Source organism: Balaenoptera ricei, chromosome 20, assembly GCF_028023285.1.
Source record: "Balaenoptera ricei isolate mBalRic1 chromosome 20, mBalRic1.hap2, whole genome shotgun sequence".
Classification (NCBI taxonomy): Eukaryota; Metazoa; Chordata; class Mammalia; order Artiodactyla; family Balaenopteridae; genus Balaenoptera; species Balaenoptera ricei.
This window is the reverse complement of record NC_082658.1, coordinates 49213671-49285759: the sequence shown is the minus strand read 5'-3', so window position 1 is coordinate 49285759 and position 72089 is coordinate 49213671. Positions and strand designations below refer to the sequence as shown.

The following is a 72089-nucleotide window of genomic DNA, read 5'->3' as shown; positions in this document are numbered from 1 at the left end:
AACTCTTGGTTAAGAAGGAATCATAATTGCTCTATGTCACATTAAGCATACAGCTTGGGCTTCCCCGGTGGCGCAGTGGTTGAGAATCTGCCTGCCAATGCAGGGGACACGGGTTCGAGTCCTGGTCTGGGAAGATGCCACATGCCGCGGAGCAACTAAGCCCGTGAGCCACAACTACTGAGCCTGCGCGTCTGGAGCCTGTGCTCTGCAACAAAAGAGGCCGCGATAGTGAGACGCCCGTGCACCGCAATGAAGAGTGGCCCCCGCTTGCCACAACTAGAGAAAGCCCTCACACAGAAACGAAGACCCAACACAACCAAAAATAAATAAATAACATTAAAAAAAAAAAAAAAAACAGCTTGTGTGGCAAGCAGGATGCCAGCTTGGCAAATTAGCTTTCAGGTGGGCAGAATCCTGTTTTGGGTTGAGCTCTTCCAAACCAACTGGTTTTTCTCATTTCTTCCTGCGTTATTACTTGCCTGGCTATTGGCTGCCTTAGGAGCATAAGCACTCCGGTGCTGGTGCTCAGGCTAAATGCCAGGTTTGCCATGAGCTCTCCCAGCTTCACGGCTCAGTGGGGTAGTTTCTAAATGAGGCCGTGCAAAGTGAGAAATGACAACACGGATCTCTTCTTGAGCACAAGATTTTAGCCACGTGTTGAGATTATTTTACCATAATGAATATGGGCTGGGATGGGTTGGGGGGAAATACCAGATCTGGTTATAAGTAAGAGAGTAAAAGGAAGAGATGCAGTTACACTTTCCAAACTCACTTTCAACAGAAACTTGGAATCCAAAGTGAGCCAGCGGGTCAGGCAGTTTATTTCAGTTTGTTTATGGAGTGAAAGCTGTCACGTGTGGCTTCACTTTATTCAGCTTGGTAAAAATATTCTGATCTATGACTGAGTTCTGATTTTTTCCCCCAACTGTACCACCTTTGCCTCTTCTTCATTTTGACATCTTTCCTTGGCACTGTAAGTTCCTGGGGTCCCCAGTAAGAGGTGCTTTGGTGTGTCCCAGGGCTGGTTATTACAGAGTCAGTGTTTACAAGAAGTCCCAGGGACTTCCCTGGTGGTCCAGTGGCTAAGACTCTGCACTGTCAATGCAGGGGGCCCGGGTTCAATCCCTGGTCAGGCAACTAGATCCCACATGCTGCAACTAAAGATCCCGCATGCCGCAACTAAGACCCAGTGCAGCCAAATAAATAAATAATAATTAAAAAAAAAGAAATCCCATTGAGCAGAGCTTCTCCAGAGGGTTGGTGCCACCCATACCCTCATGAAAATAATTTTTAGCAACAGCTAAAAGAGAGCAAAAGTAAAGGATGCTTAATCTACTCCCTAAAATTATCCTGAGCTGGACACATAATGGAGAAGAAAACAGTTAAAAGGTAAATAGTTAGTGTGTCATACAATTATGGAGGGATAAACCCCATTTCATAATCTTGAGGCATATAGGGCTTGGGCTTTGAAATTAGATTAATCAAAAGTCTTCTCTTCCCCTTCTCTCTTCCTTTCACCTTTCATATACTATCTCATAACACTTTGTCCTTTACAACACTATCTCAGTCTCCAGTAGTTTTTTTTTTTTAATGTCAGTCTCTCCCACTAGAATATGAGCTCCTCAGAGACAGGAGCCTTCCATGCCTGTCCTATTTTTTCAGGGCTAAGAACAGCACCTAACACACAGTAGTCATTTAGCAAAAATCTATTGATTTCATTCACTCTACAAACTCAATTATACAATAAATAGCACACTCTTTATTTCCTATAAATTCCAAAAATTTTATCTTAGCCATGATTGGAGCCCCTTTCCCTCCTAGGGCGGCATCAGAATCCAGGAGCTTAGACAGAGTCATTTAAATACCTTTGTTGACCTTAGCACTATTACTTTTGTAAGTTTCACCCCATATAAAATATATTAAAATGAAGTATTGAGGATACTTTTTGGCTGTAAAAATTTGAAAGGGTATTTAAAACTTGCATACATTTTGAATTTTTCTATAAATAAGTTATTAATTTGGTTCTTAAGTTTTAAATGTTATTATTATTATTTAACAGTTGGGTGATAGTCGACACAAAGTTACATTTTATAGATGCTTAAACATTTATGAATTTTGATTAACTTTGCCACTTTATTTTCATATTTTGGAGCCAATACTTTTTTTTTCCGGTCTCAAATATTTTCATAGGCTCTTGGAAAGCTTACAAGCACAGGGACTGCACCTGTAGTACAAAATGGCTCTGAGCTTACCTGGTGTTCATAAAACAAGGGAATGGGCTTTCACTTCTAGGTGGCTGGTGTCTTCCTAGCCCAAGTTAGAAGTAGACTCTCTGTTCTTCCATATCATTTAGAGAAAGATGAAAATCTTTGCCAGGGTTGGGAAGGCTGATGCTTAGCGTTCTACTTTCCTAGGGGCACTAAGCAGCCACCCTGTATAATGTCTTGTCACCTACTTGGGGCACTATCACAGCACAGCTACAAGGGTCCCACTGTTCCTCCCTCCTTAGTCCAGCGGCTTCCTCACCTTTTCTCTTCTTGCTCTTAAAACCTTCCTCTCTCTCTTTCTCCCTCGAGGATACCTCCCAACATCTTTCAGGCTTTTCGAATGGCAGGAAAAAACATTGATTTCAGCCTACTTCTGCTTTCTGCATGGCAAAAATTATGGATCAAGCACAAAATGATCTGACTTTGGGGAGTTATTCATATTACAGTAAATTATCCTTCCAAGAAGGAATGGATTCAAAGCCTGTCTCTGCTAGTTACTAGTTCTGTGGCTTTGGACAAGTAAACTCAAAGCCCCTGGTTCCTCGCCTATAAAAACAAATGATAATAATACTCTTCGGGATTGTTTGGAGAATTTTAATTAAGAGGAAAAATGTTAAGTGCAAGGCACCGTGGCTGGGACATACTAGAAGTACATAAATTAGAAGCATATAAATGTTAACTTTCTCGTTTCCTGTGTTTTATGCTTCCAACAGATAAAGCTTCATCTGTACCAGTAGAACCCATTATTGCTGCATGTATTGTGGTCTTTCTGACCATGTTATTTGGACTGATTGCCAGAAGAAAAAGAATAATGAAGGTATCTAAGTATTCTAAGCTAAAAAGTCATCTAAATAAAGGCAGAGAACTGGCTATATAAGTGACTATAGAATTAGGAAACATACTTGAACAATCTGGTCTCTCTACCATGAGATCTAAAATGGAAGTTGCTCAAGGGAATAAAAATTGTACATCTATTATGAGTACAGCTTTACGAAGAATAGAGTAGAAGAATAGAAGTTCATATGGACAAGACCTGAATGAAAATAGCTGTGGTGTTAGAAGTAGGTGCTGATTTTTCTTCCTTTTAAATTTCTCTTTATTGTTGCTATGGTTCCTTTGGTACAATAAATAAATAAATAAATATAGAGGCACATCTGCTCTGGATTCAGAGATCTGTGTGAAAAAGATGGCACTTACTGCTCACCTCTGGAGTACAGGCACATGCCCTGGCTGTGGTGGGCTGGAGTTTGAATTGTTGAATGGTTAACCTTGTTGGTTAGCATGATGCAGAGGACCTGCATGCATAGGTTAATGCTATTCATTTGACTCCACCAGTTAATCCAGTGCCAAAGGCAGGCAAACGTGGCAGAAAGCCTCTAAGGAAAGGCCAGTGTGGAATTACATTTTCTTAGGTTAAATAAAAATGATTAATGTGGTCAAAGAAATAAGACCTAGACCAGTGCAGAGGTGGCTGTATTCCCAGCCACCTTTGTATTGGTATGTATTTTTCTACATAGACGATTAACAGACATGTGGGTTTCCTGTCCCTTGAGCCACCTTGATGCATTCAAAATGTTTATCCATGGGCCTTAGCAAAACAGGCAAATTCATTGCCCTTGTCATGTTTGCTTTTAGCTCTGCATAAAGGATAAAGATCTTCAAAGCAGAACAGCTCTGTAAGTACTCTGGGCTGGGGTTAATGATTTTCCATAAGCAGATGGGTAGCAGTCAGTGGTGTGCATCATAAAGCCCATCCTGGGCAAACTCCTCCTGAGATGGAAGGTGCTAGAAGGTGAAGTGGTTCAGAGGAGAATGGAGGGTGGAGGAGAATCTGCCTCCACTTTAGAGGAAGACAGGTGAGGCTAGGTTGGAAGGTTGCTTAGAACTGACAACACCTTTGGTCTTGAGCCTACTCTTTCTTTAAGCAATTTCAGGCTAATGCTTGTGCAACTGCCTTTTATTGCCACACAATGTAAATGTCTGAGAGAGCTTACCCTGGGGGAAGCCACTGCTGCATTCTCCTTCACAACCAGGTCAGAAGCCACATTCCTCATTCTAAATACCACCTTCTCTTTGGAGCTTGCTTCAGACTGTTGGCTCCAGCATACCTGAAGTGGGCAGTGGCTAAAAAGGACAGAGGCATTCTTTCCAAGAGTATGAATTTTGTTTCGATTTTTTTTCTTAGTGTTGTGATCACCATTATAATTAATTTCTTGATTCATTTCAGATGAAAAAGCCAAGATGACATCTAATACAGCAAGAGTTTTGCATCAGGACCTCCTTGATTTATGTAGTCCCATCTGTATTTATTGCTATTATTAAATTCATTCCTGTCAAATTGTCAGAGGTTATGAAGTGTTTCATTAAGCACTTAGCAGCAGTTGTTATGACTAATTTAATATACTTGCAAGAACACTTTCAGGAAGAAAGCTGTAAAGATTGAAAGATAAGATTTTTAAAGTCTTCTCCTTGAAGGATATGTTAATTAATTGAAATTTGTCCTGAAAAGATTGGTAACCATTCACATTTAGTGTGTATTCTTCTAGGTAGGAGATTAACAGACATTTGGGTTTCACAAATCAGTACACTACCAAAAAAAAAAACTGGGGGATGGGGCAACATAGAGGGATCAATTTCTAAAGTTGCCAAGGAAACACATAAGTAATATCAATTATATCTACCTTCACTGTCATTTCAAAAAAGAAATGTTCTAGGACTGAAAAAGGAAGGATATAATCTCAGAATATAAGGTATTCCTTTAAATGGAAAAAATTCAGTATTATAAAAAACAACATATGTCCTTATTTTTCTCATCTTATTGTGGTTGACAGTCACAAACTTTGTGAGTTTTGTGTGGTGATGAAGATGAAAACGTCAGGGGACAGGGGATAGCATGTTTGTTTCCTAGTATCCTTTGTTCTTTTTGCATAGCCATTTGCATAGATCCAGCGATAATATGAATCAGCCTGTACTCTTCTCATATACCTCACTTTAAAATTGCAGCTCTCTTATTATTTATTGCTGACTTTCCCCACTTCCATTCTTTCTTCATTTTTTTCCCTGTAAGAGTCTCTGCTTCAGTTTCCCACACAACTGGGTTGGGTTATAGGGAGAGGCAGCCTTGGCCAGAAGCACCCTTGATTGTCTCTGCTGTGCTCTCACTGTATCTTAGAAAAAATTTTTTTGTCTAATGTTGCAGGAGCTAAATGCGCCACAGCGAAAGAGAAAGAGAGAGAGCTGCTGTCAGACAGGTGGTTAAAATCCCTTTATTGCCTTAGAAGCAAAGAGAAGAAATGAGCAGAATGTATTAAATCTTAACAGTCTTTTGTTTCTAAGAAGGACAGACACATCCTCCTGTTAGGCTCCTCTTTGCTTCCTTGGAAACGTCAGCATGAAATGGAGAGAGACCATTAAAAACTGTGGTTCACAGATTTCTCTGTCTTCTTGGAGGCCCTAGTAGGTTTTGTGGGGAAGCCTTCAGATCATGTCCCTCATTCAGGGTTTCTCAAATTAGAATTTGGAAGCCCTGTGAAAATGCTGTAAGGATAAGGTAGGAGGATTGTGAAAATCTGAAAGGTTAGACAATTAAGTGGAACCCTGGAAACGAGAAATTAAAAAATGGTGGGGTGGGATAGTTTAAAGTGGAAGAGGAAACAGAAAAACTTAACATATTTAATTGGACTTGGAAACAGGAGATCTGAGTTCCAGTCTTGGCTGTGTTACCTTGGGCAAGCGCTTTTCCCCCTCTTGGGCCTTTGGAAAATAAGGAGGTTGGATTAAGAGGAGGATTAAGATTCATTTTCATTTTAGCGTGAAAATTCTGTGATCCTCAGAAGATCCCCACATAGTTCAGTTAAATGTCTAAAGGAGTTGGCAAGAAAGACTGTAAATGTAATACCTTTGCCCCACCTAGCAGAGTAATGAATCATCTTTGTTCTAGGACACATAAATATCCTTGAGAATTACAGGTCATCAGGAAAGAGTTTCTTCACCCTTGTTAAATACAATGACCTTGTACGTTAGCACAGAGAAGCAACCTTAACTAGTTTTAACAGAGCACAGTCATATTATAAATAGTCGTTGCCTCTCATTTTGCCTTACAGTTTTGAAACAGAGTCTGTACTTAAACTATGTCTATTATTTAAAATTAGAAGTTAGCCTAGAGCCTGTCTTAGAAAGATGTGAAATTCCAGGACTCAAAAGAAACCCCATATGTAAATCAACTATACTTCAATTAAAAAATAATAAAATTAAAAAAATAAAGAAACCCCATAACCTTTCCCCAATGTTTTCTCTACCTACTGTGAGGTACATGGAATTCCAACATACCCTCATCTGGTTTTGACCCTTTGGACTACAAATACCAGTGGAGAAGTGACAGAAAAATCCAGTTGCTCCCTTCTCAACCTTCCTATCAATAAGGACAACTTTCATAAGTATTATTTTTCTCCTTCTAGGGCCCCATATTTTGAAAGAACTGGTCTATCAAACAAATTTTATTTATTAAATAAGAGTCATCTGTTTTCCCAATTTAAAAAACATTTATCAATGATACCTACTTGTCAGTCTAAGTTTCTTTTATGACAATACAATTACCCACTTGACGTGATTCCATTTAAAAGAAAATAAATCTCGTACTATAGTTAACCTGTGCAGTTTTTTAGAGGTTAGCAATATAATCATTGCAATCAGGCTTTTTGAATCATTGAAAATAGCTTACAACTATTACCAAATAGTTCACCAACTTTACGCCTGTCATCACCATGATCATGACTACTTTCCTGAACCTATTAGCCAGGGGTCACAAAGTCAAATTCTTACAGGGGTCAAGCAGATCAATGAGTGAAGCAGGCTAGATGTACAACAATAGGGAGTGGTGGGGACTGTGGCAAATAGCATATCTATGTCTAAAAGGGAGCTAGTAGTTACCACTGGGGACAGATCTTCTGATTCTGTAAGAGAAGTCAGAAATCTGGATTTTTATGTGTCGGTCTCCTAATTTAAAAAAACTTAAAAAAAATCTTGTATATCTAGGAGTAGAAGAATCTTCTCACCCCAATATGTGTCATTCTCTGTTAGGTAAGTTACAACCTGGTGTTGACTTGGGCTTTCATTGTTTCATGGAGATTTTTGTGAAACAGCTCTTGTAATTTTCACTCATAGCCTACTATCTCCCAAAGCTCAAGCATGATCATGATGAACCAAATCAGAGGACAGTTAGTTCTGCAGGAATACCTCAGAGATATTGCGGATACATTGCAATAAAGCAAACATCTCAAAAAAGTGGGTAACAAATTTTTTTGGTTTCCCGGTGCATATAAAAGTTAGGTTTACACTTCACTGTAGTCTATTAAATGTGCAATAGCATTATGTCTAAAAACGATGTACATACCTTAATTTAAATATACTTTACTGCCGGGACTTCCCTGGCAGTCCAGTGGTTACGACTCCGGGCTGCCAATGCAGTGGGTGCGCGTTCGATCCCTGGTTGGGGGAAATAAGATTCCCACATGCTGCGGGGTGCAGCAGAGAAAAAAAAACAAAACTTTATTGCTGAAAAATGCTAACTATCATCTGAGGCTTCAGTGAGTTGTATGTAATCTTTTTGCTGGTGAAGGGTCCTGCCTCAATGTCCTTGGCTGCTGACTGATCAAGATGGTTGCTGCTGAAAGTTTGGAGTGGCTGTAGCCATTTCTTAAAATAAGGCAGTAATGAACAATGAAGTGTGCCACATCAATTGATTCTTCCTTTCACGAATGACTTCTCTGTAGCAGGCAATGCTGTTTGATAGCATTTTACCTGCAGTAGAACTTCTTTCAAAATTGGAGTCAATCCTCTCAAACCCTGCTGCTGCTTTATTAACTAAGTTTATGTAATATTCTAAATCCTTTCTTGTCATTTCAACAATCTTCACAGTATCTTCACCAGGAGTAGATTCCATCTCAAGAAACCACTTTCTTTGCTCATCCATAAGAAGCAACTCCTCACCCATGAAAGTTTTATCATGAGATTGCAGCAATTCATCACATCTTCAGGCTCCACTTCTAATTCTAGTTCTCTTGCTATTTCCACCACATCTGCAGTTACTTTGTCCACTGAAGTCTTGATCCCCTCAGTCATCCATGAGGGCTGGAATCAACTTCTTCCAAATTCCCGTTAATGTTGATATTTTGACCTCTTCCCATGAATCATGAATGCTCTTAGTGGCATCTAGAATGGTGACTACTTTCCAGAAGGTTTTCAATTGACTTTGCCCAGATCCATCAGAGGAATTACTATCGATGGCAGCTATAGCCTTATGAAATGTATTTCTTAAATAATAAGATTTGAAAGTTGAAATTACTCCTTGATCCATGGGCTGCAGAGTGGATGTTGTGTTAGCAGGCATGAAAACAACATTAATCTCATTGTATATCTCCATTAGAGCTCTTGGTGACCAGGTGCATTGTCAATGAGCATTGTCAATATTTTGAAAGGAATCTTTTTTTCTGAGCCATAGATCTCAACAGTGGGCTTCGAATACTCAGTAAACTATGTTGTAAACAGATGTGCTGTCATCCAAGCTTTGTCGTTCCATTTATAGAGCACAGGTTTTCAACAGGTACCAAAAAACTGGAAAGCATTTCAGATAAGATGTTAATGGCACAAAGATAGATACATGCCTCAGTGAGACAGATTGACCCTCATACTAGCTAAATAATGAGAGCAATACTCTGCAGGACTGTGATTTTCTGAAGTAAAGATTATCTGTTTCTCAATTCTATGTGTATAATACTCTCCTGGTGCTAGCTTTGACAGGCGAATTTTGAAATGTTGGCCCCAGTAATGACTGTGCTAGTTCATAATCTTCATTAGATTATGAGTATAATCCCCAAAAGTGTTAGAAATATTTCCAAGCAGTTTCTGATCTTTATTCTGTATTTCTGGGCATTTGTAATATGGTATTCTACTGATTTATATATATATATATATATTTTTTTTTTTTTAACTAAAGTTTATGTTTAGATTATGATTTAGCATAATTCTTAAGGGCCCTAGGATTTTTGGAATGGTAAGAGAGCATATGGCTTCAGCTTAAAGTCATCAGCTGCATTGGCCCCTAACAAGAGAGTCAGCCTGTCCTTTGAAGCTTTGAAGCCAGGCATTGACTTCTGTTCTCTGGCTATGGCATCTCCTTCCAATATAAGACTGTTTTGTCAACATTGAAAATCTATTGTTTAGTGTAGCCCCCTTCATTAATTATCTTAGCTGGATCTCCTGGATAACTTGCTGCAGCTTCTATATCGGCACTTGCTGCTTCACCTTGCACTTTGATGTTACGGAGATGGCTTCTTTCCTTAAACCTCATGAACCAACCTCTGCTAGCTTCAAACTTTTCTTCTGCAGCTTCCTCACCTCTCTCAGCCTTCATAGAATTGAAGACAGTTAGGGCCTTGCTCTGGATTAGGCTTTGACTTAAGGGAATGTCGTGGCTGGTTTGAGCTTATATCCAGACCACTCAAACTTTCTCCATTATCAGTAATAAGGCTGTTTTGCTTTCTTATTATATGTGTGTTCACTGGAGTAGCACTTTTCACTTCCTTCAAGAACTTTTCCTTTGCACTCACAGCTTGGTTGTTTGGCACAAGAGGGCTAGCTTCCAGCCTATCTTGGCTTTTGACATGCCTTCCTCGTTAAACTTAAAATAAGAGACATGCGCCTCTCCCTTCATTCGAATACTTCGAGGCCACAGTAGGGTTATTAATTGGCCTAATTTCAATACTGTTGTGTCTCGGGGAATAGGGACACCTGAGGAGAGAGAGAAACGGGAACAGCTGGTTGATGGGGTAGTCAGGACACACTCAACACTTATCCATTGTTTGCTGTCTCATATGGGCACAGTTTGTGGCACCCCAAAACAATTACAAAAGTAACATCAAAGATCACTGATAACAGATCACCATAACAAATATAATAATAATGAAAAAGTTTGAAATATTGTGAGAATTACCAAAATGTGACACAGAGACACAAAGTATGCAAATGCTGTTGGGAAAATGGCACCAATAGACTTGCTCGATGCAGGGTTGCCACAAACCTTCAATTTGTAAAAATCGCAATATCTGTGACGCTCAATAAAGCAAAGTGCAATAAAACAAAGTATGCCGGAGCTGTGCTGAGGACTTTACCTGCATTACTTGATCCTGTGAATGACCCTATAAAGTAGTCATGATTGTCCCAACTTTGATGACGAGGACACTTGGGCTCAGAATGCTTAACTAAGTTATAGAGAGTGACTAAGCTGGAATTCATACCAAGCTGATCCAAAGCCTGGGGACTAGAGTAGGAGAGAAGCTATCACAGAGGGGGCAAAAGTTGAATAATAAAGACAAACCACCTCTCTCATAATTTCCTGTTGTTGCAACAACCCTAACAGGTAGGTGTTGGAATCCCCATTTTACAGATGAGGAAACTGAGGATTAGAGAAACAAAATAACATGCTCAAACTCACACAACTAGCAGGAGGTGTAGTTGGGATTTGAACCCAAGGCAGTTTGACCCCACAGTCCATGCTCCTTTCTCTACACTGCACTATCTTGGAGCCTAAGGATTAGGATAAAGCTACCAGAAAGCGATTGAGAACATCTTACTGCTTTAGGAGTTTGGGGGTTGTAGCAGAGATATTCATCATTCACTGAATATCCTGGTGCTCTTCACATTTCCCTGCTCGCTTGCCATTAACTAGACCATGTGACTAGTTCTAGTCAACGGGCTATGGATAGAATTAATGGTGTCACTTTCAGACAAAACAAAGCAGAATGGATGCATATTCTTTCACTTCTTTCTTCCTCTGACATGGCAATTGGGGAGAACATCTGTTAGTCTGGGATTCTGAATAACGTTGTGGAACAGAGCTACCTGCTCACATGTAAGTGAGAAATAGACCCTTGTGTTAAACCACTATTCTTTAGGGTTAATTTGTTACTGCAGCATAACTTAGCCTATCCTGACTAACGCAGGTATTTTCATTGGCATAATTCAAATACTCACAAAACTTTCATTATAATAAGAATTCAGGGGAAAGTTTAATCTAGTTTAATGAAATAATGCTTAATTTCAAGGGCAAGTTCATAATAATCCCCATCCCTCCCACCAGGGACATATAAAATGCTGAATAACCTGCAGTAAAATCATAACTTTCCCTTTGAGTAGACTTACATCTATTGACAACACATCTTTAAGGAAATAGGGCAGCAGTAGTGCAGCTAGAAAAAAATTAATTCATTTGTTTCATTTTATTAAAAAAGACAAATTATACTTAATCTCATGCCAGCAACTATAGAAAATAAAATCTATAAGTTAATGACAAATTCCTTAACACTCATATAATCTTTTTTCAAGAGCCTATCTCTGCAACATCAAGGTTGTTGTATAGCAAACATCATGGGTAGTTTTTGTGTATGTAATACTGGAAAACATGAAGGACACTACTGTGAATTCCCAAAAACTTGCACTCTCAGAGGATTGTGTACATATTAAGAAAAAATTGGAGATCTGGTGTTCCTGCCAACAGATTCCTAAAGTGTTGCTGTGGAAACTCATGAATTATTTGTCTTTATTTCTTTGGGCAATCTTGGTAGTAACAATAGTGTCAGCCTCTGTTTAAATTATAGGTATTGGGCTTCCCTGGTGGCGCAGTGGTTGAGAGTCTGCCTGCCAATGCAGGGGACACGGGTTCGGGCCCTGGTCTGGGAGGATCCCACGTGCCGCGGAGCAACTGGGCCCGTGGCCCACAACTGCTGAGCCTGCGCGTTTGGAGCCTGTGCTCCGCAACAAGAGAGGCTGCAATAATGAGGGGCCGGCACACCGCGGTGAAGAGTGGCCCCCACTTGCCGCAGCTGGAGAAAGCCCTCGCACAGAGACGAGGACCCAGCACAGCCAGAAATAAATAAATAAATAAATAAATAAATAAAAAATAAAAATAAAGGAATACCTTTAAAAAAAAAAGTAAAATAAATATCCTTAAAAAAAAAATTATAGGTATTAACAGCAATCTCTTACATTTTCATGTTACCTTATAATTTATAAAACATTTTACACATGTCTTGTTTGATCCTCACAGCCACTCTCTGAGACAGGTAGTGATGTCATTATTTATGATGTACAACTGGAGATACCAAAGTTCAGAAAGGTTAAGTGATCTGTCCAAGGTCACACAGCTTGTATGAAGAGTCACTCTTCCCATCACCTGACTTTTGGCTGTAGGTGAGTACTATAATTGCTCTCAGTTTTGTACAGGATAATCATTCAGCCCTTTTGCCTTTTGGGTAATCACTGTATGCCAGTAAGAATTGAGATAGGAGATGAGAAATTAAACTAACACACGTAATTTTTAGAACTTCTCAAAATTGAGTTCTCTGAGTTACCTGAAGTATAGTGACATCACATAGCAATAGTTATACTCCGATAAGCACTTACCTTATATTGTACTATGCTAAGCACCTTATATATAACTTACTTAATCTTTATAACAATCACATAAGAAGGGTCCTATTTTTATCACACCCATTTTACAGGGGAGGAAGACTGAGGCACAGAGAATTTAAGTCACACGTCCTGGGTCACACAGCTTGTTAGTGGCTGAATAAGAATTTAGACCAAGGTTGTATGGCTCCTGGGTCTTTAACCATTATACAAAATTGCCTCTTACATTAATAACTAACTTATATAGTACTTCCTACATGGCAGGAACAAACATATATAAACTCATTTAATCCCTATAAGCGACACATTTAACATTTGAATTCAAATCGAAATTAGATTTAGGAGATAGGGAGGAAAAAGAGGATGGGTAAAAAAGGAGGGGTGCAGAGAGAGAGAGAGACAGACAGACAAGAAGAACAACTTAAAAGTGCCTGCAATGAGACCTGCCATTCAGCTGAAAGAACATGTGCCCTGAAGTGAGCATGAGATGAGGAGGAGAATCAGCTCCCCTGGCCAGTCCCAGTTAGTTCCCTCCTGGCTCTCAAAGTGTGAGCATCTCATGTGCTGAGGATGAATCTAGTGCTCACAGATTTGCCAACTACTTCATTTGGTTCTCAACTGAAGAAACAGCAATCTCTCCCCATACTGGAATAGAAACCTGCCCTCCAGTGCTTATTAAGAGGAGGTGTTTGGGTCTCTGAAGTGATACTTTCCCAAAGAATTTCCAAGGATAGTGTTGACTATAGTCTATTTTTGCCTGACTTTGGAACTTTCTCTCTGAGTAAGCTGCAACCCACTTGTATCACTGAACATGAACCGGGTCAAAGGGAGTAGCTGGATTCCTATAACTGTAACGCAACTCTGCTGCATATATTCAACATTGCTCATGGAAAAGATTCAGCTACCAGATGTACATGAAGCTACCACATGTACGAACAGAAAAACAGGTCTCTCCTCCTGGCTCAGCCGCTAATGAGCTGCTCAGCTCAAGGGTGTCACATAATCTTTCAGAGACTCTGAACTAAGGGACTATACCAAAAGACAATCTCTAAGATCCTGCGAGCCCTCATATTATATGACTGACATTAAAAAAAAAAATTTAATGGTAACAAAACTTAGGAAGTCTTACTACCTCCTTGTGTGTCGTTCTGCAAACTGTATGTTCCTCTTGCAACAGATTCTCATTCCAAAACAGGTCATTTTTCACTCCAGCTGTCATTTGTAGGCAGTTTATAGGCAGCTCAAGGGCATCATTTAAAACATTGCACTAAAGAGGATATAGACTTTGCTGTCGATAAAGAATCATAGCCTTGAATCCCTGAATTTTATAGTTATGGTACTCATAAAAGTGTTTAATAACAAACTTGGCTCACTTGGAAATCACCAGTCTAAAGGACTTTGCCCCAATTTGACATGTGGATCATATTTGTTTTTAAGAAAATATTTAACGATTTATTAACAATTTCATATTTCTGCTTAAGATTTCTGCACAACCTCTTTCAATCACTCTAAATGTAGGCATAATGTGTTTTATGATTCTACAATGCTATTAAGCATCTGTTAAGCTATTAAGGCTTCTATCATTGATCCTTGTTTGTCATGATGAGTGGTCATCATGATTTTCTACCTATATTAGACCAATTAAAATGGGCCAATGCGAAAACTTAACAGCTGCATATGTATGGGCCCAAGAAAAACTTCCTGATTATGTTCCATTTGTCAAAGCCTAGAGTAAAAGCACCCATAAAACTAAACCATCCACAAATGGAATATCCACAATGGTTACTTCATCGCAAATTGAAAAATGACACACAACGCTCAGCAATTTATAAATCTGCAAGTTTATTATTTAAACTGACATGTCTCAAATACTTGTTTCAAAATTCTTTCACTTACATTGTATCTTTTGATCCTTAGGCTTAGGGAGCCTGAACTCTTAGTCTCTGGAATCAGACTACCTAGGTATATATCCAAGCTCTACCACTTTACTAGCTGTGTGGTGATAGGCAAGTTACCTAACCTCTCTGTTCCTGCATTCCCTCATCTATAAAATGAGGATAGAAATAGAATCTACCTCCTGACTTATGGTTACTATGAGGATTAAATGAGATGAGACATGTACACTGTAAGACTCACTAAGCACTCACTGAATTTTAGCTATTATAGCTACTATCCCACTTTTCAGAAGAGGAAACTGAGCCTCAGATTAAATGATTTTTTACACCTATAAACAGGAGTTGGGAATTAAAAACAATGTCTAATGAACTTCAAACCTTGGCCTCTTAACTCCACATTGCTTTTCTTATTTAACAGAAGAAACCAGGCTTTCTAACAGAGAGCTTTTAAGGAACATATTCTTTTCTTTTTTTAGTCCTAAAAAGAGAGGACAAGTTTTTCATCTACTTTCAGGGTGAGATGCATATTATCTTTTTTTAGTTTTTCATTTGCCCTGTGAATGTGTTCAGTTTTACTTTTTTTTTATTTTTTTAAAAATTTTATTTATTTATTTATTTATTTATTTATTTATTTATTTATTTATTTATTTATTTATTTATTTATTTATTTATTTATTTATTTATTTATTTATTTATTTATGGCTGTGTTGGGTCTTCGTTTCTGTGCGAGGGCTTTCTCTAGTTGTGGCAAGCGGGGGCCGCTCTTCATCGCGGTGCGCGGGCGTCTCACTATCGCGGCCTCTCTTGTTGCGGAGCACAGGCTCCAGACGCGCAGGCTCAGCAGTTGTGGCACACGGGCCCAGTCGCTCCGCGGCATGTGGGATCTTCCCAGACCAGTGCTCGAACCCGTGTCCCCTGCATTGGCAGGCAGATTCTCAACCACTACGCCACCAGGGAAGCCCCAGTTTTACTTTTATCTGGTGAATTATTCTTGGAACAAGGAAGAAAGAAAATTAAATGAAAGAAAAATAAAATGAGATGCACAAATGGGAATCTGATGAGAAAATATAAAGAATGTGCATTAGGAAAGGTGGATTTGAGTCACCACCTCCTTCGTGTTAACTTTATTTCTCAGATTTTTATACTTTGTCTCAAGAAGCACCTCTGAAAAGAGTACAAGAATGTCATAATTATTACACTTAAATATTTGCTTAAGATAGCAAAGAATGTAGTTCATGAACAAAAGAAGAAATAAAGAAAGCTCTGGTTTTGTTCATTGCACCATTAAGGAAAACCAGTCTAACAGCATTCCTAAAAGGAAACCGGGATCTATAGTCTCCACTGATGTTTATTATTTTCTCTCAAGTCCAATTTCTCCTTTTTCATCTCTATCATTTTCTCTTCCATGTGCCTTTCTTTTCCTTTCATACTCATCTCAATCTTTCTGTGATTCTACAATTTAGGTTTTGGTGATCACAGGTGATCATTTTCTAAAAATGATTAGTTCAAAGAGAAGCATTTTCAGAGTAGCCCAGCTAGGGCCTCCTTATGGCTAGATCTTCACAGTGTTATATCAGTTCCTTATTTTGTTGTTGTTCACAAGGATCTGGCAAAAGGAAAGAAAAACAGGGGCAATTTCCCTGCATCTTCCAGAATACGGTTTTAACCCCCAATGGGCACAATTGGCTCTCCGCGTTTGGCCCCTGCCTTCTCGCTCTTTAGTTCCAACTATGCTCAGTGTCTACAGTTTCCAGACAGAGACTTGCTGCCTTAAATTCTTCTTAAAAGCCATTACCTCCAAATAGAATGCCTTTCCTCAATCATTATCATTTAACAAACCCCTAATTGTTCCAAATTCAAATCATCTCTCCTCTCTTCCAAGGAGCTCTCCCTAAAGCTCCCGGTCTGACTTACATATTCTTCTTTCATGCTTCTTTCATGTACACCATGCAAACCTCTACCAGAGCATAATGGTTAGGGTTAGGATTGGGGTTAGGGTGATTCACCTCCAAAACATATCCCATTTTCATCCACTTCCTTTCATCTCCACTGCTGCCCTCTTGATCTCGGTCACCAGTCACCTTTTGCCTGGACAATTATAGTCTCCTAACAGGTCTCCAGCCTACATTCCCATCTCCCTTCAGTCTCTCATTTACACTGCAGCTAGAGTGACCTTTTTAAGAAGAAATATTTCATATATACAAAAATATAGATAACGTATGAAATCAGGTGTAACAAATAAGATGAAACCCATGTACCCACCACCAGTTTACGAAACACAATATTGCCAATGCCTTTGAAGCTGGCTGTGTCTCTTTCCCAAAGGCAAACACTACCTTAAATTTGATGTTTAATATTCCCTTGTTTTCTTTTTTTAACATCTTCATTGGATTATAATTGCTTTACATTGTTGTGTTAGTTGCTGCTGTATAACAAAGTGAATCAGCTATACATATACGTATATCCCCATATCTCCTCTCTCTTGCATCTCCCTCCCACCCTCCCTATCCCACCCCTCTAGGTGGTCACAAAGCTCCGAGCTGATCTCCCTGTGCTATGCAGCTGCTTCCTACTAGCTATCTATTTTACATTTGATAGTGTATATATGTCCATGCCACTCTCTCACTTCTTCCCAGCTTACCCTTCCCCCTCCTCGCGTCCTCAAGTCCATTCTCTACATCTGCATCTTTATTCCTGTCCTGCCCTTAGGTTCTTCAGAACTTTTTTTTTAGATTCCATACATCTGTGTTAGCATACGGTATTTGTTTTTCTCTTTTTGACTTACTTCACTCTGTATGACAGACTCTGGGTCCATCCACCTCACTACAAATAACTCAATTTTGTTTCTTTTTATGGCTGAGTAATATTCCATTGTATATATGTGCCACATCTTCTTTATCCATTCATCTGTCGATGGACACTTTAGGTTGCTTCCAGGTCCTGGCTATTGTAAATAGAGCTGCAATGAACATTGTGGTACATGACTCTTTTTGAATTATGGTTTTCTCAGGGTATATGCCCAGTAGTGGGATTGCTGAGTCATATGGTAGTTCTATTTTTAGTTTTTTTGTTTTTTTTTTTATTTTATTTATTTATTTATTTATTTATGGCTGTGTTGGGTCTTCGTTTCTCTGCAAGGGCTCTCTCTAGTTGCAGCAAGCTGGGGCCACTCTTCATCGCGGTGCGCGGGCCTCTCACTATCGCGGCCTCTCTTGTTGCGGAGCACATGCTCCAGACGCGCAGGCTCAGTAGTTGTGGCTCACGGGCCCAGTCGCTCCGCGGCATGTGGGATCCTCCCAGACCAGGGCTCGAACCCGTGTCCCCCGCATTGGCAGGCAGACTCCCAACCACTGCGCCACCAGGGAAGCCCTATTTTTAGTTTTTTAACCTCCATACTGTTCTCCATAGTGGCTGTATCAACTTACACTCCCACCAACAGTGCAAGAGGGTTCCCTTTTCTTCACACCCTCTCCATCATTTATTGTTTGTAGATTTTTTGATGATGGCCATTCTGACCGGTGTGAGGTGATACCTCATTGTAGGTTTTTTTTTTTTTTTTTTTTTTTTTTAATTTATTTATGGCTGTGTTGGGTCTTCGTTTCTGTGCGAGGGCTTTCTCTAGTTGTGGCAAGCGGGGGCCACTCTTCATCGCGGTGCGCGGGCCTCTCACCATCGCGGCCTCTCTTGTTGCGGAGCACAGGCTCCAGACGCGCAGGCTCAGCAATTGTGGCTCACGGGCCTAGTCGCTCCGCGGCATGTGGGATCTTCGCAGACCAGTGCTCGAACCCGTGTCCCCTGCATTGGCAGGCAGATTCTCAACCACTGCGCCACCAGGGAAGCCCTCATTGTAGTTTTGATGTGCATTTCTCTAATGATTAGTGATGTTGAGCCTCCTTTCATGTGTTTGTTGGCAGTCTGTATAGTTTCTTTAGAGAAATATCTATTTAGGTCATCTGCCCATTTTTGGATTGGGTTGTTTGTTTTTTTGATATTGAGCTGCATGAGCTGCTTGTATATTCCCTTGTTTTAAAAACAAATTCTTTTACCATGTATGTCTGTATGTCTAAACAATACATTATGTAATTTTGTTTCTTGTTGAACTTTTAAAAAGTGGTTGTGTCATTTGCTTTGCAATTTGCTCTGTGCACTCAACATTATGTTTCTGAAATTCACCCACGCTGATTTTCATCTTCTCTGTAATAGTCCAGTGTATGAATATGTCACAATTCACAATTCACACAGACTCCTGTTGATGAACTATTGGGTTTTTTCCAGGTTCTATGCAATCACCAGCAATGCTCACATAAACAGTCATGACTGTGACGCCTAGGGCACATATGCAAGAATTTCTCCAGGGCAGGGCTGTCCAATGGAACTTACTGTGATGATGAAAGAGTTCTGTATCTATGCTCTCCAATATAGTAGCCTGAGCACTTGGAATGTGACTACTACTATTGAGAAAGTAGATTTTTAACTTTAATCTTAATGAATAAATTTAAATAGCCACAAGTGGCTAGTGGCTACCATACTGGACAGTGTAGTTTTCGAATACAAACCCAGGAATAAAGTTTCTGGGCTATAGGGTACTTGCATCTTCAACTTTACAAATATTGACAAATGTTTTCCAACTTGGTAATATTATTTATATCTCCTCAAGCAGTATGTAAGAATTGCCAATATTACTTTTTAATACCTGCCTTTAAAATTTTTGCCTATCAAGGGATAACGTGGCATCTTATTAAAATTTTATTGTGCATTTCCAACATTACTGTTGCCATTCATTCTTCCTTTTGTGTGAAATGCCTGTTTAGGTCTTTTTTCCATTTTTTATTGGGTTTTTTGTCTTTTTCCTACTGATGCTTAGGAGTTCTCTACATATTTTTAGTATTATTTTTTAATTTGCCTTGACACTGGATCTGTTTATCTAGGGAAGCCCCATAGAAGCAATAGGCAGAAGGCATATCTGCAACGGCAGGTGATGCCACTCACTAAATTTATATGGATTTTCTTTTCTAAAATTGTGGATTCATGCTAGAATTCTGCTTCTTGTAGCTTTGTTCCATGAGATGTCACAGGGCTCAACAGTATCTTTTCTGGATGGAGTTAGAGGGTAGTTCTGAACAATCCTACTCTTAGGGAAACGTCTTCCTGGCTCGGTCATCTGGGGCAGACCCATTGGAAAACCAGCTTTCCTCTGCTCTTCGTCTCCGTGCCCAAACAGGGGCTGAGTGTATGGGTGTGAGTTGCTGGGTGGGAAACTGATACTAAGGGTGACACCCTAGCAATGAGGGCAGAGCAGGAGACCTGGCAAAGTGATGATGATAGGAATTTCTGGGCATGGGGTGGGGAAATGTAGTCATTGGCATGAAAAGGGTAGCAGTAGCTGTAAAACTGGCCCTTCCACCTTCTCCAGTGATTCCATCCCTCCTCTTTTCCAGTGCTTATATTCTAGTAATTGTACCTTCTCTGCCACATATTTAATCTCTCATCTGTACTGGTTCCTGCCTTTCACCCTCCAGGTAGACATCAGTTTTCCTTTTCTCCCAAAAGACTTTCCCTGGTATTTCCTTCCCTCTCAACTTACTGCAATGTGGTGGCTTCTGCCCACCCCAACATTCACTGAAGCTGTCCTCTCTAAGGTCGCCTCTGATGTAGTTACTAAACTTTTCTGGAGCTTTCAGGCCTATTCACCATCTTCTCCTTGCCTTCCTGGGATTCCAGGGCATAACTCTATGGGTCTTCTCCCTCTCTCACTGCTCTTTCTGTGATTCACTGCTGGCTTCTCTGTCTTTACCCATTCTTTAATGTCACTATTTCCAGAGTTAATGGTACCCACTTATGGCATCCTTGTAACAAGCATTAAAAGGTGTACCATAATCTGATTGGGCACAGCCCTGGGCCAGGGCGTGTGGCTTCAGGTCCCATTCACCCCACTCAGCCTGGTACCCTTGTGCCATTAACACCCTGCACAACAGCATGCAGCTGCCCAGGGTACAATTCTTGGTGCTCATCTTTTTTTGCTTTATTCTCTTTCCCTGTGCAACCTTGTTGACTTTCATGGTTTGAAGACCTATGTAATTCTAGACATCTTTTAATCATCCTCCTGGACTTCTTTTCCTGGGTGTCCTCTGGGCATCCCAAACTTGCCAAGGCCCAAACTAATTTCATTATCCACTCACTTGCATATTCCCAAACATATCCATTTTTCTGTATTCCTTCTCTAAGTTAATGACACCACCATGCATTCACTCATCAAGTGAAAACTTCCAGATTATCTGTGCTTCCTCCTTTTCCACAGTTTAAAGCTTCTGTCATCCCCCAAGTGCACTGCTGGATTAGCCTTCTAACTAGTTTCCCTAGGTCCAGAATCTCTCCCCTCCAAATCACTCTCCCCACTGCTCTTACATTTCTTTCTTTACATAGAAATGAGCATATTGTTCCTTTGTTCAAAAACCTACATTGGCTTCTAGTTAACCATAAAATAAAGTCCAGATACTCAGGCATGGCATACAAAAGCCTTCATATTCTGGCCCAAATCTACCTTTCCAGTCCTACACTTTGACCCTGATCTTAACACCTTCCCTGATCTTAACCACATCAGACTATGATGCACAGTTTCTTGAACATAATTTTGCCACATGCTTTAATGCCCCAGTGCCTTTGCTGGTGCCTTGCATGCCCTTCCTCTGTGTTTTGCCTTGTGAAACCCCATCATCCACTCTTTAAGACTATGCTCACTGTGACCCCTTTTTTCAGGCACCACTGGTCCAATTAACAGCTCCTTCCTCACTGCTTTTACATCTCTATTGTTATGCTAATACAGATTCTCCAAAAGTTATTTTGCATCTTTTTCACTACATTGTGTGTTTCTTAAGGGCAAGTTTAAGCTTGTTGGTCTCCATATCATCAGCAGTTTGTCCAGTGACTGTACATGGTAGATATTGAATAAAATTTTTTGAGTTGAATTGGGCAGGATGCTTGAACATCATTTTGTGAAAGGACCAATGATTTCTTTCAGCATAATTTTCAACCTGTTCCTTTTCTTCAGACATCAGAAGAATCTCAGAATGGGACAGCTGATGGGCCCTGTTGGAGACAGTTGCTATGTCATATCCCCAAACTTTGGCTAGGTCTCTCTAAGGACACAGAGACTGTGATTTCTCAAATGACTGATCGGTGTCTGAGTATGGTTTTTCCCCAGATATTAGAGTTCCTTAGAATCAGAGATTATTTTCAATCTAGGACCTAGATGCTAGGTTCCACAGAAGACTCTCACTGCTCTGAGTAGCAGAGTCAGGCTTTTCAGTGGTAGACAGATCTATCTGGATTTGTTTCATCACCTTTGGGTCCCATCCCAACATCTCACTAAGGTTTGAGATTTTAGAGCACGAAAAACAACATAAAAAGGCTTCACTATCTCAAAACCTTGTTAAACCTCTCAGTTATCCTGAAAGCCTGGGGAGGAGGGCCCGCTCATTTGAAGGTTTTGTAGAGGGCTGGACAAGCAGTATCGATGCATCAGACTGACTTCTGTCACTTTCCTTAGCTAGGTAGGAGATACTCACTGACTCCATGAAGCCCAGAATTCCTCGAAATGAGCAATTGTATGTTTTTTATGTTGTTGGTTTTTTTTGGCTGCTTTGGGTTTTTTGGCTGTGCGCAGGCTTTCCCTAGTTGTCGCGAGTGGGGGGGGCTACTCTTCCACGCAGTGCGTGGGCTTCTCATTGTGGTGGCTTCTCTTGTTGTGGACCACGGGCTCTAGGCACGCAGGCTTCAGTAGTTGCAGCATGCGGGCTCAGTACTTGCGGTTCGCATGGGCTTAGTTGCTCCGCGTCATGTGGGATCTTCCCGGACCAGGGATCGAACCTATGTCTCCTGCATGGGCAGGCAGATTCTTAACCACAGCGCCACCAGGGAAGTCCCAGCAATTGTATGTTTGTAGAACCCTGGTAGCAACTGAGTGGGTAGGAAAGAGCTTGATTCCAATTTCCCCTCAACACAAAAACACTACCATTGAAAGTGCAGTGACTGGTCAGCGAAGGATGCCTATTGGAAGAGCCTCTGGGTTCATTTATGAAACGAGGCAACCCATCCTAAGCCCAGTGCTTAATTATGCGGTCCCTGAGCCCGTCCTACCGCCTTGGAGCCCCCTTTTGGCCTCTGAAAAGGCTTCATGGGGCCAATTTCACAATGCTAGGGTATTCGGTCTCCAGGCCCAGCATGGAACCCCTCGAGTTCCACGCTCTGGGCTGACCTTATCCCAGGAGGGCGCCCCGGTGGTCAGGAAGCGTAATCACGGCTGCCTGTAGACTCCGGCGCCGCGTGGGCGGACGCCAGGCAGCGCGGATGGAGAGCGTGGGCCTGAGCCGAGGGGGACCCGCCCAGGGCGGGGGCGCGGGCGGCTGCAGCGCGTCAGCGACCCGCCCCCTCGGCCCTCCCACGGGCGGGGCCAGCCCCGATGGCGCTGACTCAGCAACGCGTGTGGGGAGTTTTGTCCCTCCGCGGACCCCGTTTCTCTCAGTCCTCCGCCCCCGCTGAGCCGGCTTCCTTTTTCCGGCGGTCGGGGTGCGAGAGACAGGTCGGGCAGCTTAGGCAGCGAACGGCTGTGCAGCCCCGGGTCTTGCCTGAGGACCCCGAAACTACCGTTCCCCCGCCGGGCAGCGTGGGCGCCATGAACGACGCGGGTGAGGCGCCGCTCTTCCCCGCCAAGGGTAAGCCGGGGGGGCGCGGGTGGCCTCTGGGGACTCAGCTGCGCCCCGGAGGCCCGGCGGCGGGGAAGGGCCGGGGCCGGGACCCGGGGCGATGGTGAGGGTGGAGCTTTCTGGGTGGGCTGGAGCGGCCCGGAGGGAGGCAGCATCGTGGGCGAGGACGCCGGTGAAGGGCTTCTCCGCTGCTATGGTCACCTCGGGATGCTCTTACCAAGTTAGAGCCCGAGTGTGGGAGTCCCGGATCAGCCCTTCTCAGCCTCTTTTTGATGTTATAATCAATCCTGTTTGGTCTTTTAGCAGGACTGAATTCGGAGAAGGTAGCTGCTCTGCTTCAGAAACTGAATTCCGATCCTCAGTTCGTACTGGCCCAGAATGTCGGCACCACCCACGACCTCCTGGACATCTGTCTGAAGAGGGCCACGGTCCAGGGTGTTCAGCATGTGTTTCAGCACGCCGTGCATCCTGAAGGCAAGCCCGTCACCAGCCAGAAGAGCTCAGGTGAGGTCTTCAAACTTCTTGCGCACTTTCCTTGACTTTCTTGACAGCGTCCCATTGTGGTGTCTTACCTAAGAATGGCCTTAGGGGAGAAGACGTTTGGATAGAAAGAAGTTGTAGTAAATTTTTAGAGAACAGGCGCCAAGTACAGGCAGGTCCAAGAAGGTTACTTTGTGACTTGTTTTGGTGCTCTGTGGTTCGTTAGTATATTTGATTTGAGCACTAAAATGACTGACTAACCCATGGTCATCTGTTTGAATGTAATTCACGATATTCTGTCCTGAAGTTATGTGACTGCAGCCCCATGTCTTGGAGATATATATTCTTGGTACGAAACAGATCATGTAAAAAGGTTCATGCCCTAGAGGACACCTCCACGTTGCCCTGAAGGCCATGTACAAATGTATGGGATGGAAAAGACACAATGTAATTGCATCAAAATGTCATCAAATGTTATTTTTAAGTGTACCTTTTGGTTGCAATTTGAACACATGTGCTAATGGGCTAAGTTACCACCAGTAGACTAGTTTGTAATACAGAAAAATACTCATTTCTCATGCCTTGCTGGTCAAGAGCTCTTGTTTTGCTATCTGCTATCGAGCACCACTAGAAAACAGAAAAACAGCTACAGTGAAAGATGGGTTATCCAGGAATCTAAATAAGGACATTCTCGTGGCAGAATTGTACTAAAAGGACTTTTTAAAGTCTATCCATTTTAAAACTACTCCCAGTCTATTTATTTTGGCAGAAAGCAGATCAGTGCTTGCTTAAAGCCAGTCAGAACTCAAAGTGTACATTTATAACATGGATGTATTTTATTGTATGTAAATTATACCTCAGTAAAGTTCATTTGTAAATTTTAAGAAAAAATTACGATCTTGCAATAATTAATGTTTTGCCACAGTAGCAAGTGCTTGGGGTGGTGTGGCCTGTCACGCTACAAATTATCCAGTTAGATCCAGTTAGTAATGTTATTAGTGGTCCTACATGGTTTAGATTGCAGTGCCCTTTTAGGGAAAAGCCTGGAAATGTTCATCTGGAACAGGTCATGTCTTATATATCCTGTAGTGTCACTTTTATTTGCAAAAGGTACAAATAGCACATGAGCTATGTAGGTTATTTTCCTGCAGTTTTCACATTAACAGTTCATCCAGATTTCCTCACTAGAAAATAATAGTGTGCATATGAGAGAGGTGGCATACAGATAAAACCAAGGTAAAGATGAGCTATACTAAGTCATTAGTGACTTTTTTTAAAATTTTTATTTATTTTATTTATTTTTGGCTGCGTTGGGTCTTCATTGCTGTGCGCGGGCTGTTCTCTAGTTGAGGTGAATGGGGGCTACTCTCCATTGCGGTGCGCAGGCTTCTCATTGCGGTGGCTTCTCTTGTTGCGGAGCACGGACTCTATGCGTGCGGGCTTCAGTAGTTGTGGTACTCGGGCTGAGTAGTTGTGACTCGCAGGCTGTAGAGCGCAGGCTCAGTAGTTGTGGTGCACGGGCTTAGTTGCCCCGAGGCATTTGGGATCTTCCTGGACCAGGGCTCGAACTCGTGTCCCCTTGCATTGGCAGGTGGATTCTTAACCACTGTGCCACCAGGGAAGCCCCATTAGTGACTTTTGAAAAACACTGTGTGTAGTTACTTATTTTTAATTATTTTTTCTTCTTGTAAGATTACTGTTGTTCAATGTAGAATATTTGCAAAATACCGATGAGTAAGTATTCTGTCAGGTCTTTATCCTGTGTGTGTGTGTTTAATATGGGTGATACCTTACATATTGTTAGGTAACCTACCTACCTTTTTCACTTACCAATATATTGTGAACGTATTTTCATATTAGTAAAAAAGTTATGCCCAGATAAAAGTCAAGGTTTTTCCCCTCTGAATCTTCCTTAGAAAAGAGTTACCCTATGTGTGAGGCTTTACAAAGACTTTGATAATGAGCATTCTCAGTTAATTTAATTTGAAGTAAAGTACATTTTGGCAAAGACATTAATTACTCTGAAATGACCTTGATCCATGCTAGTTTGGGATGCTTATGGAGATCATTTGATTGAATCAGTTTTTTTAAAAAGCAGAAAATTTGAATGCAGTATTTTTCTAGGACATGACCTCACGTGGAAATGTTGGATATCCTTGTAAATAGACCTCTAAAGATCACTTAAGATGAAGTACAGAAGTACAGAAGATGGTGACATTGTGGAGTTTGTGATTATCCACTTACAGGACAAATGACAAATATGATTATATGGTTGAGTGGTGGCATAACATTTTTTAGGGACAGCATTATGCATGGATTCAAAGCATTGCTGTGACTCAAACACAGTAGATGGAAGAAAGATGATGTGTTCTGTTTGAAAGAGTGGATCTAATAATGGTAAAGGCACTGATGCCAAGATGCACGTGAAAAGTGTGGATCAGTGTGAAAATGACGTGTGAAAGTGGAAAAAACAATGCTTCTACATCAATTTGTTATATTAATATGATTTTAAATATCTAAATATTAAAGCTACTAAATTAAATATTATAGGCAGACAGTTACTATTTCATCTATTTTTTAAGTGTTTATATAATCCAGTTAACTAAATAACTTAAAAAAAAATTCTCATTGGGGGCATGGGGATTGACTTATGTTAGAGTCATCTTATATTGAAGCATATACTATATATTCCACATTAAAGGGTAGAGAATTTTTAAAGGTTTTGCCATATATTGCCAGATTGCCTTCAGATATTTTTTTACCCGTTTAGATTCCTATCCAGGGTGTATAATAATGCTGTTTCCCCACTTCCTTGCCAATATTGGGCATTATTAATTGAAAAATAATGTTTCTCCATTTAACAGGTGTCTTATGATGAACTTTAAAAAAATGTTTCTTGCTATTTGTATCTTTTTTGACTATTAAATTAGCTGTTCATGATCTTTGCTCATGTTTCTCTACCAGTATTTCTTTTTCTAATGTAATTTTCTTAGGTGATTTATAATTGATTCTTTATGTGATACGTAAAGAGATTTTTTTTATATGTTAAGGATATAAACCTTTGCATATATATTGCAGATAGTAAGTACTACCTTTCTTGTTTTTGTTTTTGTATCTTTCTGCTCTTTCTGATTTGGTCTTAAATTGTCCAAGATCTTGTCATGGACTCACTGTTGGGAAATACAGTTGGAACAATGTAAGCTATGTAAACATTCATCATAATTTCTTGATTTGCTTTCTTTTTTCAGGGCGATGCTGGATCTTTTCTTGTCTGAATGTTATGAGACTTCCATTCATGAGAAAATTAAATATTGAAGAATTTGAATTTAGTCAATCTTACCTCTTTTTCTGGGACAAGGTATGGGACTGATCTTGAAATACTCTTTTTGTTTCAATATCAGCCTTGGTAGGGACTATCTCTTCGTTTCTTGCTTTTCTAGTTATAGTCTGCCTTCCATTATAGATGGGACAGCATTTATTCTGATTTCCAAAGAATCAAAAGTTGACTCTTTTCAAAGGCAGAACTACTTTTGGTTGGTAGGTGGCTACTTTTTGCAATGAAATAATAAGTCTGATGACTCACCTTACTACTTCCTTGTTTCTTTCTTATTTAAAATTTTTTATTTCGTTTTCAGTGATTTCCCCTTTTAGCATCTTTATGTAGATTATTTGTATTTCTAGGACCTAATTCCCTTTCTCCAGGTAATACTTGTCTGAAAAAGAGTAAATAATTTTATTCCAGTTTTTTATCTTTAAAGTGTATGTTATATGTGTCCGTTAGATCTTTATTGATTGAAGGCTCTAAATATCAGATTTTTCTGTTTCAGAATAAAGCAGTGCCTTGTTTTGGATAAACTATTACAATGTGTACACACAGATAAAGGAAAACACTTCAGACATTCTCATGAAGCCAGATACTGCTTTTTTTTTTTTTTTTTTTTTTTCCCACACCACGTGACATGTGGGATCTTAGTTCCCCGACCAGGGATCGAACCCGTGCTCCCTGCAGTGGAAGCGCGGAGTCTTAACCACTGGACCCCCAGGGAAGCCCCAGAGATACTGCTATGTAATTACCAACTTTAGTTTAAAAATACCTACTCTGTTGGGTCTGCAGTAGTTCCGGGACTCGTATTCTGTTGATAATGCCAATAAAGATATTAGCTCTCTTCTCCTTTAATTTTATTTAATTTCTCTTACTCTAGGTCGAACGCTGTTATTTCTTCTTAAATGCTTTTGTGGACACAGCCCAGAAAAAGGAGCCTGAGGATGGTAGGCTGGTGCAGTATTTGCTTACAAATCCTGCAAATGATGGAGGACAATGGGATATGCTTGTCAATATTGTTGGTAAGAGCCTTCCTCTACTGAAACTGAAACCCAGCATGATCAAGCAAGGCTCTGTAGTTAGGCATAGGCCATTTCTTTGGTGGTTAAGTACAGAGTAGAATTGGTCCCCAGAGGGGTATACAGTTAGCTCCAGGAACCTTTATCTCACACTCTTACCTATTAAGTACCTTTCTTAAATTAGAGGTAAGGAGATAGGTACTGTGAAGATTGAGTTAGAGGAGAAAAGGTTGTATTAAGTAGAACTAACTTTCTATGAAAAAGTTTATCTCTTATCCATTGATGTAATCAAGAAACGCATTGAAACTGCACCTGTTTGAAAATGTCCTCATTCAAAAAATTGTCTTTTGGAGAAACTTCATCATGCTGAATACCTTACAAAGTGTGTTAGATTAAAAAGAACAGAATTAATTCAAGATAGATGGATAAATAGGCAGATTAAATGACCTGTTTAATAATATTGTAAGGTCATTAAGTTTTCTGAGTTAGACTAGGAAAATATGGCCTATTTTTAAAAGCAATAGCTATTTTTGCCAGGGTTCCTGACACTGGAGTATACGTTTACTTTATTGAACATTAAAATTTGTTTTCTTTTAGAAAAATATGGTGTTATCCCTAAGAAGTGCTTCCCTGAATCTTATACAACAGAGGCAACCAAAAGGATGAATGATATTCTGAATCACAAGGTACAGCATATGGAGCAGGGTGGGATTGCATATCGTATACTTACCTTAAAACTCCTAACTGATTTTCCAGGGACATTCCTGGGCATTTCAGTATACACAGTCTGTGTACAAGATAGCTACTCAGTGTCTATCCAAGGCAATGTAGCCTCATATTAACTTTAAAAATAATTGAGATTAGGGTGTTTTTTTTCCTTCTCTTTAAAAATCTCCCACTTTTATTTCCGTTGATTTTAATATTTTCTTATGGGTACTGAGGAAAGAAAGTCCCATTCTCAGCCACCAGCATGCTAACTTGGTTCTCGTGGAGGTGGACTGGGGCAGCATTATGTTTTAGTAAAACCAAAAAGAACTCTTCGGAAGACTTCCTCAAAGAGTATGCAGAGCTCTGCGGCTTCTCCAAACTATATCAGTGTAGTTTATCCATTCACTTAACATTTGATGTAGTCACTGAACTGCTTTTTATTGCCTCAGTTGTCTTAATGAATCATCCTCTCTTCTCTGCATAACCCATTTTCCCAAGGAGGATTGTGAATCCTACAGGGATGCTGCTCTGCCAGCCAGACATCTTTTTTAAGAACTGGGAGTTGCCAGAATCTGCTGTCTTGATCTATGAGGCTAAAATTGGATTTGTCATCCCTGGGAGAAAGACTACATTTTAAAATAAACTGTAAATGTGTTTCCTCAATATTAGAAGTAGGTTATTTTCCACCCAGGAAACTGGGGAATATTATCCACAGGCTAAAAGGTCATTAATAGTATAGCACTGGATTCCATTTCAGGTGGGAGCAAGATTCTCTTTAGCACAGTGGTTAGGTTTATGACTCATCTTTATCTTTGGCATCTCTCAAAATTGAAAACAAAAATGAAAAGTATATTGGGGGTTGGCATAGCCATGTTCATAATGATTTTACAGAGAAGAAATGGACAACCAGTAAAATTGTAAATTAAAATCTATTAGAGTGACTTAGTGGCATAATCAGCTTGTCTCTTGCTTTTTCCGAGGGTGATGGCATTATGGAATTACATGTTTTCCCCATCCCCAGACATGTATCACAGAGGGTCCCATCAGTTGCAGAGCAGGAGCAGTTCCATCTAGTATTTTTGGGGAATGATCCATGTCTTTTCTCCTTATGGAGAGCGTTTTTAGCTCTGTGCTTAAGTGGACTGGTTGGGGAAAAATGCATTTGCTTTTATGAACTTTGCCCGGGGTCTTGGCTGAGTTATACTTCAAATCAGAGCTAGCACTGGTCTGTTAGGCTCATTTATAGTTGAATTTGGGTAACTGAATAAGTTTCTGTCATAGATGAGAGAATTCTGTCTACGACTAAGGAACCTGGTACACAGCGGCGCAACCAAAGGAGAAATCTCAGCCACACAGGATGCCATGATGGAGGAGGTAATAACAATTATTTGGAATTTTTGTGACCCTTCTAAAGAACTCTCAGAATATTCCTATCTGTTACATTGACTGGGAAACGTGGTCATTGTAGTTAATGTTGAATTGAATTGAAAATTACTTATTTTAGGGACTTGCCCTGGTGGTCCAGTGGGTAAGACCCTGAGCTCCCAATGTAGGGGACCTGGGTTCAAGCCCTGGTCAGGGAACTAGATCCCAGATGCATGCCGCAACTAAGTAGTCTGCGTGCCGCAACTAGGTATCCTGTATGCCACAACTAAGACCTGGTGCAGCCAAAATAAATAAATAAATAAATATTTTTTTTAAAAAAAGGGCTTCCCTGGTGGCGCAGTGGTTAAGAATCTGCCTGCCAATGCAGGGGACACGGGTTTGAGCCCTAGTCTGGGAAGATCCCACATGCCGCGGAGCAGCTAAGCCCGTGTGCCACAACTACTGAACCTATGCTCTAGAGCCTGCGAGCCACAACTACTGAGCCCGCATGCCACAACTACTGAAGCCCGCGTGCCTAGAGCCCGTGCTCCGCAACAAGAGAAGCCACCGCAATGAGAAGCCCATGCACTGCAACAGAGAGTAGCCCCCGCTTGCCCCAACTAGAGAAAGCTCGCGTGCAGCAACGAAGACCCAATGCAGCCAAAAATAAATAAATAAAAAATAAATTAAAGTATAGAATCTTTAAAAAATAAAAGAAAGAAAATTACTTATTTTACAGCTGAAAAGGCTGAGGTATAAACTTTGCAGTTTAGTATGGGACTTGTACTTATATCTTCTATTTCCCAATTTATTATTCTATAATTCACTCTTTTATTCATTTCATAAATATTGAATACGTGCTATGAGTTTGCTACTGGGAATACAAAGATGAGAAAGACATGGTCTCTATTTTCAAGGAGCTCAATCTCTTGGTAAAAGAAACACATGAATAATTATAATAAATCCTATGCTAGAGATGTGTTATAAAGGATTTGGTGGTCACAGAGGAGGGAGTGACTAATTCAGTGAACTGAAGGTTTCATGGGGAAGATATTGGAACCAGCACTTGAAAGAGCAGTAAAGATGTACCAGATGGGTAACTGGGAAAACCATTCCAGACAACAGGAATCGCATGTACAGTGGCATGAACAAAGGTGGAATCTTCAGAGAACAGGGTAGCTGAAACATAACATTTTGTGATTGTGTTTGGTAGTAAATTAAGCTAGAAAGGCAGAGCTGTGAGGGATCTTAGGTAGATGCCAGGTCTTCTGGTTTTATTCTGTAGGAATAAAGATGAGAAGCTATCGTTGGTTATAACAGTTAAAATAATGTATGTGAAAACATTTTGGAAAACTTAAAAAGCATTAAACAAATATAAGGCAGTAATATTTATTATCAAGGCAGTTAAAAATCTTTATTACTAAATACTATTCATAATCCAGATGAATATGTATAAAACTGTGAAATCACTTGGAGAAAAGTACAAACATTTCCCTTTTTCATCTAGTGGGCCCATTACTAGGAATCACTCAACTAACAGTCCTTTCAAGACTGTTTGTGTGGAATTAAGATGGCCTAAATTTTTTCACTGCAGTGCACAACTTTAATGCTTTACTCGTGTTTTCCTTTGAATTTTAGAGAGGCAGCATAGTGTAGTCGAGAGCATGGTCTCTGGAGTCAGGCTATCTAATCTTCTCATTTAACAGCCATGTGACCTGAGACAGGTTCCTGAAGCTCTGAAGTCTCAGTTTGTTCAAGTGTAACATGTCTAGCTTGATACAATATTCATTTCTTAAATATTGTTCAGTGGATGAACACAGAGGTTTCATTTTGCTAGATACATTTAAATTATCTCACATTTACCTCTTTCTTTACTCCTTAAGTGTTCTTTGTTAAGAGAGGTATCTGATTGTAGTAGAAGAAAATAGGTTTTGGAGTAGGACATGGGTTTCAGTTCCGGCTCTATCACTTAACAGCTCTGTGATCTTGGATAAAATACTTAACCTGTCTGAGATTCCATTTGGGGTTTAAAATATATTTCTCATTGGATTTTTGTGGGGATCAAATAAGGAATTAAGTATAAGAGTATAAGGCATAGTGCCTGGTACATAGCAGTGGTCCAATAAATGTTAGTTTTCTTCCCTTCCTCCTTGGAATGATCTCTCCTGTTGAGGCCATATCTCCTGCATAATTTGCCTTTATTTATGATTTTAGTAAGATGGTGGGGTGTAGTAAGGATGAAGGTTCTATAAAGAGTTATGGAAACGGGCTCAGATAATACTTACTGCAAATCACAAGCATTCTGTTGGCTTAAGATGTTTGCTTTAATGATCTTTTAAATGATATGTCTAAAATCCATGTTTTGACTCTGGGATTAGCTGATAAGAATTAGGGCAGGTTCACTTCCCTGGCGGTCCAGTGGTTAAGACTCTGTGCTTCCAGTGCAGGGGGCGCGGGTTCGATCCCTTGTTGGGGAACTAGGATCCCACATGTGGTGTGGTGCGGCCAAAAGAAAAAAAAAAAAAAATTAGGGCAGGTATATTTCACATATCTTTTCTCTCCTGTTCCTAACCTTGGAAAAATAGTACACCACCACCTTACCAAGTCCTGAGTATGGATGTTTTATAAATAGGGTTGTTTACTTAATGATTCTAGGTAAGCTGTTGACTACAGAATTCTGTGTGGTATAGGTCTTTAGATTTTTACAATCCCCTAGATAACTCTTTATTTAACCTGACTCTTATGTAATGAAGAGCCTAGCTCTGGTTTTAAAGCCACAAATTAGTACCTATGTTTTGCCTAGCCTTGTAGGCACATCAAAATGATGACTTATCAGCCATGAAGCTCAGATAGCTTTGAATGAAATGTATTTATGCTAAAGGCATTCTTTCTAAGAGAAGAGAAAGGCAGGTTGTTTGTTGTGATGACAGACAAGGCAGATCTGGAACCGTGTAGTCACTTCTGTTGTAGTGTTTTCTTAGTGTGTCTACTCTCTTTTAGCCTCCAGATTCCCTTAGGATTATTAAATGTATTCTCTACCAAAACTCTGTCTGTTAAAAAACAAAACATAAAACAAAGACCAGAAACAATATTTATCAGTGCCATAGGAAGAGACAGGGAGTCATTATGATTTACTCAGGAAATTCTATAGCAGTGGCTCTCAGGTCTTAAAAACAATATATGGGCTTAGGCTTGCTTCAGACCTAAGGTCAAGGTCATTTTCCTTGAGATTAGGGCCTAGTTATCTTTCTTTGGGAGGTATACCCATTTATTTTATTTTTTCAACTGAACAATTAACTTCTTAGTTTGAAACATAGAACATTTGAATTACATTTGCTAATCATTCTACCCTGTTGCACATTAGAGGCTTTTGAGTGTTACACCAGGAGCGTGAATAATGCTTGTGCTTTTAAACTTTATAAATATAAGAAATTACGTACTAACTAACACAGGGAAGGATGACATAGAAAGTCCTTGTGAGCCAAAGGTTATCACTGCTAACACTCTGGTGCATTTTCTTCCATATTTTTTTCATTTAAGATCATATAAAAATAGCTTTAAAAAGGGATCCTATACACTGTTTTATAACTTGGTTTTTTCATTTTCTTTGTCTTTCTCTAAAGCCTATAGTTTCTTTTAATACAATTTTTAAAGGTTACTTTCCATTTACAGTTATTATAAGATATTGGCTATATCCCCCATGTTGTACAATACATCCTTGAGCTTGTCTTATATCCATTAGTTTGTACCTCCCACTCCCCTGTCCCTATATTGCCCCTCCCCCTCCACACTGGTAACCACTTGTTTGTTCTCTGTATCTGTGAGTCTGTTTCTTTTTTGTTATATTCACTAGTTTGTTGTATCTTTTAGATTCCACATGTAAGTGATATCATACAGTATTTTTCTGTCTGACATTTCACTTAGCATAAATATCAAAAATAGAAGAAGATATACAGTGAGAAGTCTTCTCACCCTATTCTCCATCCTTCCAATTACCATGTACCCCCAAATTAGTTTTATTAGTTTTTGTTATTAGTTTTAGCTGTTAGTCATCCTTCCAGAGATTTTTTTTTAAAAAAAACATAATAGAAATAGGATTTTTGAGTCAGGGAGAATAGACATTTGTAACTTTGATATATAATGCCAAATTAACCTCTTTGGAGGGTCTATCAATTTACGCTCTCATCAGCAATATCTGACAGAACCTGTTTCCCTTTAGATTTATCAAGGCAGTGCATTTATCAAACAATCGGATCCTTACCGATCTGATAAGGTACACAGTTGACAGGTAAACAGTCTGATAGTTAAACTATCTCATTGTAGTTTTAATTTATATTTTCTTAATTTGAGTGGGGCTAAGCATCTTTTCTGTGAACTGTCTATTCTTATCCTTTCCTTGTTTTTTTTCTTGGTCTTTTATCAATTTTAGGTATTCCTTACATGTTACAGAAATTAGCCCATTGTGATATGAGATGCAAAATTTTTTTCTTAGTTTGTTGCTTATCTGTGATATGCTTTTTTTTTGCTATGCAGAATTTTTTACTTATATATAGTCAAATTTGAAATTTTTTGTGGTTTTTAATTAGAAAAGCTTTTCTCGAATTATAAAAGAATTCGTCCATTTTTCTTCCAGTACTTACAGAGTTTTGATTTTTGTGTTTGAATCTCTGATCCATTTAGAATTTATCCTGGCATAGGGTATGAGATATGGATCTAACTTTTTTCCTCTCAAGGCTGCCCAGTTGACCCACATCTTTTCAAATAGTCCATCCTCTCCCTACCCCTTAATTTGAGATGCCATCTATCAGTTCTAAAATCTCCAGGCATGCAATTCTGTTCTTTTAGTGTGTTTATTCATCTGCCAGTAACTCTGTATTTTAGTTACTGAAGCTATTTATAGTGTTTTCGTGTTTGTAGAGTTAGCCCCATCTCATTGTTCCCTTATTGTTTTCGTGGTGAATTTTGTTTTGGCATTTGTCGAGTTGTGGCATCTATACCATTAAAAGCTTCTCAGGTGATTCTCATTTAAGAGCCACTGCTGCTAAGAAGTAACATTTTCTAATATGGTCTTCTCTTTTGGATTCTGGAAGAGGAAAGGAATTATTATTTTGATAGTCGTAGAGGACATTTCTGACACTGAAGAGGGGACTAACCTTTCCCTTGAGGTTCTTGAAGGAAATAGATTATGTTCACAAATTGCATTTCCCTTTTGAAGTAAAGCTGCACTTCAGGAGATTAAGTTAGTTAAATAGGTGAAACTGGAAGGAAGAGAGGTAGGAAGACCAGTTAGAAGCTGCAGCAGTCCAGGTGGTACTAATTTGGCCTGAACGAGGATAGTGATGATAGAAATGGAAAGGAGAGAAATGTGAGATATCTCAGAGGAAAAATCTGTAGCACTTGGCAACTTATCTGCCAAGGATTCATCATTACAAATAACTTTAAGGTTTTAAGCCTGGCAACTGGGAGAATGCTGCTATGGGTCACACACGTCAGTAAGAGAAGCTCTTTTCAGAGGCCACCGTGAAGAGGAGAAATATTGACTTCAGAGTGCCTAGTCCCAAGGCACTGTCCAGTTGGAAATAGGTTTCAAGCATATGGAAATCATTCCAAAGTTCAGGAAAGAGAATGATCTAGAAAAGTGATAGTGATGCTAGTACAGGTGGCTGAAGCCTTGCAAATTATTGGAATTCCTGAGGGAGAATGGAAGGATAGAATAGGTCTGAGTAAAGAATTCTGGAAAATAATCTGTTTCCATAAAACTTCTATTTCTATAAAAGTGAGTGCCAGAACTGTGTGATGTAGGTGCTGATCATCAGTGTCAGATGCTGCAGACAGGCCAGAGACTCTGAGGACTGAGGAAAGGCTGCCGATTCCTGAGTAGGGGTGTGTGGAATGGAGAAGGGAAGGAGCTAGGTGGAGAGGAGTCAGACCATGGCACGGAGAGAAAGGGAGTTTCAAGAAGCTCGGCAGTGCAGAGGAGAGAAGTTGATACGCATTTATTCCATAAGTATTTATTGAATACTACTAAATATTAAGCATGTTCTAAGCACTGTGGGTGCAGTGATGACTGAAACAGACCTGGTCCCTGCTCACATGGATTTTACATACTAGTGGAGGGAGACAGACGATACACAAGTAAATAAACAATCTGATGTGATATGTACTCTGAGGAACATAGAATGCGGTGATTGATAGGGTGGCTAAGAAAGGCCTTTCCAGGGAGTTCCCTGGCAGTCCAGTGTTAGGGCTTGGCTTTTACAGCTGTGGCCCCGGGGTTCAATCTCTGGTCAGGGAACTAAGATCCTGCAAGCTGTGGCACAGCCAAAAAAAAAAAAAGGCCTTTCTGAGGTCAAATATGAGCTGAGATATGAATAGCAGGAAGAATCCATCCATTCAGAGATCTGGACATAGAGCATAGCAGGCTGAGGAGACAGTGGGTGCAAAAGCCCTAAGACAGGAGGAAGCTTGGTATTTTTGAGGAACAGAAAGAAGGCAGTGTGACTCGAGCTTGGAAAGAGAGTGGGAATGGCTGGAATAGATCTCAGAGGAAATGAGAACCGGCTAATATAGCGCCTGTGAGCCATGGTAAGGATATTGCATTTTATTCTAAGTGAGCTAGGCACCGGGGAATTTAAGCTGAGGAGTGACATGGTTTAATTTTTGTTTTAAAAATATGCCACTCTGGCTGTTTTGAGAATGGATGGTAAAACAGTGGGAGAGGAAGTAGGGAGACCAGTTAGGAGGCTCTTGTGGTTGTGTAGATGAGATATCATAGTGGTTCCGACCAGATTGATGAGAGTGAGGGTTAAGAGAAATGAATACATTTGGGGGTGTATCTTGGAAGTGAAGCTGTCAGGACTTGCTGACGTGGAGGACAAGGAAGAGGGAAGAATTGGAGTGATGTATGGTATCTGAAGTGGGAGGGGTTACAAGTAGGGGAGAGGGCTTTTCGGCAGTGATGAGGAAACCTGTGTGTGGTAAGGGATAGCAGATGCGAATGAGAGAAGCAATAATTGAAGAAGCAAGGTTTTGGAGGAGAGAAAGAATAAATGTGCTCTAAAGTAGTGCTTTCAAACTTTAATGTACAGTCAAATCCCCTGGGGATCTTGTTAAAGTGCAGATTGATTCAGTAGGTCTGGGTGGGACTGGAGAGTCCGAATTTCTATTTCTTTGATTCAGCCACCACTCTAGAAGGAGTCTCAAGATGATCATTTGACTCTTATCATCTGTATGACCTCATTTACCTTAGCATCACAGAAGGGCACATGCCCTTTAAGTGTACCTCTTTATGTCTTTCCCTGCCTGAAAATATATTTGGTGCCCCCAGAAAGTATCTCCTTCTCTGCCTGCTTTTGCAGGCACAGGTAAGATTTTTGTTTTTAAAACAGATCCTTGCCTTTCTTTCATTCCCCACCAGAAAGCAGTAGAGAGCTGTCTTCTCTCTCCTTTCTCTGCATTATCAGCAGTCACTAAGGTCTCTACTCCTTCCCTCTTGTAACTGGTTCATTTACCCTTAGCACTGAACTTTCTTCAAAGTTCAGCTATATTCTTTGACCACTTTTGTGTCCTGCGGTCATTCTACTCTGTGATCAATAGGTCATTTTACCTATGAGCCTAATTTCTCCATCAGTGAAACTAAAAAGTCAGAGTAGGTGATTTCTTAATGGCACTGTAGCTTTGCCTTTTTATAACAATAGAAGTAAGTAATATTTCTACAGTGGTTTAGACTTTACTAGGCAATACAGTATTGCAAATACAAATGAAGATTCTAATATTCTGTCACTTCTGCAGTGGTTCCAAGCACTGAAATCTTTTAGCTTTACCAGTTTTGCTCCATTACAAGTAGCTTGGTTGTTACCATTGCTACCTTCCCATTCTAACATTTCTAATTATTACAGTTTCCTCCATTCTGCGTCTGCCTGTAGCTGGCTTTCAACTCTCACCCTTCTAAGTATTCATGACTGACGCTCAACTATTGCATCCTGCCTTCCTCCTCTCACTTGATGTCTGTCTCCCAGTTTAGCCATGGGTATAGGAATTGACTCCATCCCACATCATTTGTCTTTAAATTGGGGTCCCCACATTCTTTCCCTATGTCCTGTATTTCATGCTTTCTGTGTCCTTTTTCTTTTTTCCATTCCCTTTCCTGGTTCTGTTATTCACCAGTATTCAGTGCTGCATAATGACTTGTGTTCAGTGTCCAGTATCTTTTTTTGTCCTGAATACCAAGTGCATCTTGTGAGAAGCAGGTGACACTCCCAAGTTGCTCACCAGAGAGCAGACTCAGATATCCACAGCTCACTGCCAGCTTTATACTTTGGGAACCGGGAATATTATTTCAGAACAGCAGAGTCTCTTATCAAGAAATGTAGTGTCAGGGGCCCTGGAGACTATACTTTGGAGAGTTTTAAAAAATTAGAGCTTGTTTAACTATTGTTAGTTGACTTGCAGCCAAATATTCCTTCCAAAGTGTTATAAACTGACTTGAATCTGAATGGCTTTGGATAATTATAGTCATAGTAAACAAAGCAACATGTCTCAAATTACAGTTTTACTAAAATCCAAGAGAAAGAGATGTCACCCTTATCCTCATTCATGCCTTATGTGTATCTTTGATAAAAATTTAGATTTATAAATCATATGCAGTAGGGCATAAGTATTTGTATTCCAAAAAGATTAATCATAGAATTCATTTAGATAACTAAAATGTAGGTTTCCTTTAATGCATTTTTGGGGAGAAGGAAGGAATGATTTAACACTTTTTACTTTAGATAGGGAGTCAAATGCATAATGAGGTATATGTAAATTATAGTGTAAAACACTCATTTATATTTAGAATGTGTTTAAAAGTAAACAGAAATTCACTTAGTTGTCTTAAATCTTCATTAGGCCTAGCCCTAGCCTCATTTTTTTTGGCCAGAGCCTAACTGAACTGGATAAACCACCCTTGGATGACTGAGAATTAATCAGAATGACCCCATATAAAATGTTCATACACATGTGACAACGATTACTAGTTAAAAATACACATCTTTTAAGTCTATAAAACCTTCCTTATTTAAACATGTTCTGATTATATACTTTCATTGTCATTGTCTTTAGTTACCAGTGGCAGTGTCCTCATGAAGAAAGGTGCCATTTGTGGCCTTGGTGCTGAGCAAATACAAAATGACTCTCTGGTCCTTATGAATCCCAAACATAGCTCATTAATCCATGGCTAGATTAGCTCAATTACAGTTGCTGATGTGATGCCCTGCTGCTGCTTTTCTGTACTAGAAACCAACCTGGGAATGATACAACATTAAAAGAGAGGTGGTTTAAGGAGCAGCTGTTCAGGCTCGTAAAACACAAAGTAAATCCTAGTAAAGGAAGATTCTCTCTTGGGAAACAAAACATAAAATGAAAGGCAAACATAACTTCATCTGTAGGTTAATCTGTTTCTGTTAAGATGGTAGAGTCAGGCTCTGTCTTCCAAAATAACACATGAATTAAGAGTCTTTTTATCCTTAATTATAGGCCTAATGTCATAGGCAGACCTATGTCTAGTTTTCTAGCTTTGGTTCAGAGAATAAGTTTGAGCCTTGGTATCAGGTTCCAGTCTGTCTCAGGGCTTTTTGAGGCCTAGAATGAATGCACTGGAGATGATGAAGAGAAATAAATACAATTTCAGCGGCTGATGATGACATATGGATGCCGACTTAGAATTGGGGGATCTTGGACGTGTGTTCCCTAAAGCCAGATAGGGACTGGGGTATCTAATGAATTTACCTAAAGGTCAGTCTGGAGAAGTCCTGGCTGCTCAAAACAACTACTAATGTACAGCTAAGGGGTATCAAAAACTAAGCTCCTTAAGTGGTCTTTCTGGCTGAAAGTGGTGGGGTTGGGCGTATTAAGAAATCAGGCTGTCATAGATCATTCTCTGGTGATTCTTTCCAGAGCAGAGGCAGGAGCTGACATTTCTGAAGGGAGTGGAGGGTAAAGTGAGGGAAGAGGGTGAGGTCTATCAGGTTAAGGACAACAGAGTTCTCCAGAGTTGGGGTCCAAGGAGAGGAGGGGAAGGAAGGTTTATTTCTTACAGGCTATAGCTTTGTTTTATTCTCTAAGCCTTCCCTTTTGTTCTGCATTTAGGGTCTGCCCAGTTTGAACTCCTAAATTTAAGTTTTACACCAGTCACTGGAGAAGAACTTCAATTTAAGAAAACTGTTTTTAATGTGGTTCTTCTAGTGTTTGTTGGGATACGTCTAGGGTCTGGTTTCTGTCCCTGGTAGATTAAGTCTAGCAGGGGAGACAGTAGAGAAACATAACTGACACTATGGAATCAAATGTTAATTTTTCTAGCTCACACTAACTTCTCCCTTCTCTGAATACTTCTGACATAAAAATTTAATTAGTGAAAACTTTCTGGAAAAGGGTCATCCAGCACTGAGTTTTGGTTTTTTTTTTTTTTTTTTTATTTTAGTTTTTTGGCTGTGCCACATGGCTTGCGGGGTCTTAGTCCTCTGACCAGGGATTGAACTCGGGCCCTCGGCAGTGAAAGTGTGGAGTCTTAACCACTGAACCGCCAGGGAATTCCCTGCACTGAGTTTTATAGCGTGGGAGTAGGATTGGGTTTTTTTTTTTTTTTTTTAATTTTATTTATTTATTTATTTATGGCTGTGTTGGGTCTTCGTTTCTGTGCGAGGGCTTTCTCCAGTTGTGGCAAGTGGGGGCCACTCTTCATCGCGGTGCGCGGGCCTCTCACTATCGTGGCCTCTCTTGTTGCGGAGCACAGGCTCCAGACGCGCAGGCTCAGTAATTGTGGCTCACGGGCCTAGTTGCTCTGCGGCATGTGGGATCTTCCCAGACCAGGGCTCGAACCCGTGTCCCCTGCATTGGCAGGCAGATTCTCAACCACTGCACCACCAGGGAAGCCCCTAGGATTGGGTTTTGAGGAACAGAAGAGACAGTCAAGTTATGAAGGTGACAACGAGCTGAGTGCGTGAGTGGACAGTAAGGAGAGACAGAGACAGGCCCGACGGGTGAGCAGGCTCCGTGATGGGAAGTACGGTTGGGTGACGTCACGGAGAGCCTTTAACATCCAACCGTGCTCATCAGAGACATGCAAGCGAAAACCACATTGGGGGTACCATTACTTACCCACCAAAATGGCTAAGATTAAAAATACAGTGCCAGGTTTGGCAAGAATGTATTGTTAGAACAACTGGAACTCTCTTCCTTTGCTGGAGAGTATGTAAATTCCTTCAAGCCCCTGGAAAACGGTCTGGATAAAAATATTCTTAGCTGCTTTATAAATAACCCTACACTGAAAACAACTCACATGTCCACCAACACGAGTGAATAAATTATAATATATTTACACAGCAGTAAGGACAAATTAGTGATACCCACAGCACCATGAGTGAATCTTACAGGCATTATGTCAACAAAGGTTGCCCTACACAGCAGAGTATATGCTGTGTGATTCCATTTATATGAAATTAAAGAACAGGCAAAACTAATCAGTGGTTATATAAGTCAAAATGATGCTTACCTTGGGGAAGGTGTGGTTATTGACTGGAAGGGAGCTAGGGAACCTTTGGAACCCTGGAAATATTCTGTATATTTATTTGAATGGTGGTTACATGGGTGTATACCTATGTAAAAAATTGAACCGAGCTGTATGTGTAAGATTAGTGCACTTTGCATACCTTTTGAATGTATGTTATGCCGAAGTAAAAAAAGAAGACAAATAGATCAGGTCATGGAGTTTAGATTTGTTATGGGAGGTAATAGGAAAGCATTATTGAATCTTCAACAAGGAAGTGACTTGAAGAAAGGGTGGTACTTCTGAAATTATTCATCCTGTGGTGGAGAGTGGAATAGTGTTCACATTAGTTATCATATCTAGGTCAGATATAGTGCTAGATGCTATAGGAGATACAAAATATCCATGACCTGGTCCTTATCCTTGAGAAGTTTATGACCTTTTGTAAGAGACAGGTTATAGGAAACCCAGAAAGTTACAGTAAACGATAAATGCTTAATTCATGGTGTTATAGAAATAGTGCTGAGGTCAGACCTGGGTTCAAATCCTAATTTTGTGATTTATTGGCTTTAAAACTTCAGTCAAGCTATTTATTTCCCTGAACCTTGGTTTCCTTATCTGTAAAATATGAATAATACCTACCATTTTTTTCTGAGAGGATTGAGAGATATGATATTTAAAGATTGTAGTACAGCACAGAAAACAGTCAATAAATGTTCCCTTTTTTGTTTTAAACCCTGTACCAATGGAGCAATACTTTTTTTTTTTTTTTTGGACAGTGTGTGTGACATCAGTTTAGACCATGGTTCTGCCAGTTACTAGCTATGTGATCTTAAGTAGGTTACTTATTTTCTTTGAGTCTCAATCTCTTTGGGGGGAAAAAAAGAAAAAGGAGGGGAAATTATGCCTTGAGAGAGTTCTGTGAGAATTAAGTTAACCTAGCAGATATATAGTATCTAGCACAAAATAGTCACACTTAATAAATACAGGGTCCATTTCTTTTGACTGTATTGGAGTATATCAATACAAATGTATGGAGCAAATAATACAGGTAATAAGATTGGATTAGGGTGGTGCCTGGGGTGGAGAAAGAAGAAGCGGATTGTAGTGTGTATTTTTTAAAAGATAAAAACAAATTTGATACAGAAGAGGAAGGTATGTCTCTATACTTCTATTTTTGTCTTTCTATAAGATGAAAATAATATAAAATATTGAAATATCCTTGGATTGTAATAATGCTAATTGAAGGTTTTATGACATCATTGGAAAGTATGTTAAGGTCTCACAACCCAAAAAATGGTACCTTACTACTAAATTTAGTCTTGTTCTAATAATAATTTTAATAGACATTGTCATCTAAGCTCCACCAAAAAGTTAATGACTTTTCTGTGAGTAGAGACCCCTGTCACAATCAAAGCCAAACCTAGAAGCATAAAGGGAAGGAAATCCATTTATAAAATGTATGTAATTATTTGTCACTTGAAATATAATCAGCAGAGCAGCAACCCAGGTCTTGTTGTGTATCAGTGGTGAGTGATTTCTTGGCTAAGGAAGTTTAACTTGCAGGGCAAATACTAAGCACTAAATATTAACATTTCAGAATTGTATTGTTCACAGTGTTTATTTAAGAACTCAGAAGTTGGCTGATATCAAATCCTGGACATCAACCTTCCAATTTTTGGAGCAATATTAGATTTCCTGTGAAATTTCTGGCTTGAATTTAGCCACTGATTCCTTGTGTTTCCCAAGCTAGAAGAAAATGAAGAGGTAAAAAATACTGCTTCCCCCTAGCCATTGCTTATCTGTCCTCCTTTTTTCCAGATATTCAGAGTGGTGTGTATCTGTTTGGGTAATCCACCAGAGACGTTTACCTGGGAGTATCGAGACAAAGATAAAAACTATCAGAAGATTGGCCCCATAACACCCTTGAAGTTTTACAAGGAACATGTCAAGCCACTCTTCAATATGGAAGATAAGGTTGGAGACTGGCACTGGCAGCCACTGGCTGTTTACTTTCAAATGCCTGTTGACTACAAGAAAGAATACACGATTCCTGGGTTACCATGCATGCTCATCAGACTAGACACTAAACAAAATGTTTCCTCCTTCCTCTGAGGTATTTTATGAACCAATTCAGTTGGTCATATTAGGATCCCCAGTGCTCCTCTTCAGAGACTTTTCTAACTATGGGCCAGCAGTCAGTTTAATTCCCATATGCTCCCCTGATTTGGGCCCTGAGTCATTCTCAGTTGCGAAGACAATAAAAGTATATTGGGTGTTTCTTACCATGGGTTCAGAGCATCACTCTACTGTGGGCCCCTCTTGGGACTCTCTTGCGGAAGGGAGCAGTGTCCCATCCTAGTTTTTCCCGCTCACTTCAGGGCTTCTCCACCTGCCTAGCAAGATGACTAGCGCCCCTTCTTCATTGGCATCTTGACCATCTTAAAAGCACGTGGCGTTTTTTTATGATGGAGTCCCAACTCAGTTGTGGTACTGCCAGATGTTGAGCCTTTCTGGTAACTTGAGAGCAGAGGTCTTGTAGTGATGGACTCGTGAATCGCCATCTTGCCATACTCAGTGCACACAATTCTGCAGAATTAGTTTTGGGGTGATTCCCGCCAGTAGGAAAAACAGGTTGATGCAACTCCTAAATGTGTCCCTTATACTAATTAGGATATACAGGGACCTCTCTCACATGACCTTGCCACCTTTTGTTTCTCAGTTATTTAACAATGTGTAATGCTTGTTCTTGTAGGCAGAGGTGCTAAGCTTGATACAAATATATGAACTTAAAGGAGAGGTCTGTATCTTGCTTGACACTCCTGCTTTTATGTTCTAATCAACATGTTCTTGATCTCAATAGATTTGTTTAGTGAATGACCCTCGGCCCCACCATAAGTACAGCAGGCTTTACACGGTGGACTACTTAAGCAACATGGTTGGAGGGAGGAAAACTCTATATAACAACCAGCCCATTGACTTATTGAAAAAGGTGGTTGCTGCCTCCATCAAAGATGGAGAGGTTGGTATTGTTTCTTTGTCTTCTGCATAGGGGTTAAAACCTTTTCTTCCCACTTCTTTGGTGTAATAGGAAGAACTTATGTTGACTTCTTTCATCTTCTTTCCTCTATTTCTAGGCTGTATGGTTTGGCTGTGATGTTGGAAAGCACTTCAATGGCAAGTTGGGCCTCAGTGACATGAATGTGTGAGTGCAAGAAATTTAAAATAGAAAATCATTTGTGGGTTGTGACTGTTGGAGTGCACTCTTGGTATGAAGTGACTCAGCTCAGGTTCACTCAAAGATTAAGGCTGGCCTGAGGGTGGGTCTCTTTCTTTCTATTTTGTAGAATTTGAGGATTCATAGCAGAAACTCCACATATTTATATGCTCTAACCTGGGAAGTCAAGATCATACTTCATATCTGAGTTGAAATTGTTGGACGTTCCTAAAAAGTCATCCTACATGAGAAAGACACTTAAAAAAATTTTGTTTTTGGTTTAAAAAAAAAAAACAATGTAACACTCAAAGTAGTATTGTAAAAGATATAATCAATGTGATGCCAAGTATTTGATACCAAGTATTTATCAAAGATACCACATACTTTTTGTCTTTTTTTTTTGTACAATAATTACTTTTTAAAAGACAACTTAAGGGACTTCCATGGGTGGTCCAGTGGCTAAGACTCCATGCTCCCAATGCAGGGGGCCCGGGTTCAATCCCTGGTCAGGGAACTAGATCCCACATGCTGCAGCTAAGAGTTCACATGATGCAACTAAAAGATCCCACATGCTGCAACTAAAGATCCTGCATGCGGCAGTGAAGATCCTGTGTGCCACAACTAAGACCCGGTGCAGCCAAATAAATAAATAAATATTTTTTTTAAAAAAGGCAACTTAAAAGTTGGATTACTGGGACTTCCCTAGTGGCACAGTGGTTAAGAATCTGCCTGCCAATGCCAGGTACACAGGTTCGAGCCCTGGTCTGGGAAGATCCCACATGCCACAGAGCAACTAAGCCCGTGCACCACAACTGCTGAAGCCCACGTGCCTAGAGCCCGTGCTCCGCAACAAGAGAAGCCACTGCAATGAAAAGCCCGCGCACCACAATGAAGAGTAGCCCCCAGCTCGCCGCAACTAGACAAAGCCTGCACGCAGCAATGAAAACCCAACGCAGCCAAAAAAAAAAAAGAAAGTTGGATTACGAAAGTTATAAAAATAATAGTAATTGATTACTGTGTAAATCTGCTCAGTGCGTTTGGGGATATAATGAAAGGTTTTCCAGATCTCTTGTTTGCTATTTGAGCCTTCTTAACTACTTCTATTACTTTGATACCTTATGTATTTTGTCTTTATGACAACTAGGACTAATATGCATACACACTTTAAAGCATTCCTCCTGGTTGTTTATGACAATGAAGATTCATTTGTGAACTGAATCATTCAAATTCCTTGACTTAAAATATATCACTTTAGCATTACTTGTAAGTAATTATTACTTGTAGGAAATTGAGTAAATATCTTGACAGTTAACAACAGGAGAAAGGAAATCTGCTAAAAGAATTCATGAAGTTTTTTAAACTTTGAAAATATTCTCCAATATTTTGACACTATTTATTTAAATTTCACAGTTAGCAGTGGTCTAAATGAATTCAGAAACTGAGTGTTTCTCCCAGCTCAAAAGAGACCATTTTTGAAAGAAATTACTTCAGAAACTTTTAAGTTTTCTTGCCAAAATGACAGTGCAAGCTTATCTTGTCAGCTTTCTGATTTGGGGAATTTATGTTTAATAACTTCATATTTTTCTGAGTACTCTTGTGACACAGAGAGAATGGAATCCCATTGAGAGACTAAATTTTGCACGTACCACGTTCTCTAAAGAGCTACAGCCCAGATATATCTGGAGCTGCAAAGCCCCTTCAGGTTCTTCTATGATCCTTTTACAACCAGAAGCCAATTATCCCCCATGATTGTACTCTCTATATTCTGTGCTATTGTTCTCTTTTACAGCTATGACCATGAGTTAGTGTTTGGTGTCTCCATGAAGAACATGAATAAAGCTGAGAGGCTGACTTTCGGTGAGTCACTTATGACCCACGCCATGACCTTCACTGCTGTCTCGGAAAAGGTATGACCCTCAGCGTGCCCACTCCAGTGTTTGCATAGGTGGATCTACATGCTCCTGCAGACCATTTAATCCAGCAGAGCTTCTTCATAGTGTATATGATTTCTGTTAAAAGTTAGCGAGACATTGTACCTGCCTCACTTGGGGTTTGGCTGGATGCTCAGAAGTAATAAAAATAGAAACTTTCCAGGAGGAGCAGAATTTGTGCCAGCAGGGAGTAAGGAAGTAACTGCTTTTCTGTAACTTTGGAAATTCTTGGTGTGAAAAGAGGTCAGCAAGGGAACTTGGGAGAGGATAACTTCAGTTTAATAAGGAATTAAAATGTGCCCTGAAAGTGTTCATATCTTGATGACTTATGTTCAGACTCACCTTCCTTTCATTTGTCATTCAGATTCTTCTGCAGTAAAATGTCAATAACAATAATTTGTAGACTCCATGCCCATTACTGGATTTATGCAGAGCTTCAGGAAATTGAATGTAAAAAGTATGTTGAATTTCCTATGAAATACTCTGACTAGTAATATCACTGTTTCTAAGACACAGTGTTGGAAACAACAACTGCAGTTTTATTTCACAAATAAGCCTCCTTATTTCTAGGCTGTAGAATAGATATTTACTCCTGTGCTCAGGGGTCATAAAGAAGAGAAGACTTCATAATACTTTAGTTCTTTACCACTGTAAGCAAAAGTGTTCTTTTCCTAGCCTAATTGGAAAGAAAGTCACAGAATAACTACCTTGACCTTAGAAGCAAAATATTAGAAGGAACTTCTCGTAAAATACTGTAAGTAATGAAATAAAATTCTATAGTAAATAAACTAGAATAAAATACTACTAAAATACTTAGAATAAAATATTAAGTTGTTCATATTTATGTTTAGACCTCCTATATTGTAAAATTCAGTGGATTTATTACTAAAGCTCCTTAAAGTTAAACTTTTAAACTATTCAGAGGATTATTAAAAGGGAAAACAAACTAAAAACCTTGTAATTTCCAAGAGAGTTTTGGGTTTTATCATTTTCCATCTCTATTATAGAGTATTCCTGTTTTTCAGAAATAAAAGTCATACATACTCCATGTCGTTTTCTCTGGAACTTCCATTCTTTCACTGGCATGGTTTATTAATATGCTTTTTTTTCCCCTCTGGGAAATGGAGCTACATTACCTGTAAATATTATAAAGCAGAATCGATACTATCATAACTGGAATTTTATATTGAGATTTTTCTCTTCCTTCCACTTTGAGTTTCTGACCACTACAAAACTAGTTTGCACTGCATTTGAATGATAATGCAGAGATAAATGCTAGTAAGTATTCTGGGATATTCTTTCTTGTTTCTGGTTTCTTGGAATCCCTCTGAGGGAGGTCCAGATATTATTCTATATTTGTAGATGACATGGCTTGATCTAGGTCATGCAGAAATTCATTGGCAAAGGAAAGAAGAGGAAACATTTTCAAACTTACTATAATAAATGACTTTAGGTGATATAGATTCTAACAGTTATGTTTAAAAGGAAATTAAAGATGGACTATAATGCAGGGAGTAGAAAACCAAAACATTTAATAAGCTAGCCCCAGAATGTATAGTTTATTGATGTGGTTTTAAAGGTACCTGGGGCTAAGATTAAGGGGTAGGTAGTACAGATAAGGGTGTTTGAAACTTGTGGGTTTGATTGTTGGCTATTTCTGAGACTGAAAATTACTGAGATTCAAGAAAACTGTCAGGAGTAAAATCAAATCCCATGTAGATGAGACTCATGCAGTTTTATGCAGGTGGGAGTTGACAGATGAAATCATTAGGAGATAATTCAGGAGCCAGCTCTCTTCTCATGCTACAGAGATTTAAGTTGTTTTGACATCAGCTAATGCCCTGGGTAAACATGAGAGAGAACAGTCTTTTCCCAAGTGCAGCCTTCTTATCCCTCTCTGCGTCACTGTAAGAAAGACTGTAAATGAAGGTTATCAGGATGAGTATCGTTGTCCCTTTAAGAAGATGAAAATTGAGCTTATTTTATTAATGAAGATAGAAGGAGAACGGAACTGCCTGGGTTTTGTTTTGTGAAAATAGTGTTTGGTTTGCCATTCAATCTCTATTGTATTAAATTCAATATTTGTGTAACTGAATCAATAAAAGAACACATTGGAGAGTGTCATTACTCAGTTCCCCTAAGAAAGAAAAGTAGGCTGTATTGATGAGAATGTGTTTGTTTTCTTTTTTAAACTCTTGACTAGGTCTTAGAATCATTTCTAAAATAAATACAGTGGGGTACCTTTGCAATGAATGCTGACTAATTAAAAGCAAGAGTCTCTGGCTTCAGATGGTGTTCACTGCTTTCAGTAATTTAATATTTTGTTTTTCTTAGCCAAGAGGCATTTTAATGTGCTTATTTTCTGTATACAGTAGAATGTAAAGGAGAAAATAGTATTTATCGCTTTGCTGGGTTTATTGCATTTTCACCCCAAGAGATTCAAACTCCACTTCTATTAGAGTATCCCTTTGGTTATAGTGGAAGATATACGGCCCTGGTCATGTATATCATTGCTGTATAGCGAAGGCTCTTTCTTCTGAGTGGCTGAATAAGAGCTGAAATTACATGACACCTCATCAGGACGGATCTAGTTTCAGACTACACACTGTCATCCACTCTTTTGCAGGATGATCAGGAGGGTGCTTTCGTGAAATGGAGAGTGGAAAATTCGTGGGGTGAGGACCACGGCCATAAAGGTAAGCTTAATCTGGTAATACGAACTCAGAGTGACTAGGTCTGCTCTACTCTCTGCCTCCTAATGGGAAGAAAAAGCTGCCCTAGTGTGGATCATTTTTATTTTTCAGTAATTGGTCCCATTAGCTAGATTATTAGCTAGACTATTCTGGAGAAAAATCTGAGGATCTAGTTTGCCCCCAGGATCCCTACGACCAGCATGGTAGGCCTGAACTCCCTGGTTGGCTCTGAGATCAGTATGTGCTGGCATTTGTTCCAAACTGTGCTGACCCTAGTAGACCTCTTTGTACCAGAATCACTTGGCCCGTAAGAAGTTTGCCCTTTGCCAGGACACTTGCTGTATGGAGTTTGGTGCATTTTCGTTTACTGCACTAACTCTCTAGAAAATCAGAAGCTTTCTAGTGGGAGAATGGGATTGGCAAGAAACTTTAGGCATGTATTGGAGACTCATGAGAAGTTGTGAAGTCTAAAGAGGAAAAGAATGCCATGGTTACCATTTAGATGGTTTTATTCTGACAATCAAAACGCAGGCAGAAGTCATAAGTAAATTATAGTAATTAGGCTTAAAGAAAAACCACAGGTAATATATGAATTGTAGAAAAATAAAAACTACAGATAAGCCAAAAGAGGGGGAAAAAATCTCTAATAATCCTGCTACCCAGCGATCACCATTGATTAACTGTTTAGGGTATATTCTTGCAAATCTTAGAGACCATATTTCTTAAGACTGTTTTTCATAGTAGATTTAGTAGATAAAAGCCTTTTAAGGTGTTGTTATGCTTTAATTTTTAGAGTTTCAGACCAAAAAGTGGCAACTACCAGAGAATATTATGCATGTCAGCATGTATTTGCGTGTGTGTTATGTGCTGGTCACATCTTGTAGCAGCTGTTTCCCAGAGTCCATATTTCTTACTTTTAGCCAGTAGATTCTGGCTAGGAAGGACACATTAATCGCAGCTCTCTAGACTAGTTAGAAGACTGGAAGGAAATAGGTAGGGAATCCAGTGAGATTACCCAGACACTTGGAATCAAACTTCAGCTATCTCACCCAAGCAGCAATCAGCCAGAAATTTTCTTTAAAAAAAGTAAAACAAAATGAAAGAAAAAAAAGAAAAAGAAAATAGCGATCTCAGCAACTCTTTACCTGTTGCTTCCCTCTTTGTTTAAGTGATTTTCCAGCTAAGTTCTTTAGAGCTCTAAGATTTCCAAGGGTAAAAGGTGGAGGTTTGGAAGTGAGCAGATGGGGCTTCAGTCGTTTATATTTGAAAACTACTGTCTTAGAAGAGCCTTGACAAGACTTGAGTATGCTGCAGTTGAGTGGCACAGGCTAGTAGGTGATGGCCAACACCTAGAGGCCATTTAATGTGTCATTCCAAGTCTTTTCATCTCCCCATGAAATGATCATTGGTGGATTTTGGCTAACTGTCCCTGGGATCTGCTGTGAAACTCAGCAGCTCAGTGATTATATGTAAACGAATATCAATGCTGTTGGTACGTATCTGCTCATCATCAGGTAGTTGCATGTCCCCCATCTGTGATTTCTGTTATTGTTCTGTGATTATGGGGCACTTGCTAAATTAACTATTATGAATTAAAGTGCAACATATTTTTTAATTGGTGATTTCTTATAAGATAAATTCATTTTAAGACACAAAAACATTGGGATCAGGTAGAGGTGGGTATAAGGAAACTAGCAAAAAGATTAAAAACAAACAACTCAGAATTCAGTTATATCCCTTAAGTTGATGGTGGTTAAGAAGTGGATGCAAAGGAAAAGCTTGTCTTGAATTGGAAGGATTTGGTATTTGTAACATTTTAAAACATAAGCTATTGTTTCAGATGAAACTCTGTAGCTTCTGTTTCATTTTTGGTCTTATTTGGTCCCTGTAAATGGTTTGTTATTGTAAAGATTAGTGTCTAGAAAAAGGACTAAATTTATGGTTTGTTTAGACCAGCCTGGACCCCTTGGCTTGTTTCTGAGATATTTTTCTATCTATAACAGTCACTGAGTTTGTAGATAGTAGTGATACCCATTTAAGAGAGGATAAACACTTGTAAAGTCAGGCAAAAGCTCTGTGTTCTGTGTAGTGTGAGTTATTGTCTTTCTTACTTTGAACCTAAATACCTACTCTTAAAGAGGATTCTAGGCCACTTTGCTAATTTATTTTTTTCCATTCAACTGTACCTCTTTACTCCTAACTCAATAAAAGTTTTGCTTCTGCTGACTTACTCATTCTATTATTATGTTGAGAGAGCTGGGGTCTTTTTTTTTTTTTAAGTTCAAAGGTTATAGCTTATTGTACTATAACACATTAACCAGTTTTGCTTCCAACCCAGAAGTCTAACATTTATTTACAGAATTATATGAATTTTATAATTTATGTTATAAAGCACACATAATTATATCACACACACACATTTTCAAATGTCCTTTGGCTCTTTGAACTGATTGTGTTATCTTACTGGTTCACTCTTGTAGTGAGTTGAATAAAATCTTTAACACGTGTTTATTTTACATTTGCATTATATCACCATTTTACTTCTTTTTTTTTTTTTTAATTATTTATTTATTTATTTAATTTATTTATTTATGGCTGTGTTGGGTCTTCGTTTCTGTGCGAGGGCTTTCTCCAGTTGCGGCAAGTGGGGGCCACTCTTCATTGCGGTGCACGGGCCTCTCACTATCGCGGCCTCTCCTGTTGCGGAGCACAGGCTCCAGACGCGCAGGCTCAGTAATTGTGGCTCACGGGCTTAGTCGCTCCGCGGCATGTGGGATCTTCCCAGACCAGGGCCCGAACCCGTGTCCCCTGCATTGGCAGGCGGATTCTCAACCACTGCGCCACCAGGGAAGCCCCACCATTTTACTTCTTAAAATTTACTTTAATGACAGTGATACTCCCTTCTTGGTTTTTTTTTTTTTTTTTTTAACATCTTTATTGGAGTATCATTGCTTTACAATGGTGTGTTAGTTTCTGCTTTATAACAAAGTGAATCAGCTGTACATATACATATATCCCCATATCTCCTCCCTCTTGTGTCTCCCTCCCACCCTCCTTATCCCACCCCTCTAGGTGGTCACAAAGCCCTGAGCTGATCTCCCTGTGCTATGCGGCTGCTTCCCACTAGCTAGCTGTTTTGCATTTGGTAGTGTATAGATGTCCATGCCACTCTCTCACTTCATCCCAAGAGCTGGGGTCTTGATCCCTGTGGTCTGCCTATAATCCTTCCTAGCGAAACCTGCAGCTGTCTAGTTAAGACTAAACTAACTTTTTTGTTGTTCTCGAATAACTGAAATGCCTGAGATTATACAGAGTAAAGCATTTCAGTAGAGAGCCAAAAGATAAATTGAACTGAGTGGGGGTAGCGAATAGTTCATTCAAAGCCAAAATAAATTATTCTCATGTGTTTCTTGGTAATGTTCTTTCTGACTTAACAGGAAGGAAGGAAAGAAAACATGATCTAATTTAATTGGCACACTTGGCCTGACCTTAGGAGAATACGTAGTGTGCTATTATGCTGGCGAGGTGTGTTTACCCCAGCAGGGCCCTCCCGTCTGTCATCCTGGTGGGCATTGGCTGCCATGTGTGAGACAGAACCTCTTTTGTGCTCTTTCAGGAGACAGGACAACCTTAAACAGCATTGCTAGGATTTTGTTTCTGTAGATAACATTGTTAACAGTTTGTTACTGTTCTCTATGGGGTTTCTGCTTGTTAAGATTGATGGTTTCTCAAAAAGCAATGTTGATAATACTACAAGCTGGAGGTGAACAGAGCAGAGATACCTGGGCAGGCTGCCTTTTCCCTCTGCCCAGTTCTGGCTTTGGTCTTTCCCATTGGTCATGAGACTACTAATTAAATCAGATAACCTGACTGTTTCCCAAAGGGGACAAATATTAGACACATAAAGGGAGACACATAAAGGGAGAAATTAATTCTTATCTTATTGAAGCCATTGGGTTACTTCATATTGGTGAGGTATTCTAGTATTCTAGAATTCTGGTATTCTTAGTCAGATGGACTGAAAATTGGATACATATCTAGGATGGTGTACAACCAACGTGGCTTTCTTTTCTCCCCTGCTTCTTGAAGTACTTGACTGTGTGTTTATGGATCATATTAGAAATGGATTTCATAGTTGAATGAGGGAACAGACCTTGGGACTTGTTACATTGTCTTTCATTTTGAAAAGCTGATAGGCTTGTTAGAATCAAGTAGTTTGTAAAATGTTTAAGAATTTAAAATAGGGGTGATAACCTTTGGTGCTTCTTACTCTTGGTCAGAAATTCATCTGAGAAGAGCATAATCTTTAAGCCAAAGTGACCTACAGGTCATCTCACTAAAAACTGGTAGAGCCAGAATTATAATTCAGTCTGACATTAGAGCCTGTTTTTTTAACCACTAAACTGTGCTTCCTCCAAGCTTCTCTGTTCTAGTAACATCTAGTCTACTCATGGACATACCAGATCAATTTATGATCTTGGTGACCAGAAACTAGTTGCTACGGGGACATAAAACTTGAATAAAGTATCTGGAGATGAGTAAATGTCTGCTGTCAGGAGAAAGGGCTCTTAGAGCACTGTTTATGTCTGGGAATCTGAATAAGGAGGGGAGGATGGAGCAACTCGTGAGTGGTTTGTGTCCAGAGTTAGCACATTGTGAGTTGGGCAAGTGAAAAACTGTATGTAACCACCAAAAATTTCCCAGGATTATTTTGTCCATGCCGCTTTATAACATGGTCTTTGTTTTTGTTTCTGTTTTTTTTTAACTTTTTATCATGGACAATTTCAAGCATATATAAACAGAATAGTATTAAGAAGTCCCCATAACCCAGCTTCAATAGTGATCAACATTCTGCCATGCATATAACAAAAGTGTTGATACTCAATAAATTAAACTCTTGGATGGTCTCCCTAATGAACCAGTCTTATTATGGAACTTCTTTTTATGATTGGTTCACTTAGTCATGAGATGATATTCCAGTTCTAAAGTCTGATACATCAGAGCTCTGAAGGTAGAATTATCATAACATAGTTCTTAATGCTTGTAGTCTAGTTTCTTAATATGCTAAATAATACAACTTTTTAGTAAGGTTAGGAGGAATATTATTTTCTAACTCTGCAATGGTCATTGAAGGAAAATCTTTATCTTTTAAAAATTTGTTTCTCTACATTTTCATTTCGAACCAAGATTAGTTTTCATTTTTCAAATTGCTTTTGTGCCTGTCAACTTCAACTTTGAAGTTGTTTTTAACTCACATTCTTCATCTTTCCTTACAAATAAGCCTTTCTGTTCCTGATTTCATTTTAGTAAAATTTCCACACTTCCTCATAAAAGGGAGTCTCTTGATGATTTCAGTTAAAGAGGCTTTGGCATGTTAGAGATTAATCTGGAAAGAAATTTATGTGGCTGATTCACATTACATCTGGACTTCTGCTGCTTTCTAAAAACCAAAAGTATAGCCTTTAAATTGCCTCACCATGTGATTTTGGAAACAGTATGTCCAAAGCTAGGCACAAAATTCATCATATCCTTCATATAATGTTATATGGTGGAACCAGGAGAGACAGTTACTACTTTCTTGATTATAGATCCTGGGCAGTAATTTGTCTCCTTATGGTTTCACATTTCTCTATCAGTAACAACGGATAATGACTACTTCCTTATGAGGTCCTATAGTTTATATATAGCCATCAAACTGTATACTGTTATATAACTCTAAAAAGTTCAATGAATATTCTATATTTCTGTCAGAGATACTCAGGACATAGAGTTCATAACATCTTGCTTCATAAGAATTCAACATTTGCTAATGTATTTGTATTTTTTTCCCCCACGGCATCATGTAGAGTAACTCAGGATATGAACACCCATGTTTGATGTGAAAAAATGAAAACATGCTGAGAGGTTTTGACTTGTTCAGGTTGCACAGTGTCAGAGAGAGAATTGGAATTCAGATTTCTTAATGTGACACAGGCAGCTTCCCTGAAAATGTATATTACCTATGAAAGATAACCAGTTACTTGCAGATCAGTTTGAGATTTAGTGGATTTCTAGCACAGATAATATAAATTATAGACAATATTGAGCTGAACTTGCAGAAATAAGAGAAAATTATATGAGCTAAAAGTGGATGCTTCTGATTTCCTGTAAAAGAGCAAGATACAAATTTGTTTTGTCACCTCAGGGTTTTCATGTCTCTCCAGGCTTGGGAAAAGCACTGCTGCTATCAAATTCGGGTATCTGAGTTCTTTCAGAGGGACTTCTCATCCTCCATCTTCATTAACCAATGAGCCTGCATGACTCAAGCTAAAAAATAGTTCATGTGAGTGGAACAGAGGAAGACTGACGGTTGCTTCCTTATCAAAGTGTGTGACTAGCAGAGGGCTACCATTTGTGAGAGGGGGACAAACTATGGAACAGAGGCTCCTCCTAACCTGCAAGCAGGCATTGGTTTCAGGGAGAAATCTCTTCACATTTAATATAGATTTGTGTGTGTGTATTTGCTTTCTCCTCTAGAGAGGATCTGTCATTTTCACCAGATTGTGTCCCAGGTGTGTTTGCGTTGCTTTGAGGAGGGTAGAGGTTAAGCACAGAACCTGGCACCAGATGCCTGGGAACACATCCTGGCAGTCCCTCCTATTGGCTGTGTAGCCTTGGTCATGGTATTTAACCTTTATAAGCCTTAGTTTTCTGATCTGTAAAATGGGGTTAATAATTGTACCTACCTCATAGGGTTGTTGTGAGAACTGTGCCAGGCATATAAGAAGTGCATGAAAATATTAGCTATTGTTGTTACTGTTGTTAATGTTATCTGTAGGCAGGTGAGAGCAGGAGAGCGAGAACATAAGGCTCCTTAATCCTTCCCTCTGGGAGAGGGCTGTCTTAACTTGCCCATGGTTCTAGCGTCAGGTCTCTAAGAATTCAAGACCCTCGTGTGACCACTGGACTACATACCAGTTTACTGGATGGATGACTCGTCATGCGGGCTTAGTTGCATGAAGGAAAGCAGTGGAGGCGAATAAACCTAGTGCCCAGAAAAACCCATTAGCAATAACATCACCTCACATTTATTGATGGGATGCAGGGAACCGTGCACAGACCATGGTGGAACGAATGTCTCTGACCCTCAGAGGAATTTATACTTATTCACCTGGGACATGGAAGGGGATTTGAAGAGGGCTGTGATGGGACAAAAGTGGCATTCATGGTGTGCTCCTCAGACTGTAAGATATAGGATAAGTAGACCAAGAAAAGCAGGAGAAGGGATGATTTCTCCAGCAAGGCAGATGACAGCAGAAGTGGAGGAACCGGGCAGAGCCCCCTCAGTGGGGAGACAATAGAAAGACATTGAAGCTGAAGTTATTGAAATGGGTGAGGGGTCAGGGAGAAGTCATGGAACTGGGTGATGTCAGGGAGAACTTGGTGGTAAACAGTGCTGCAGCAGGGCGGCCAGAAAATGAGTCAGTGGGAGAGGCTTCGGGATTGGACTTTAAGGCAGGTTTTGGAAACTTTAGGAGGGGTGAGGGTAGAAGCCCAACTGTGCTATTAATGCCACATCAGGAACATTTTGTACTTGATTCTTTCAAATGCTAGGTACAGGGAGTGGGGAGGCCAGGAATTGAGCTGGGACCATTGAGGCTGTAAATCTTGTTCTGTATGGTGTTTGCAATTTATTATAAGAGCAATTTATTATAAAAACAAATTGCTTTACCAAAAATAAATAAATAAATAAATAAATTTTTTTTTAAAGACCCTTTAAAAAAAACAACAAGAAAAATTGCTTTTATAAGTGCAAAATAATAAAGGGGGTAAACTACAAGAGAGATGGTGAGTGATTGGAACAGGGAAGGCTCCTTAGTGATTCTTCAAAGGTGAGCAGAGGGCTTCCCTGGTGGCGCAGTGGTTGAGAATCTGCCTGCCAATGCAGGAGACGCGGGTTCGAGCCCTGGTCTGGGAAGATCCCACATGCTGCGGAGCAACTGGGCCCGTGAGCCACAATTACTGAGCCTGCGCGTCTGGAGCCTGTGCTCCGCAACAAGAGAGGCCGCGATAGAGGCCCGCGCACCGCGATGAAGAGTGGCCCCCACTTGCCACAACTAGAGAAAGCCCTCACACAGAAACGAAGACCCAACACAGCCATAAATAAATAAATAAATAAATAAAGACTTTCTCTCTATTCACTGTCTTTAAAAAAAAAAAAATAATAATAATATTTAAAAAAAAAAAAAAGGTGAGCAGAGTTTTAGAAAGACGTTAGGGTTGTGGCTCTTTTGGGAAGCGAAGTGGAAGGCCAAGAAAAGGGGAGCTGAGAAGCGTAGTTCTTGACCTGTGAAGCATGCTTCAGGCCAGTCCGAGGCCTGGGGCCAAGAAATAATGTGGCCTGCCATCAGTGGAGCTTTTGAGGAATGATCAGAAAGCAGGCTTTGCCTGAAACAAATAGGAGTAATGATGTTTGGGGTTAGAGAGAAGTCATTGAGTTTTGGTGAGGAAACAAACCCTTGGATGACACCTAAAGTTGTGTTTCCTCCTCTTGTCCAACATCAGAGATCCTGGCAGGATTTTGTGTGATCTTGTACTTGCCTGGATCATGCTTACCGTCCAGGGAAACAAAAAAATCAGACTGGTTGGTGTGCTGCCTTCTCTCCTCAGCCCAGAGGTGGACAGGCTTCTTCTGGACTCCTTAGCAGAGGGACTTCCTCAGGAAGTGTGCACTTCTGCAGACTGAACTTTGTTGTGGTTTGATGGTTTAAAAAAAATGCAACCCACAAACCAAAACAACCCTCTTTCCCAACCACATTTTCCACTCTGCCTTCTTACCAGGGAAACACAATCTTCTGTAGCCTTTGTTTCTGAAAGAGGCTACAGGTAATATCCAGCTGTAAGAGTATCCCTTCTCTTATCAGCAAAAGGTTCAGGAACCTGAACCACAGACCAGACGTTTGTGTTTTACTCTGGAGGAAAAAGAAGCTTCTCCTCAGATCAGTGTCCAGATATCTGTCTCATAAGTAGTGGGTTTGTTTCTTTTTGAAAAACGTCCAGCCCATCCTGTTCTCCAGCCTTCTAAATAAATGCACTTAGAACACATGACATCTCTTTGATTTAAAGATACAAAATACCTCATAAATGGACCCTGCAAAACCTGGGCTCATGGCTCTGGATGTGGGGTGTGTGAGCGGAAGGAACCCGGTTCTAGACAGTGCCTAGATGAGGAGCTAGATAAAGCAGTTACCTGTTGACCAAGGTCATAACTGCCTGCCACTCTCTTTGCCCCCCTGAGTGCGGAAGCTGAGCCCCATGGAAAAGACCGAATTTGAAGTTAAGACCTGGATTTGAGTTTGGGTTTTACTTACTTACTGGCTATGTGACTTTAAACAGCTCATACCAACCCCGCCTGCCTCGTAGTGTTGCTGTGAGGATTAAAATCAAAACAAGGATAGTGGATGTAAAATTGCATTTTGAAGTCTAAGCTCCCTACAGATCCCTGTGTGTGTTTTTTATTTTGCTTTCTAAGGTATAATTCTTTTAATAAATAATAAAATTACATTGTTCCAAAATCAAAATACAAAAAAGTATATAAAGGGGAATCTTGTTTCCATCTCTGTCACTCTCTACTCCTTTCACCTCCCCTTCTTTCAGTTTCCCATTTCTGTTGTATCCTTCCAGTGTATTTTAGTGCAGCAAAGGTAGCATACCTTATGCCCCACTCTGCATCTTGCTCTCACTTCACTTAACAGCATGTCTTTGAGGCCTGTCAGTACGTTTTCACATCAGTACAGCTTCATTATCTTCCATTGTCTGGATGTACCATACTTTATTTAGCCAGTTCCCTTACTAATGGAACTTGGGTCATTTCCAGGCTTTTGCTATTACAAACTATATTGCAGTGAGTTAATATCATACAATGATTAGAACAGTGCCTGACAATACTAAGAGCTGAATAAATATTAACTATTATTGTGCCTGAATAAACATGTATTGTCTGCATGTAAGTACTGTTTTGTCTGTAGGATGAAGTTCCAGAAATGGCATTGCTTAGTGAAGAGGGTAAATGCATTTGAATTTTTTCTAGGTTGCCAAATTCCATTCCATAGGGATTGTGTCTTTTTGTACATTTGCAGCATACTCTGTACAAATAAATGTAAGGCATGCTTTACACAGTGGGTAACCAACAGAAGTGGTTGACAGATTGTCACTACTTACTTACCTGTTAAAATTGTGTATGTTCATAGCTGGGGACTAGACTGTGCCGAGGCCTTATTGAGTGGTGGATTTTTCACTGAGATTGTGTTTCTTATGTTTTCTTACCACTAACCCTACTTTTCTCTCTTATTTATTTATTTTTTTAATAGAGTAGCAGGAAAATGTTTGTAAGCATAACAAAAAAGTTAGAAGTCATAAAGGAAAAGATTGATAAATTTGACTTCATAAAATAAAAAAAATTTTAGTATACTAGAAAACACATCATCAACTAAATTAGAAGGCAAATTGCATAATAGGAAAAAAAAGTTTGCAATCATTATAGTATATTAATATAGAGAGCACTATTACTGATCACTGTGAAAATGACAAACATACCAGTTAAAATTAGGCAGAGGTCCGAAACAGACTCTTTATAAAAGAAAACTGTGAATAGCAAGCACACACAGGCAAAAGTTCAAATTGGACCCAAAAAGAAAGTTGTAATTATATATACCAAGTATTGATGAGGATATAAGGAAATTAGATAGATAATTAAGGATGTACACAGAGGTTTAATTACAAAAATGTTTATAGCAGTGTTGTTTCTAAGCCTAAAAAAACAATCCAGATTCCAACCGTAGGGGATTGATTAAGTACATTTTGGTTTTATTCATACAAATTCAGCTTAAAAATTAAGATGTAGATAGGTGTCTTTTTTTATCAATGTGAAAAGAGCAATATTGGAAAACAGCATGTGTGGTACTCTAGTAATAGAGCATGATGATGTCTCATTTTTATTAAATGTACAGAGTATATGTAGAAACTTTTATCAGAGGATGATAAATCTGAATAGGGCTTAACCCAAGGTGGTGGGGTTGTAGGCAGTTTTAAAATTTATATTCATCTTCTTACCATCCACCTCTTCCTTCTGCCCCTCTTCCTTCTTTTTTCTCATCTTCCTCCTCCTCCTGTGTTTCCAGAATTTTTTATAATGGGCATTAATTATATGGGTAATCGTTAAGGAATCAAAAAGCAATATAACATTTCAGAATTTTGAGGGGAAAATCACCTACCCAGTGATATAAAATTATCATTTTGCTTTTTTTTTTTTTTCATGTTTTCTCCCCCTGTGTATCTGGATTTTTAACATAGTTATATAGGATATGCCATTTTTATATACTTGTTTTTATACCCGTGTTTTATATACATGTTACTATGTAGTCTTTGCAACTTCATCTTAAATGACTGATTAATGTTGGGTGAAGTGGTTTCTCACTATTTATTAGGAAGTTTGAAATACAAGACAAGTGTCAGTAAAGCCTTTGCTTTCCTTTCTGGGAGCCTTTCTTCAGCCTTGAGTTATCAGCATCAGGTGAAAGATTGGCAGTGACTTAATGAGGCTTCAGTCGTCTGGCTTCCTTAGGTCTGTGCTGCCAGACAGATGACAGATCCATCGCAGCAGAGCTGATAACTTGATTTTGTCATACCTTTTTTTAAAATAGCAAAAAAAAATATATATATATATATATATATTTTTTTTAACCACAAATAGTTTGTTAGTGAGGTGAAATACTTCATAGAACAAAGCAAAAAATATATCTAATTCGTAAATGATAATATATTTATCACTTTAATTTAGTTTGAGAGGTTTAAAACTTAGATCTTTAGCAGGATTTCAGAAAACTGTTTTCTTAGGGTAAAGTTCTTCTTTCCCTTAAACGAACCCATCCGAAACTCTTCTGTGTCTGAGTGAATTTGGCCTAACCGGCCTAGAGCTGTATCCACAGACACTTTTTCCCCTTACAGGCCGATACTGCCCTTTCTCTTAACAAATACAGAAACATTGCCAGTGTCTTTGAGGGACTGTTCACTTATTTTATTTCTTCCTCATAGCATGTAAACAAGACATTAAAGTTTGAACAAAATTTAATTTAGTTCCTAAAGCTGACTTTCTTTATCCATTTATCTGTTTCCCTGAATGCCTTGTTCCCTGAACCTCGAGATCCTTGGAGCAGATTTTTTGTTTTCCTTTTTTTTTCTTTTTTCCTTTTTCCTTTGAGGAACACCAGTTTCTAATGGCCAGAGTACATAAGGGCTAGAAGCTGCAACTCTCCTCAAATCAAAATGGCCTCTTTCATCCTGCCTTACTGCTCCTCTGCACAGCCCTCACTTGGGTTTTAGACACACTGATCCTGATCTTCTCATTCAAACTCCAAGACACGCAGTATCAACAGCTACAGCGGCCACAAGTTCATTACCTATGCAGGGCGCAGGTACTCGGCAGCCACCTAGACTGTGCGGTTCCTGTGGGCCCCCAAAGAACTCATATCCTGAAGAGAGAGACTAATCAAGGCAGGCCCTCTTGGCAGGGACACTGAAAGGGTGGATTGCAATTGATAGGAGTTTTAATTTGTAAGGACTTACTCTTATCTCCTGCTTTTGGAACAAGATGGTGTAGATGTACTTATTGTCCATTTTCTCTGGGCATTCTTTGAAGACTCATTTGATTGTGTGATGATAGTATTGTCATAAGGATACAGAACTTTATTACATGAATCTGCCTCTATCCTTCACCTGCCTCACTGCCCCGAGCTCCTCTGAGGATTTATTCAGCGTGCATTAGGGTGAGGGGGAGGATGCCTAATGTCTCAAATGGTGTAGCGTTTAGTAGCCTGGTCTCCTGCCCACGAGAACTCTTAGACAAGGCAGATGCTGACTTTCTCAGGAAGCACGCACTTACATTTCTTGCAGCACGGAATGGTACTGGTTGGCCCTTCGGCCAACCAAGCTTTGGCTGCTAGAACTTAGTGGCAGTAATGTAGGTGATGGTAGGGGCCAGGGACTTTGGAATGGCACGGGCTACAGCGTTTGTCTGTGTTCTTCTTCCCTCAATCTCCTGTTGAGAAAGGAACACTGGATCGTGAGGGGATGAGAGCCCTCGCACACTTGGGCGGACATTTTCTGGTGAGGGTAAACGTGCGGTGCCGCATCAGGACGAGCTGTCTGACTGCTGCCGCAGGAGCAGAATTGGGCGTAGATGAGCTCCCCAGGGCAGCTGTGTTTTCAAGTTAAATAATGTCCTCTGTCACACCATTTAGCTTACAAAATTAGACTTAACCGTCATGATGCCTTTTAATTATTTAAATCAGTCTTGCTTTTAGAGCAGCAGTTCTCAGAGTGTGGTCTGAGGACGCCTGCCAGGTCCCTGGGACCCTTTTAGGGCATCTACAAGGTCTTCCTTCTCCGACAACGTATCTGTGTGAGGCCAGATTTGCTTCATCTACTTCATCCAAAACAACAGATTGCACACAGAAGCAGGTACAAGAATTCAGCTATCTTCTGAATTGTAAAGTAATGCCACTTTCCTAACTAAAATTTATTTTGTTTTGAAATATATAATTATTTTTCCTAAAAATATATTATTAATATTCACGTTTTTTAATTCTTATTTTTAAATGCACCAATATTTTTAACTTTCTGTTTTAATTTTTACTATGGTAAATATCAGTAAGTATAACCCACATAAACAACTTGTTAGGGTCCTCAATAGTTTTAAGTGTACAGTCTTGATCCTGGGGCCAGGAATTTTGGGAACCAACGTACTAGAAGATCACCTTAGGAGAAATACTTACCTCCTCTCCCTTCCTCTTGGTCCTGTGTAGTGGGAAATGATATAGCATAGACCTAGATTTGCACAGACACTTTCAGAGAAAAATTGCTCAAGTGTCTAGTATACAGCAGGTGCCAGATATGATATGATGATGATGATGATGAAGAGGAAGATTGCTAGTTCCTGTGAGTCCTTGCGTGTGTAGGTGCACACAGTACCCCTGTGTAGGTACACAGTTTTGTCCTCTGTGCTCTTTCCATGGCCCATCCTTGTTTTAAATACACACTCTTTCATCTCTTGCTTTAATTTTGCTCTTTGTATTAGCAGTGGCTCAGGTGAAGCATTTTCCCCCCTGTTTCAGTTTGTTGGCCGTGTGATCCTGAAGAGGAATTTGTGTTGTCCTAGTGGAGCCTGAGATACAATCTCCCTGAGGGGAAGAGGCAGGTGTCTAGGATAGGTACCTGATGACGCCACACTTTTTCTCAGCTAAGCTCTCAGCCTGGGGTGTTAGTACAGCTGAGCCCCTCTACAGTCCTGCCACTGGAGAGATCCATAAATCCCAGGGCCTTTGTGAGGAATATACGTCGAGCAACTGTCTCGTCTTCAGTTCTGCCTGATCCTCACCACAGATTTCCTCCTAAGAAAGCAGCGACTCACCCAGTATCATCTGGAAATAAGTGGCTACCTGGGAATGATGGTCAGGCCCCATCAGGACTCCCTCAATGGCTTAGCTGGTTGTTGTAGGAATTTATGGTAGAGAGGAAGGAGAGACAGCAGCCACGGATGCTGAGAAGGTGGGTAGGGTAAGAATCGAAGTGGTATGCGTGCCCTTCTCACCCTAGAGATTAACCCCCTATGTATGTATGGCTGTATGAGCAAGAAACATTTCCACCTACCTTTAGGGTCATTGACTCACCTTCAGGAAGGCAGCCTGGGCAGTGGAATAGCAGGATCTGGTAGCAGCCTTAGGTCCAAGGCCCAGCCCTGAACTTCTGACCTGGGTACATCACTTAGTTACTCTGAGCCCCAGTTTTCTAATTGGTAAAAATATAGCCATCCTGTCCTGTCTGCTTCACAGGGTTGCTAATAAGACTTAATCAGATTAAGTGAGGTTATAGATGGGAAAGCTGAAAAACATGTACAAATGTTAGTTTTGTAAGAGACTTTCTTAGAGTGCCAGTAAGGCTTCTGCTGTTTGCCCCTCACCTTCCGGACTCATGAGGCTTCTCTTCTTTCCTCCAGGCTACCTGTGCATGACGGATGAGTGGTTCTCTGAATACGTCTACGAAGTGGTGGTAGACAGGAAGCACATCCCTGAAGGGGTGCTGGCTGTGCTGGAGCAGGAGCCCATTGTCCTGCCAGCCTGGGACCCCATGGGTGCTTTGGCCGAGTGACGTTGCCTCCAGCTTTTCCTCCTCCCGTGGGACCTGAAGTAGCTGCAAAGGACAGATCCGGGGACTGAAGCCAGAGTTACACAGGTGACTGTGTGTTCCCACGGGACACAGTCAGACTCTTGGATTTCTCCTCCAGGAACCTCTTTGGGAAAGTGTGCTTTATGCTGAAACAAAATACTCTCTAAAGAAAAAAAAGGGAAAGATCAGCTCATACTATCGACTCTCCTCATCTCCAGCAGCTCAGGATCTCTTAGCATTTTAATCAGATGTAATTGTTTGTCTTCAGTCTGTCTCACCAGTCTGGTTCAGTGTCTGTTTTATGAGGCAGGAGAGGATGAGCAGTTGAGGTGTGTGGAGAGAAAGCGGACTTAGTGCTCCTTGTTCCTAGAGTAGAGCGGGGGGAGGGCGCCCTGATACTCGAGCTCTCAAAGCTGCATGCTGCCTGACAGTAACACTGTCCCTCCTAGGTGGCAGTCACTGAATTCGGATTTTTCAAGGTAATTTCATGTGCCTCTAATAGCCCAGGATTGGGAGGTTGATCAAAACTGACATGATTCCTTCCTGTTGTTCTGAACTGTGGGGGAACACAGCTCTACTTGAGTCATGGTTAAGTAGAGGGTTGGAGAAAGTAGGTGAGAGAACAACCAAAACCTTATCATGATCTGAATTATAATCATTAGAGGGAGCTCTCGCCAAATGGTTTAACTTCTGCCTCTGGGTTTGGGAGTTGGGTGGGCATAAAAAGGGGATATCCATTCTTTCTGACAACTAGATGGTGCTGAGACGCTTTTGAATAAAACACTTTGCTAAATGAGAGTATGTTGGCTTATTTGATCTAAGAAGTGTGTGTTTGTTTAGCTATGAAGGAAAGCAACCAGGTGACTTGTGTTCTTGACAGTGAAGAAACAGCAAGATGATTCAGGGCTGCCCTGCTTTAGCTTCTCTGTGGGATGTATGATCCTTCCCAGCCTGTGCTGATCTTCACTGGCTTCTGCAGAGGGCTTCCAGGCACCATATTTAGGAGGGCTTGTGCCCCTGCCACTTAACCATTCTTTCACCAAGATCCAGGGTCTCTACAAGGGTGGGAAGTAAGGCTCTGCTAGGTCCAGCCTTAGAATGGGCTGAAGAGTATGTATTTTACTAAGACTGGGCCTTTCTTTCATTGAAAGCAAATAAATACAGCACCCTAATCAACATTTCCATCAGTGCCTGAGTCCCTACCTTTCGGGCTCTCCAAGAACCTTCTCAGTTCTAGCATGGAATATTGTTTGTCATAGCACTTTCCAAGATAACATTAGTTAAAGGCTCAAGCATTAATCAGTGTTTACAATATTCTAATAATCCTGTTCCAAGCAGGATAAATCCATTTCTAGACATATCATGATGAAACCCCAGAACAGATCTTAAAAGCATCCAGGAAGAAAATACAGATTGCCTCCAAAGAAAAGACAGTTAGATTGACAGCTAACTTCTCATCAGCAACTATATATGACAGCAGACAGTGAAAGGTACCTTCAAAGTACAATTAGAAATTAACCATGAACCTAGAATTCTATAATGAGTGAAACTGTCTTTCAAGAACTAGGGTGGGGAGGGGGGAAACAAGGGTGAAATAAGACATTTTCAGTCAAAAACTGTTGCCCAAGCAGAACAATAGTGATCTAATATAGAAGGTCTGAAATTCAACAAAAGAATGTAGAATCAAAGTGATAAACACGTGCACCATCTAAACAAGAAGTGACTGTGGGTAGTCTTACAGGGTTCAAAAAAAGATAAAACCAAAATACATGAAAATAGATAATGAGGGAGATGATTGGAATAAAATAAACATACTCTGAAGTCCTCATGTCATTGAGGAAGAAGATAAGTATATTGATTAAAATAAAACAAGATGGGGGAAAGAAAACACAGGACAAATACTATATCCCAATAAGATAGAAATCTAAATGTGTCAATAATTACAACGTCTATAAATGGGTTAAATGTTTCAGAAAAAAGACAAATTGTCACATGGGATTTTTAAAAGAAATTCAACCATAAGTTGATTATAAGAGATATCAGTACCTAGGATAAAAAAGGATAGAAGAGATATATCAGGCAGGTACTAACCAAAATAAATTTGGTATAGCTATCTTAATAACCAGTAAAATTATGGCCACTCAGACTAATTCTGGGATATGATTTTCACAGCCTCCCTGGAATTGTACAGCACAGTGGCTCTGGTAATAGGCTTTAAAACAAAAAGCATTACTAAGGATAGAATCAGTACATAATTATATGCTCACTTGATTCTCCAGAAAAATTGAAGGATTCTAAATTAGTATTCACCTAATAACCTCAAAATATATAAAACAGAAACTGATGGCTACATGGAAAAACAAATAACCCAATATCATAATGGAAGATTTTAACACTTCTCAATTATTGATCAAGCAACCAAAAAAATCAGGTGAAGATTTAAGCATTTAATAAGTTTGATATAATAGACATCTAGTATCCTACCGCATCTAACAACTGCTAATGCTTTTTTTTTATTTTTTTGGCCATGCCACATGGCATGTGGGATCTCTCATTCATCCCCGACCAGGGATTGAACCCATGCCGCCCTGCAGTGGAAGCACAGAGTCTTAACCACTGGACCACGAGAGAAGTCCTTACTGATTCTGTTTTGAGCACACATGGAACTTCTGCAAAAATTGAGCAGATGCTGGGCAATAGAGTCAATCTCAACAAATTTCAATGGATTGTTACCATGCAAGCCACACTCAAACCACAATGCAATCAAGTTAGAAACCAAAAATTAAAAGATAACTAATAAAGCTATAAAAACTAAAGAAAAGGGCTTCCCTGGTAGTGCAGTGGTTGAGAATCTGCCTGCCAATGCAGGGGACACGGGTTCGAGCCCTGGTTTGGGAAGATCCCACATGCCGCGGAGCAACTGGGCCCGTGAGCCACAACTACTGAGCCTGCACGTCTGGAGCCTGTGCTCTGCAACAAGAGAGGCCACGACAGTGAGGCCCGCGCACTGCGACAAAGAGTGGCCCCCGCTCGCCACAACTAGAGAAAGCCCTCGCACAGAAACGAAGACCCAACACAGCAAAAATAAATTAATTAATTAATTTAAAAAAAACTAAAAAATGATAACTAATAACTAATTAAAAGGAAATTTAACCTGAACAATAATAAAAATACATATCAAAATGAGATACAGATAAAATAGTACTTAGATTTTATAGAGTTAAAAGTTTATTAGAATGTAAGGAAGCCTAAAAATTGAGTTTAGCATCTATTTCAAGAAATCAGAAGTACAAAAAAACCTGAAGAAAGTAGAAGGAAATAGGAAAGATATGTGCAGAAATTAAACATAGGATCAACATTCCCATAAGTGGTTCTTTCAATTTTTTGGCTTTCTTTTTTTCATTTTATTTTTTTATTGAAGTATAGTTGATTTACAATGTTGTGCTGATTTCTGCCGTACAGCAAAGTGACTCAGTTATATGTATATATACATTCTTTTTTAATATTCTTTTCCATTATGGTTTATCACAGGAGATTGGATATAGTTCCCTATGCTATACAGTAGGACGTTGCTGTTTGTCCATTCTAAATGTAATAGTTTGCATCTACTAACCCTGAACTTCCAGTCCATCCCTCCCCCTCTCCCCTCCCCCTTGGCAACCACAAGTCTGTTCTCTATGTGAGTCTGTTTTTGTTTTGTAGATAGGTTCATTTGTGCCATATTTTAGATTCCACATATAAGTGATATCATATGGTATTTGTCTTTCTCTTTCTGACTTATTTCACTTAGTATGATAATCTCTAGGTGCATCCATGTTGCTACAAATGGCATTGTTTCATTCTTTTTTATGGCTGAGTACTATGCCATTGTATATATGTACCACATCTTCTTTATTCATTCATCTGTTGGACATTTAGGTTGTTTCCATGTCTTGGCTATTGTGAATAGTGCTGCTATGAACACAGGGGTGCATGTATCTTTTTGAATATAGTTTTGTCCAGGTATATGCCCAGGAGTGGGATTGCTGGATCATATGGTAGTTCTATTTTCAGTTTTCTGAGGAACCTCCATACTGTTTTCCATAGTGGCTGCACCAACTTACATTTCCACCAACAGTGTAGGAGGGTTCCCTTTTCTCCACACCCTCTCCAGCATTCGTTATTTGTAGACTTTTTAATGATGGCCATTCTGACCGGTGTGAAGTGGTACCTCATTGTAGTTTTGATTTGCATTTCTCTAATAATTAGTGATGTTGAGCACCTTTTCATGTGCCTAGGGCCATCTGTATGTCTTCTTCAGAGAAATGTCTTCTGCCCATTTTTCGATTGGGTTGTTTTGTTGTTGTTGAGTTGTATGAGCTGTTTATATATTTCGGAGATTAAGCCCTTGTCAGTTGCATCATTTGCAAATGTTTTCTCCCATTCTGTAGGTTGTCTTTTCATTTTGTTTATGGTTTCCTTTGCTGTGCAAAAGCTTGTAAGCTTGGTTAGGTCCCATTTGTTTATTTTTGTTTTTATTTCTATTGCCTTGGGAGACTGACTTAAAACACTGGTACGATTTATGTCAGAGAATGTTTTGCCTATGCTCTCTTCTAGGAGTTTAATGGTGTCATGTCTTATGGTTAAGTCTTTAAGCCATTTTGAGTTCATTTTTGTGCATCGTGTGAGGGTGTGTTCTAACTTCATTGATTTACATGCAGCTGTCCAACTTTCCCAGCACCACTTGCTGAAGAGACTGTCTTTTTCCCATTTTATATTAGAAGTAGTTCTCTTAAAAAAAAATTAAGCAAATCAACATATTTGGCAAGACTGATCCCAAAAAAGAAGATACCCTTAATGTTGTCAAAAGTGACAGTAAGGGCTTTCCTGGTGGTGCAGTGGTTGAGAATCTGCCTGCCAATTAAGGGGACACGGGTTCGAGCCCTGGTCTGGGAAGATCCCACATGCCGCGGAGCAACTGGGCCCGTGAGCCACAATTACTGAGCCTGCGCGTCTGGAGCCTGTGCTCCGCAGCGAGAGAGGCCGCGATAGTGAGAGGCCCGCGCACCGCGATGAAGAGTGGCCCCCACTTGCCACAACTAGAGAAAGCCCTCGCACGGAAACGAAGACCCAACACAGCCATAAATAAATAAATAAATAAAAACATCTGATTGTCTTAAAAAAAAAAAAAAAAAAAAAAGTGACAGTAAAAGGGATTTGTTTGGAAGACATAAATCCCCAAACCCCGGGAAGAAGGGAAAGAAGAAACAAACTGAAGAGCAGATTGAGACATTGAAAGATTTAGCGGAACTGAAGAAGTTGAATCCTGAGCCAGTGGTGGAGACAGCTAGTGATAAGCAAACCAATCTATAATTGCATAATCCCCCCAAAGCTCAGATATGGTAGCACCAGAGAGCGTTACTCTGGGAATTGGGAGTAAAAAGAGGGTTACTGAATGTCTGTTAGATTCCCTCCCTGCTTTGGGTAGCTAGGTGACTGCCCCTCCCCCTCTCAGCAGCAGCCAATTGAAGATTTATTCTCCGTAGAGAAAAATAGTTTACGGCCTAGAGGTCAGAAACTGAGTTGAGGATGAAAGTACCTTAAGGGGTTCTGTGTCCTCAGTCACACTAGGCTCCCAGGACCTTAGTGCGCAGGAGATTGGAAGCGTTCTCTGGGGAACCTTGATTAGATTAAGAGGAAAGATGTAAAGAACTATTTTATGGCATAAAGAATTATTTTATGAGGCTGCCATAACCCTGACAAAGATAGTAAAAGAAAAAAATACGTGCAAATCTCCCCCATAAACAGATGCAAAATTCCTAATCAAATATTACTAACCAAATCCAACAATATATAAAAAAGATAATCTTCATAACCAAATATTTAATAAAAGCTATTTTCCAAGTAAAATTAGGATCCTATGTAGAGAAACAAAGAATGGCGGGTATGTCTTCTCTGCTGAAGATTAAAGGAAATGGGCCAGAGTTTTAGCCAGACATCTGAATTGGAAGAACTTTCTAACTTTTGGGTGAGCTCGGAAAGGAGAAGGTATGAATTGTCTGCCCCTGTAACTCTTTGAATGACACTCTCACCTCTGGAAGTTCCTTGCCAGCCCCAGGATTCCTCTTGAGACATGTAGAGTCATGCTGACCCTACACATCCAAGAAGCCAGGACCTGATAATGAGACATTTCTCCAGGATGTGGTTCTGGATCCATCTGTGTGCTCTGGCTTGTCATCAAAGGGTAGCTGAATTCTTATTTGCTGTTGGCAGTGCCAGGGCACTTGCACTTTAATTCCCATTTCTCCGGCCGTGTGGCATGGGTGAGCCTTGTTGCTGACTACGCCATAGTCATTGGTTAAGTTGGATTTTTCCTTTTAAGTAATATCAGATGAGCATTCCCATAGTTAGGACAACTTGTTCAGAACCAGTCTTGCTTCTCATGAAGATGACTATTCTTCCTTGGGGTCTGTGACACAATTTGATTGAAAACTAGGAATCAGTTGGCCAGAGTTGTTTTGTTTTGCTTTGTTTTCCTTTTCAAAATCCAAGCCCTTTACACATTACCACAAAGGGAAAGAAAGAGAGGGAGGGAATGTCTGATTCATAGAAGCTGCAGTTACTTGGGAACAGGATTGTGTGAAGATGGGAAGCCCTTCTGCACTATATTTATTTATTTATTTATTTATTTATTTATTTATTTATTTATTTATTTATTTATTTAGGGGTGTGTTGGGTCTTCGTTTCTGTGCGAGGGCTTTCTCTAGTTGTGGCAAGCGGGGGCCACTCTTCATTGCGGTGCGCGGGCCTCTCACTATCGCGGCCTCTCTTGCTGCGGAGCACAGGCTCCAGACGCGCAGGCTCAGTAATTGTGGCTCACGGGCCCAGTTGCTCCGCGGCATGTGGGATCTTCCCAGACCAGGGCTCGAACCCGTGTCCCCTGCATTGGCAGGCAGATTCTCAACCACTGCGCCACCAGGGAAGCCCCTGCACTCGTCTTTCTTGGTACGGTTTGAATGCTCCCTGCTGTCTCTCTCTTGTTTACTCCTGTAGAAAAACTCTAGTAGCTCCTCTTGAAGTGGATGGAATGGGCTCTGGAACCATCTCTCAGGCTATCCTAAGACAGTTTTTTGTTTTATTTTTTTAAATTATCTGCTTTGCAGAAGAATGGAGCAGCTGAGGCAGGGTAGGTACACGGTGGAAAGTACCAGAGTGTGCTCTCGCCTGGGAGGGCCCTTATAGGTTATCTCGTCCACACTGCCCCAAGATGGATAAGGAACCCTTTAAATTCTCCTTGAACACATTCAGTGACAGGAGCGCAC

At 40.0% G+C, this 72089-nt stretch overlaps 2 protein-coding genes and 1 non-coding gene across 4 annotated transcripts in view; all 3 read left to right on the top strand.

Annotated features, from left to right (window-relative positions):
* The window catches only part of TMIGD1 (transmembrane and immunoglobulin domain containing 1), a 12126-nt gene extending 7562 nt beyond the window's left edge, over window positions 1-4564 (top strand). Inside the window, exons 4-6 of the mRNA XM_059908133.1 lie at window positions 2981-3084; window positions 3903-3943; window positions 4495-4564. Of these exons, the coding sequence (XP_059764116.1) occupies window positions 2981-3084; window positions 3903-3943; window positions 4495-4498 (149 nt within the window). The 3' untranslated portion in view covers window positions 4499-4564. The remainder of the gene's footprint in view (window positions 1-2980; window positions 3085-3902; window positions 3944-4494) is intronic.
* TRNAD-GUC (transfer RNA aspartic acid (anticodon GUC)) lies at window positions 1065-1137 on the top strand. The gene has a single exon. It is a non-coding gene; the product is annotated as a tRNA-Asp (tRNA).
* Window positions 4565-23117: 18553 nt separating the features above from the next.
* Window positions 23118-65586, top strand: BLMH (bleomycin hydrolase). 2 transcript variants are annotated; one of them, XM_059906680.1, is made up of 12 exons: window positions 23118-23337; window positions 23635-23832; window positions 27057-27166; window positions 28011-28152; window positions 28747-28835; window positions 30139-30231; window positions 43568-43723; window positions 44610-44768; window positions 44884-44951; window positions 46753-46870; window positions 49521-49590; window positions 64619-65586. In XM_059906680.1, the coding sequence occupies exons 1-12, from the start codon at window positions 23298-23300 to the stop codon at window positions 64768-64770; spliced, it is 1395 nt and encodes a 464-aa protein (XP_059762663.1). In that variant the 5' UTR covers window positions 23118-23297; the 3' UTR covers window positions 64771-65586. The 2 variants fall into 2 exon arrangements, with proteins under 2 accessions (XP_059762663.1, XP_059762662.1); XM_059906679.1 differs by having other exon boundaries at window positions 23160-23337; window positions 23632-23832.
* Window positions 65587-72089: the final 6503 nt, after the last annotated feature.

Bases quoted from the DNA above. Each gene is read 5' to 3' on its own strand.
- BLMH (XM_059906679.1), top strand. From the start codon at position 23,298: ATGAACGACGCGGGTGAGGCGCCGCTCTTCCCCGCCAAGG. The intron at 43,724-44,609 runs GTTGGAGACTGG...TGATCTCAATAG, and splicing joins TCTTCAATATGGAAGATAAG to ATTTGTTTAGTGAATGACCC. The intron at 49,591-64,618 runs GTAAGCTTAATC...TCTTTCCTCCAG, and splicing joins TGAGGACCACGGCCATAAAG to GCTACCTGTGCATGACGGAT.